Source organism: Pinus tabuliformis, chromosome 2_1 (genome assembly GCF_031772625.1).
Source record: "Pinus tabuliformis cultivar Carrire ecotype Pingquan chromosome 2_1, CPIR1, whole genome shotgun sequence".
Lineage (NCBI taxonomy): Eukaryota > Viridiplantae > Streptophyta > Pinopsida > Pinales > Pinaceae > Pinus > Pinus tabuliformis.
Window position 1 is genome coordinate 550,143,006 of NC_142299.1, and position 72,089 is coordinate 550,215,094.

The 72,089-nt window shown below is 34.4% G+C and overlaps 1 protein-coding gene across 1 annotated transcript in view; it reads right to left on the bottom strand.

Moving 5' to 3' along the window:
- The window catches only part of LOC149201538 (jasmonate-induced oxygenase 1-like), a 2,540-nt gene extending 1,924 nt beyond the window's left edge, over positions 1 to 616 (bottom strand). Inside the window, exon 1 of the mRNA XM_089401302.1 lies at positions 147 to 616. Within this exon, the coding sequence (XP_089257428.1) occupies positions 147 to 616 (470 nt within the window). The remainder of the gene's footprint in view (positions 1 to 146) is intronic.
- Between the last annotated feature and the right edge of the window lie 71,473 nt (positions 617 to 72,089).

The window sequence follows — 72,089 nt, forward strand, 5'->3', positions numbered from 1 at the left end:
ATAAAAAACAAACAATCCAACCTATAAATATTATTTCCCATAAACTCTAATAATTGAAATCAAACAAACAACTAAAAACAATCCAAGAAGAAGCATGAAAACTGCAATATTCAAAGGGGCCAACACATAGATGAATCCTTCGTCACCTATATTGCTCTGGTTTAGAAGGCCATCTGTGCTCCTCTCGTATGCAAAGCGGCAAAAAATGATGATAATAGTAATCCCCCCAGTCGAGAGTGGCGCCTTTGTGCACACCAATTGGACTACCATATCCAACAAAAGTCACCGGATCATTGGCGTGCTTTTGCTTCTCCTCCAATGGCAGACGAAAGAACTCCCTCGACACCTCACTTCCGGCCTCGAGCTGCTCCGGAGAAATCCCATGGTTAATCACTTGGAAGAATCCCCACTCCCTGCATGCATTTGCTATTTCTTCCATGGTCTTCCTCCGGCGTTCGTCATAGAGGCCGGAGAAATCTATGATGGGTATTTCCTCTTCCACCACCCGTTGCCCGATGGGCTTCTCTTCATCAGGCCTGATGTATCTCGAAGGCAAGCATTGGATGCCGCTTTCTGCAATACACTGAACTCTCTGTATTGGTTCCGGCCAATCCATTGGAAAACGATGCCCAAAACTCAATCTACCTTAAATAAGTTATTGGATATCAAAGCAATGGCGAGGTTGCTAAATAAGTGATGAAGCTGAAACCCTACAAGTAGCCATCCCATATCACTTCTCGTGTGAGATATATATTGTGTTGGGAGTCATCAGAAGTCTAATTAGAATAGTCATCAACCATTGTGTTTGATTACTTTATTACAATTAGTAATGGAATATGTATTTTATAATTTTTGCCATTAAATATATGTCTTCTCATCTCTGTCATTAAATATATTAAAAAATAATTTCAGTGGCCTCTTCATACTATTAGATTTATATGTTAAATAACTTTAATGACTACTTGAATTTTTATTGATAAGCTAAATTACAATATCAAATAATGTTAATAATTATTTTGATTTATTTTCAATATTTGTCTGGAATGAATTACGTCAATTTATTATTAATTCAAAATTTAGAAAAATAATTATCAAGGAAAATAGTGGAAATTTTAAATTTTTGTTGAGAGTAGTTTATCAAGAAAAATAGTGGAAATTCTGGAATGATTTTTATAAAAATCTAACAGAAATTTTAGTAAATCTTAGTCACAATTGTCTAACTTCAAGATTTTGAGTACTCAAGAAATTTTTTTGATATCCACAAAAAAACAAAAAACAAATCATATATTTTTTGATATCCAAAAAACACAAAAAAAACAAGTCAAATATTCTTATAATCAGATTTTATGAAAAATTTTAATAAATTCCTACCAAACATAAATTTCTAAACAAAATTATAACCTTTGTAAACAATATCTTTGTGTTGTGCATGTACACTGATTTACTGAGTTGTATTCACTCATTTACTATAAATTCAAAATCTCTTAAACAATTATTACTTTTATCTAATTATCTAAATTTCTATTATACTTTACTGTATACAGCTATTTATATTTACTATCAATTGAACACTAGTAAACAATTATCACCCTCACATCTCATTATCGAAATTTCTGTTTGTACTTGTGGGGTGGTTTTCTGTGTTGTATTTCCATGGACCACGGTTTACAATAGTTTGCCAATGAGATTCCTCCCGTGTCGTAATTTGTCATTAAATGAGATCTTCAAAAGTCAATGTATTCCTCCCCGGCCGTAATTCGCCCCTAAATCAGATACTCAAGATTATTTGCATGGCATGAAATGATGGGTACTCCACTTGGTTAAAGTATCCGGGCCAAGTCATTGGCCCTCTCTGATGAGGTGGGTCATTGTAGTTGAGTCAGATGCTGTGCGGCCCATTAGGGTAGGCCCGCTAGGCATGTTTCGAGGAAAAAAAAATGATAATGAACAAATTTATGTTGAATTAATAATTCCAACTGCAAGTTTATTTGATTTGCGATGCGATGAGATCGCAGATCGCATATTGCATATTTGCTTGGATCCTCCGTTTTGTTCACTTGATTTCCCTGATTGCGATGGTGCAATGCGATCCGATCGCATATCGCAGATCGCACTAATGTGTGTGTGCTCCATTTTTTTGTTCCGCCAAATGCGATTTCTGTGATGCGATATAAATGAAGTCAATGGTTGAAGTACAAGCAGCCAGTGAATTTGACGTGGAGTAAAAGTTTCACTTACCGCCAGTAAATATCAGTAAAACAGTAAATGCAATTTACTGTGGGTTGGTAAGTTTTGGTGAAGTTTTTAATTTTATTTGAGCGGGAGTATGGGCTTAAGTAATAGTTGGTAAAAGCATTTAATTTTTATCATTTCTTTTACGGAAGCATGGCAAGTGAAAACGTGAAATAATTTCTTTTTGTTGTCATATATATATGTGATATTTTTCTGTTGAAGAGAGAAGAGGAATTGTAATGCACAACAGTGCGAAGTAAAAAAAAAAGGGGAGCAAGCAGCAGCGTATGTAATTTTTATTTTACAGCAGTGTGAAGACTTACAAAGTAAAACAGAGTAATTATTTTGGAACTAGAAGTGAAGTGTTCCTGTGTAATCCCTCTGAGAGAGGAAGAAGTCTGTAACAACAGTTGCTTTTATTAATGAATAGGAATTTGTTGATGTGTGGAAATCTCTGTCTGCCCAGAAATTTTTAAGCTTCCCTGTGCTAAGATCCTGGAGCAAAACAGAGCATTGTCTTTGTGTCCAGTTTATGTTGTTTTTGGGATTTTGACAGAAAAATCCCCAACAGTGGTATCAGAGCATTGTTTTCTGGTCTTTTGAGTTTGAAATCACCTGAAATTTCCAACAACTGGTATCGGAGCTTGTACAGGCTCTTTGAAGGGTTCAAAGAAGCTGAAGGAAGGATTCTTACTGCAGCAACTTCTCCAGCAGTGTAAAGACTCAGGCAAAAGAATCCAAGGTATTTCTCAAGTTTTTTTTTGTATTGCTGTTGAAGACAATGTGTTATTTTAAACACGTAGTGAGGTATTTGAAGCATAGTCAAGTAGTGCAAGAATGGCTGGCACCAGCACCAGCAATAGCATGGGTATGCAGCTCCCATTATTTGATGGCAAAAACTATGACTATTGGGCAATAACAATGAAAGCCTTGTTTCTTCCCAAGACCTATGGGAAATAGTTGAAGATGGTTTTGAACAACCAGCAGATGAAAACGAGTTTAATGGCTTAATTCAGGGAGAGAAAGATTTGTTAAAGAGCCACAAGAAGAAGGATTCAAAAGCCCTCTTCTTCTTGTATCAGGCAGTGCATGGAAGCGTGTTTCCAAGGTTAGCAGCAGCTAAGACATCCAAATATGCATGGGAAAATCTCAAGACAGCCTATCAAGGCATGGAGAAAGTGAAGACAGCAAAACTACAGTTGTTGAGGAAAGATTTTGAGAACATGTGCATGAAGGAGTCAGACAATATTGACTCATTCTTCACTCAAATAATTGGCCTGGTCACACAAATAAGATCTCATGGAGAGATACTTGAAGAAAGGAGGATTGTGGAGAAACTATTGAGGTGCCTACCCTCAAGGTTCCATGTGATTGTCACCACCATAGAAGAGACAAAGGATCTCTCAAACTTTTCAGTGGATGAGCTTCATGCATCACTGATCACACATGAGCAGAGGTTGAGTAGAAATGAAAACTCATCTCTAGAGCAAGCCTTCAAGACCCAGATGTCCTTTGGAAGAGGAAGAGGTCAAGGCAGAGGAAACAAGAGAGGAAGAGGCAGAAGCCAGAACAAAGGCAGAAGGAACAGTCCAGCAAATGCTCAAGGAAGAGGCAGCAATCAAAATCAGAACCAAGGTCAAGGCAGCAGCCAACAAGGAGGACAACATCATGCTCAAGGACAAAGGTATGAAAAATCCAATGTCCAATGTTATTATTGTAAAAAATATGGGCATTATGCCAGTAAATGTAGGAAGAAGCAGCACGATGTGAGTAATAGATCTATTGCAAATATCACTAGAGAAAATGTTAGCCAAGATAATGTTTTGTTAGCTTGCAATATGGCTGAAACAAATAGTGAAGATATATGGTTTCTAGACTCCGGTTGCAGCAACCATATGACAGGAAACATAGCTTTGTTTTCTGCTTTAGATCAAAGTGTGAAGTCACAAGTCACACTTGGGACTCATAGCAAAATTTCTGTTATGGGTAAAGGAGAAGTTACAATATTTACAAGGCAAGGAGAAAGGAAAACCATAACAGATGTCTATTATGTTCCTGGAATGAGATATAACCTCTTGAGGATTGGACAGCTTGTTCAAAAGGGTTACAATGTCTTCTTTGAGAATGATGTATGCACCATCATGGATAGAGCACCCAGCAAGCGATGCATTGCTGAAGTGAGGATGACAAGGAACAGAATGTTCCCTCTCAAAATAAGAGCAGATTTGAAAAACAAAGAAGTAATTGCAGCGGTTTCCCAAGAGGCTCTCCAAAGTGTGCCAAAGGATGAAAATTGGTTGTGGCACTTGAGATTTGGACATCTCAACTTTGGAGGTCTTAACTTGTTGAGCAGAAAAGGGATGGTAAGAGGATTACCATTGATAGAGAAACTGGACAGCCTTTGTGAAGGCTGCATATTGGGAAAACAACACAGAGAAAGTTTTCCTTCAGGGAAAAGAATCAGGGCAAAAGCACCCTTAGAAATTGTCCACTCAGATTTATGTGGACCAATGCAAACCCCATATTTAGCAGGCAGCCAATATTTTCTAACATTCATTGATGATTTTACAAGAAAGACTTGGGTTTATTTCTTGAAGAACAAATCTGAAGTGTTTGAAAAATTCTGAAATTTCAAAGCACTTGTGGAAAATCAAAGTGGGCTGCGTATCAAAGTTTTGAGAACAGACAGAGGAGGTGAGTATATCTCCAAAGAATTTTTTTGTTTTTGTAGAGAAAATGGAATTCATAAACAGTTTACAGCTACGTACACCTCATAGCAAAATGGAGTTGCTGAAAGGAATAACAGGACCATCATGGATATGCGAGGAGCATGTTGAAGGCAAAGCATTTGCCAAATGATTATTGCGCTGAAGCGGTAAACTGTGTTGTATATATCTTGAATAGGTGTCCTACAAAAGTTGTGATGAACAAAGTGCCAGAAGAAGCATGGAGTGGAAGAAAACAAGGAGTCACCCACATGAAAATTTTTGGATGTGTGGCCTATGCACACATTCCCGATCAGCTAAGGAGGAAGTTGGACATCAAAGGGGAGAAATATATCTTCATTGGATACAGTGAAGAATCCAAAGCTTACGGGCTGTATATCCCATCCACCAAGAAATTCTTTGTGAGCAGAGATGTTCAGTTTATTGAGGAGGAAGCTTGGGATGGAAGCATAGAGAAAACAGTTAATGATAAAAACTTTTTGTCTCATGATGAAGATGATGAGGAGATGGTAGAAATACATCCCCAAATAGCAGCGCCAACACAACGACAGCAAGGAACACCCTTGAGGAGAAATGAGAGTGCTTCTCCAAGCACACCACAAGGAGGAAATTCAAGTGCATCTTCAAGCACTTGCACACCGAATGAACGAGGTAAGAAGTTCAGAAATTTAAGTGACATTTATAATGAAGGAATGAATTCCTTATTTGCCTTGTATTGTCATGTTGAGGATCCTATTCATTTCGAAGAGGCAATTAAAGATAAGAAATGGATAGAAGCTATGGATGAGGATATGAATTCCATAGAAAGAAACAAGACATGGGATTTGGTTGAGCTACCAAAAGGTAAAGAAGTCATTGGAGTTAAATGGGTCTATAAGACCAAGTGCAATGCTGAAGGCAAAATTGAAAGACACAAGGCAAGGCTGGTTGTCAAGGGATACAAGCAGCAGTATGGAAGAGACTGTGAGGAGACTTTCGCACCGGTTGCAAGAATGGAAACCGTGAGAGCAGTGTTGTCCATAGCAGCAAAAAACAAATGGAAAGTCTACCAAATGGATGTGAAGTCAGCATTCCTAAATGGAGTGTTAAAGGAGGAGGTTTACATTGAACAACCTCTAGGCTATGAGAAGAAAGGCCAAGAGCACAAAGTGTGCAAATTGAAGAAAGCTCTCTATGGGCTGAAACAAGTGCCAAGAGCGTGGTACAGTAGAATAGACTCCTATCTACTGGAAAATGAATTTGAAAAATGTGAGGGAGAACCCACAGTCTACATCAAAGAAAATGATGGCAAGATTTTAATTATTGTCTTGTATGTTGATGATGTTATTTTTACAGGTAATGATGACTACCTCATTCAAAACTTCAAATCAGTCATGAAAGAGGAATTTGAGATGACTGACATGGGTTTGCTGAGATACTTCTTAGGAATAGAAGTAGATTAAAATGAAAATGGGATTTTTATCTCTCAAGCAAGATATGTAAATGAAGTGTTGGAAAGATTCCACATGCAAGAGTGCAAGGCAGCAATCACTCCCACAGTAATGGGATTAAAACTCAGCAAAGAGGACAGCAGCAAGGATTTTGATCCTAGCTTGTATAAGAGCATAGTTGGCAGCCTTATGTATTTAACTGCAACTAGGCCTGACATAATGTTTGTTGTTAGTTTGATTTCCAGATTCATGGAGAGGCCAAAAGAGGCACATTGGCAAGCAGCAAAAAGAATTCTGAGGTATGTCAAAGGTACAAAAAGATTTGGCATTTTATATACTTTTTCAGAAAATTCAGATTTAGTTGGCTACACTGATAGCGATTGGGCTGGAAGTGTGGATGATCAGAAAAGCACATCCGGTTACGTTTTTCACATGGGTTCAGGAGCCATTTCATGGGCTTCCAAGAAACAACCAATTGTGGCGTTGTCTACAGCAGAAGCAGAGTACGTGGCAGCTACAGCAGCAGCGTGTCAAGCGGTTTGGATGAGGAGACTGTTAAGAAGTCTATGCCAAGAGCAGGCTACAACAACAGTGATTTTCTGTGACAATAGCTCAGCTATTGCGTTGTCCAAGAATTCTGTGTTTCACAAGCGAACGAAACACATTGATACAAGGTTTCACTACATCAAAGAATTGGTGAACAACGGAGAAATTGTTTTACAACATTGCAGCACTCTGGAACAGGTTGCGGACATTTTGACCAAGCCATTGGACCAGAAAAGCTTTGAATTTTTGAGGAAATGTCTGGGTATGATTGATAACCCAGCAGTTGAAATTAAAGGAGAGTGTTGAATTAATAATTCCAACTGCAAGTTTATTTGATTTGCGATGCGATGAGATCGCAGATCGCATATTGCATGTGTGCTTGGATCCTACGTTTTGTTCACTTGATTTCCCCGATTGCAATGGTGCGATGCGATCCGATCGCATATCGCAGATCGCACTAATGTGTGTGTGCTCCACTTTTGTGTTCTGCCAAATGCGATTTCTGCGATGCGATATAAATGAAGTCAATGGTTGAAGTACAAGCAGCCAGTGAATTTGACGTGGAGTAAAAGTTTCACTTACCGCTAGTAAATGTCAGTAAAACAGTAAATGCAATTTACTGTGGGTTGGTAAGTTTTGGTGAAGTTTTTAATTTTATTTCAGCGAGAGTATGGGCTCAAGTAATAGTTGGTAAAAGCATTTAATTTTTATCATTTCTTTTACGGAAGCATGGCAAGTGAAAACGTGAAATAAGTTCTTTTTGTTGTCATATATATATGTAATATTTTTGTTTTGAAGAGAGAAGAGGAATTGTAATGCACAACAGTGCGAAGTAAAAAAAAAAGGGGAGCACGCAGCAGCGTATGTAATTTTTATTTTACAGCAGTGTGAAGACTTGCAAAGTAAAACAGAGTAATCATTTTTGGAACTGGAAGTGAAGTGTTCCTGTGTAATCCCTCTGAGAGAGGAAGAAGTCTGTAACAACAATTGCTTTTATTAACGAATAGGAATTTGTTGATGTGTGGAAATCTCTGTCCCCCAGAAATTTTTAAGCTTCCGTGTGCTAAGATCCTGGAGCAAAACAGAGCATTGTCTCTGTGTCCAGTTTATGTTGTTTTTGGGATTTGAACAGAAAAATCCCCAACAGTGGTATCAGAGCATTGTTCTCTGGTCTTTTGAGTTTGAAATCACCTGAAATTTCCAACAATTTACCCTTTCAACAGGAATCATCACGTTCTCCAGCTATCAGAAAAACATTTTTTAGGGTTTTACATTTTATATTAAGTTAATATAGGTTATTAATTGGAATTGAATTAGAAAAATAATAAATTATTCTCAATTATTAAAAATAAATTTAAATAATCAAATTAACCAAAATAATATTAGCCATATACATTCGTAATTAACAAAATAATATTAATGTTATATCAATATTGACTTATAACTATGTGTTCAAGTATAATTTTTATATTAATCTCATTATTTATCTTTTCCACTCCAATTTCTTTTAAATTTAATGAGCCTTTTTGGAGTTATAAATTTGATCTATAAATTTTTCACAAATTTAGTGCATAATTTTTTCAGAGTATTTATGCATTTTAAAACAAATTCTAACCAAAAACAAAATCATAGTCTAACAAAAATTATTTGACTAATATTATATTCATTATATATATATATATATATATATATATATATATATATATATATAATGATGACAACTTTGGCCTTCTAGGCCGGTCGCATTGAGGGCTTTGCTGCTTAGGGTTCATCAAGACCCTCCATATCTTCAGCTCATTGTTCCACTATAAATCTGGTGGTGTTTGAAGTGGGCTATCTACATCCCTTTTTGTGCCAGTGAGGAAGGTGTGGGTGGAAGAGTGGGCCGAGTTCCTAATTTAAACGTCACTAGAGGGGTCGTGAATCTCTGACCTTTGTTGAGGTTTGATGAGGGAGGTCATGTACCTCAGGTTTCGTTACGATTTGCCTAGGGGTCAACCTAGTTATGTTTGTCTGTGACCTGGTTCGGGTTTGCCTGTGGAGTTGCAAACCTGGGACATGGGTCTATGTCCTGCAAGCCATGAGCAGATCCATGTTAATGTAGTTTGTGCAGGTGTATATTTGACGCGAGGCAATGCATTCTGATTGTAGTGGTCTGAGATACAACCAAGGCCAAGGCCTCAAATAATTCATGGAGGAATAACGTTCCTCCTCAAATTATTCATGGAGGAATTTGAGACCAAGGCTTTAGTCTCAGCTCAATTTCACCCTAAAAAATGGAAGAGGTTTGGTGGCGATACTTGCATCATATGGCCCCATGGACATGAGAAGTTAGATTTGTTTCTTAGCCATCTTAATTCTCAATCAAACTCCATCAAGTTCACGATGGAAGTTGAGGTGAACGAGTGTCTTCCCTTCCTTGACATTCTCCTCTCTAGAATGAATGATGGTTCAGTTTCTCACCAAGATTTTCGTAAAGAACTCAAACAGAACAATATCTTCATGCTAGTTCTCATCATTTTCCAGCACAGAAATTTGGTGTTCTTAGCACTCTTGCAACCTGTGCTCTGAGAATCTCTTATGAGAACCACCTGGAGTAGGAGAAATCTCATCTTCTTGAAGTTTTTGAAAATAGTGGATAAAATAGAACTCAAGGCCTTTCAAAAATCCTGTAAAGAATTAAGGGTTAAGACTACTCGTGTTGATCATATCTCTAAGGTTCATCTCCCATTTATCCAAGGGACCACAAAGAGGTTTTCCCATATCCTTAAAAAGAGTAATGTTTCTTCTTCGTTCAAACCTCTTAATACCATTACAAATTCCCTTGGATCTGTTAAAGACCGTGTAGACCCTAAAGACATGAAAGGTGTCTACTTGATCCATGTCTCCTATGGGATTCCCTACATTGGAGAAACTGTTCACTCCTTAACCAAAAATTCCATGAGCATGCAGTAGGCACTAGACACAATTGTTCCTGCTCATTAGCTCTAGCTGAACATGCGGAGGAATCCAAGCACCATGTCTGGATTGGGGATTCCAAAGTCATTGCTAGGGTTGATCACTTCCACCATAGGAAGCTTAGAGAGACTATCGAGATTGAGAAACATACAAGACAGACACAATTGTTCCCACTCATCAGCTCTAGCTGAAAATGCGGAGGAATCCAAGCACCATGTCTGGATTGGGGATTCCAAAGTCATTACTAGGGTTGATCACTTCCACCATAGGAAGCTTAGAGAGACTATCGAGATTGAGAAACATACAAGAAATCTCAACACGGATGATGGTTGGAAATTTAGAGTGAAATCCCTCTCTTCGTGATTCCACCCCTATCTCCTTTTTTTTGGGGGGGATTAATTTTAATTTTGGATTCTCCTTAAAAATTAAATTTTCTAATATTAAACTTATTTTAGTAATTTTTCTATTTTAACACTAATAGTATTATTAATTATTATAATTTAACTTATTTAATAAATATTTATATAGTAGAGTTTAATTTATAAATATTTAATTTATAAATATTTAACTTGTCCTAACGAATTTCCTAATATTAAACTTATTTTAGTAATTTTTCTATTTTAACACCACTAATATTATTAATTATTATAATTTAACTTATTTAATAAATATTTATATAGTAGAGTTTAATTTATAAATATTTAATTTATAAATATTTAACTTGTCCTAACGATGAACCACACTGGTTGGTTCGAAACGCATCGACAAATGATGTCTCATGTGATCTTCGCCAAAAAAATTTTGTAAACTAAATATTTATATAATTTAAAATAAATGAAAACTATATTGATAACTAAATATTTTTTTATTATTTAATAAATTATTTACTAATTCCTAATTCTAAATCCTTATAATTTTATTATTTAATTCTTGTCATATTATAAATTAATTTACTTAATATATAGAATTAAAATAAATAAATTCCTAACAATTACTTTATAACTAAATAATATTTTAGTAACTAATTCCTAACAACTAATTTATAATATTATTTTAATTAATTTAATAACTAATTTATCAACGCTTCAGGCACCATGATACGTCTATGCTATTTATTGTTGAATATCAATTGATTTTTTCACTTTTAATATTACCTAATTGTAAACTTAGACTAAGTCTTAATAATACGATTAATCCAAAAACATTACTATTTATAACCATGTTAGTGATTTCAAAAACAAAACCGTGAAAATAAATGATTCCAACTAAGTCTAAAGAGAGAAGATATATGTTCATGATGCAACTCCAGCACCTCCGCATATGTCACCTTCAGTGAGCAAGATGAGCGAGCCGGCAACTTGACATTGCAACCAACCGTAAGAAGACAAACAGCCCATATATGTCACGTGGGTTTTTTGATTGTCAACATAGTCCAGCACTGAAACACTGCTCTGAGTTAGGTATAGGTTTCCTCAATAACTGGTCCGCTGCTTTATCAGCAGATAAAATTACAGATTCGGGCCATGTGTAGGGAGACAGAGACGGAAAGTCAATACAACATGGGAATCTCAGCCATTAACAAATTAAATAATTGAATGTGCTGGTAGATCATTGAATCAGAAAGTTCTTATTACCCGATGAATATCGACATCAGGTATAGGAAAAAATGAAAAGTGGATGTTATCTGCGCGGTAGATTTAAGATATTTTACTCTAAAACTTCCCAACAATTCAGAAATATATGGCTACGTACAACCGTAAATCTCACAGGATAGCTCTTGATAATTTTTCTCTTTATCAAAGTTATTCATAATTAAATAAAGGTAAATGGTGTCTTAAAGAGATGAGCACATGTAATTTGTAAGTTGAATAATAGAATAAGTAATGCTTAAATAATAAAATATGTAAAATTTAATGTGTATGTCAGTTTTTTTTAATCTTCGGAAAATATGAGGAATATGATTGAATTATTCCTTGCCATGGGGTATATCTGTGATATTTCAATAATATTTTCGAATAATTAAATTAGGTTGTACATTTGTATATGAAGATTAAATATTAAAATATAAATTAAGTGTTTTTTTAGACAAAATAAAATGGGGTGGATTTTTTTTATATAGAAAATTACATGATTGTACATAAAATTATAGATGATATTTTAGATAAACAATTTCATTATTAAAGACACTTATAGTTAAATGATAGTTATTTTTAAGTTTAATAGGAGAATAAGAAAGGTAATTTGTAAGTTAAATAATGGAATAAGAAAAGTTCAAGGTAGATTTTATATTTTCGAATATTTTAGAAATAGGATTGATATGTCTAAATTCAAAACCTCAAATTAAATCGCAATATCATAATCCTAAAATTAAAACCTTAAAGCTAAAAGAATAGTATTTTAAATATAAGATTATGAGGTGTCAAATATAATAATAATAGAGTAGTCAACTTTAATATTAATATTAATATTAATATCATTATTATTATTATTCATCTTCCTCAACTTTGTTAATATTCATATTACTATTATTTATTTTGAGTGTGATCGACTAAGGATGGCCTTAGCTATGTAAAGTTCAGAATGTTTGACTTTGGTGAATCATGGTTGACTATAATTGAATATTGTTGAGTTATACTGATTGAGGATGACTATGATAAACACAGGGTTGATAAAGTTTGATCATGGCCAACTATTTAAACAATTATTACCAAGTTTCAGTTTTTGTAAATATATTCACTAATGTGATTTACTATGTTTAACTATTAATATTAATCAATTTAACCAAAGATGAGGAGTGTTGACTATCAAACATAGTGTAACATAGTCAACAACATTAGTAAATGTTGATGACTATTTTTTTAATGTCGCAATGTGACATTGACTAAATTGCAATTTAATGTAACATTCCAATAATAATTGTCACATTATGACAATGCTCATCACAATGCAACATTAGATGGATTTTTCTACCATTCCAATGTCACAACATGTTTCATTATTACTATTAATCAATAATATGAATAGGTGATTATGTTTAACTGAATTTAAAAAGTGTTTATTGCCAAACATAATCAAATATAGTTGAACATAGTAAATGTGGTTGACTAGATTTAAAATCTAATATTAAAACCCTAATATAAAAAAACCAATATTTTACACTTAATATTATAAAACCTAATTATTAGAAAGTAAATAGTATTAATATCAATATTAAAGCCTAATATTGAGACCTAAAATTAAAATCCAATACTAAAACTTAATACTAAAACTAAAATAGTAAAACCTAATATTATAAAACATAATTGTTAGAAAGTAAATATTACTAATACTTTTAATAAATAGTAATTTTAATAAACCTAAAATTATAAATCTTAATACCAAAACCTAATATTGTAAAATCTAAAATTAAAGCTCATTATTATAAAACCTAATATGCTAAACTCAATAGTAAACCTTAACGTTATAAATGCCAATATTAAAATCTAATATTATAAAACCTAACTTTTTAAATTATTAATAATATGTTTAATCATATGTTGTTGTTGTTGAAACCTAACTTTTTAAATTATTAATAATATGTTTAATCATATGTTGTTGTTGTTATTGACAAACAGAGATACGATGACCTTAGTTGAGTACAGTAGACAATGTTTGACTTTTGTCCACCATGATTGACTATAATTGAATATGGTTGAGTTATGTTTGTTGGGTTGTGTTATATTCTTTCCACGTAGTTAATAGGGGGTTTGAAGGGCACCCGTAACCCCACTTTATGGGGTCCGAGGTAGCGCCCCGGAAAATTTTGGTTTTGGACCATATGTTAGGTTAGGCGGACCCACCTATGGTTTTTTGCATGACTTTCGCACATGTTTTTTGGACGCAATGGTTTTCGCTCCATGGTATTAGACGCGATGGTTTTCGGTCCATGGTATTGGATGCTTCGACATGTATAAATATGTATTGTAACATTGAAAGGAACATAATGAAAAATCAAGCTGGTAGTCCCGGTTTTGGGATCCAGGGAAAAATCTCTGTGCATATGTGTTTTATGGGTTATGCTCTCGCATTGTTTATTTTGTTTGTTTAAGAATTCGTATGCAGGTAATTTCTGTACAGGGTTAAAACCTACATTTGGTATCAGAGCTGTTTTGGCTTCAAGGGGACGCCTTTGTTGCTGAGGGGTTTCGCTCGGGCCTGTGGTAGACCCTGTTCAGTGGGAGATCTGCAAGATCGATTCTGGTGGTGAAAGAAGATGGCGAGCAGTGGAAAGATAGAGATTGAGAAGTTCAATGGCCAGAATTTTGAGTTGTCGAAACTCAAGATGGAGGATCTGTTGGTGGATAAAGATCAGTGGATCGCGGTAGATCCGGGTACTAAACCATCAGGAGTGACCGATGAAGAATGGAAGAAGTTGGATCGGAAGGCAAAGAGCATAATACGATTGTGTGTCTCGGATTCAGTATTGCTGAATGTATCAGGGGAAGCTACGGCAAAGGCTTTGTGGGTCAAGTTAGGGACTTTGTACCAATCTAAGTCTCTGGTGAATAAACTGTTCCTGCGGAAAAAGCTGTATAACCTGAGGATGAAAGATGGAGACTCGGTGACAGAGCATCTGAATGCGTTTAATACTGTGGTAAGTTACTTATTATCTGTTGATATTAAAATTTCAGATGAAGATAAGTGCATCAGTCTGTTGTGTTCTCTACCAGATTCGTGGGATAGTCTGGTTATTGCAATAGGTAGCAATGCAACTGCTTTGCAATTTGATGAAATAGTCTCAGCCTTGCTGACGGAGGAGATGAGATGAAAAAATATGGACAACCAGAATGGTGATGCCTTGTCTGTACGAGGACGGTCCCAGAACAGAAACAAAATTAAGTCATCGAGTGGGAGATCTAAATCTAGAGGGAGATCTAAATCTCCAGGAAAACCTACAAAGGTGGTGTGCTGGAAATGCGGAAAGGAAGGGCACTTCAGAAGGGATTGTAAATCTAAATCTCCTGATAAAGGAAAGGGATCTGATGATGCTCCTTCTGCAGAGACGAAAACCACCTCAGATGAAGGTGGGGATGTGTACTTGGCTTCTTCAAGTACACATGTAGATCATGAGGCATGGTTGATTGACTCAGGTGCATCCTTTCACTTCACTCCCCATAGAGAGTGGTTCTGCGAGTATGAGAAATACGATGGTGGTGATGTCTTCTTAGGAGATGATAGGAAGGCTAGAATCATTGGTCGGGGAAAAGTAAAGTTGAAGTTGCAAGGTGGAAGGGTTAGAACACTTCCGGGTGTTCTACATATTCCTGCATTGGCCAGAAATCTGATTTCTATAAGCAAGTTGGATGATGCAGGTGTAAAGACGGTGTTCGAGAAAGATACCTGCAAGATGGTTCGAGGAGCACTGATATTAATGCGGGGAGTTCGGATTGGAACTCTGTACAAGCTTCAAGGTAGCACTGTTGTTGATGGGTGCAATAGTTCTATGGTTCCTGAAAATGGAGTAGAGAATCTAGTGGTCTCTGGAGAGAAGACCATGTTGTGGCATCAAAGGCTTGGACATATTGGAGAGAAGGGCCTTCGAATACTTCATGGTAAAGGTATGTATAATAGCTCTCTAGATTTTGATTTCTGTGAAAATTGTGTATATGGGAAGCAAAATCGGGTGAGTTTCCCCTCTGGTGGTAAGAGGACGAAACATATATTAGAGCTTGTGCACAGTGATGTGTTTGGACCTGTGAAGGTTCCATCATTGGGTAAGTCTGTGTACTATGTATCATTCATAGATGACTTCTCAAGGAATACATGGATATATTTTCTTAAGAAGAAATCTGAAGTCTTTGACAGGTTTAAAGAATTTAAGGCTCTGGTGGAAAATCAGACAGAGAAGAAGATAAAGGTGCTGAGGACAGATAATGGTGGAGAATTTTGCAGCAAGGAATTTGAAGAATTTTGTAAGAATTGTGGTATAGCACGGCAGAAGACTACTCCATCTACACCTCAGCAAAATGGAGTCACAGAAAGAATGAACAAGACGTTGATGGAAAGGGCAAGAAGCATGCTCAGTGGTGCCGGGCTAGGACAAGAATTATGGGCAGAGGCGGTGATACTGCATGTTACCTGATCAACAGATCACCTTCATCAACGTTGGAGGATAAGACTCCACAAGAAGTATGGACTGGTAAGAAACCCTCTCTTTCACATCTAAGGGTATTTGGATGTGATGCATATGTACATGTTCCAAAGGAGAAATGAACCAAGTTGGATAGTAAATCTGAAAAGTGCATATTTATTGGGTATAAGGATGGTTTAAAGGGTTATAAGCTTCGGAACCCAGTCACACGGAAGGTTGTGTACAGCCGAGATGTGTTGTTCAGAGAGGCAAAAGATGTTATTCAACATGAAGTCCAACCAAAGGAACCTGAGAAGATAGAGTTTGAGCCAAGGAGGAAGAATCAGACTCTGCAGCAGAGGAGGAATTAGAAGATGAAGAGCCACAAACTCCGGCTGTGAGAAGATCAGTTCGAGAAAGAAGGCAGCCAAAAAGGTATAGTCCATTTGCTTTCAGTTCAAAATTTTCTTTGTATGTTACTGATAATGATCCCAGAACTGTGAAGGAAGTAGTGGATTCAGAGGATGGAAAACTCTGGAAAGAGGCCATGGTCGATGAAATGGCATCTTTGCACAAAAATGAGGCTTGGGATCTAGTGGAGTTTTCGGCTGGAAGGAAACCCATTGGCAGCAAATGGGTGTTCAAGAAGAAGACAAATGAAGAAGGAAAGGTGGAGAAATACAAATCTCGGTTGGTAGCAAAAGGTTATTCCCAGGTGCCAGGAATTGATTTTGGTGATATTTTTTCTCCTGTTGCCAAGGTAACTTCTATTAGATTACTTTTATCTGTTGCTGCTGCTTTTGATTTTGAGGTAGAACAGATGGATGTGAAGACAACATTTCTTCACGGGGATTTGGAAGAGGAAATCTACATGAAGCAACCTGAAGGCTTTGCGGTGAAGGGTAAGAAAGAACTGGTATGCAAGTTAAAGAAGTCTCTGTATGGGTTAAAACAGTCACCAAGGATGTGGTATCAGAAATTTGATACATTTATACAGGGACTTGGCTTCACCAGAAGCAAAGCAGATAATTGGTGACCGTATTATTTATCTGGTCTTGTATGTGGATGATATGTTGCTGGTTGGAAATGACAAAGAAATTATCCAATATTTGAAGACCCAATTGTCCTCCAAATTTGACATGAAAGATCTTGGTGCTGCAAACTATATTTTGGGCATGGAAATTAAAAGAGATCGGTGAAAGAGGAAGCTCTGGTTAAACCAGAGGAAGTATGTCGAGACAATACTCCAGAGGTTTAATATGCAGGATAGTAAACCGGTGAAGGTTCCTATTCCTGTAGGTGTGAGGTTATCTGCTGAACAGTGTCCCAAGACACAAGAAGAGGAAGAGGACATGTCCCGTGTTCCATATGCAAGTGCAGTGGGTAGCCTGATGTATGCAATGGTCTGTACTAGACCAGACATTGCACATACAGTGGGAGTATTGAGCAGGTTTATGTCAAAACCTGGGAAGGAGCACTGGACAGCAGTGAAGCGCGTTTTCAGGTATTTGCGTGGCACTAGTGATTATGGTTTGTGCTACCAAGGAAGACCAGGATTGGACAGAGTGTTGGATATTCATGGCTTCGTTGATGCAGACTGGGCTGGAGATCTGGATCAGAGAAGATCTACAAGTGGGTATGTGTTTAACCTATTTGGAGGTGCAGTCAGTTGGATGAGTAAGAAACAATCTGTAGTGGCACTATCAACTACAGAGGCAGAATACATGGCAGCCACTCATGCAAGCAAGGAAGCAGTTTGGTTGCACAGATTGTGTTCAAGTATGGGGTTAGTACATGGAGCTATAAGAATAGACTGTGACAACCAAAGTGCAATTTTCTTGGCAAATAACCCTGCTTATCATTCAAAGACAAAGCACATTGATGTTCAGTATCACTTTGTGAGGGATATGATAGAAGACAGAAAGGTGTTGCTGGTAAAGGTGGACACTTTGAAGAATACTGCAGATGCATTGACAAAATCTATGAGCTCTGAGAAGTTCTCTTGGTGTAGAGAAGCAATGGGAATCTCAGGGCTGAAAAAATGACTAAGCTCTCCTGTGGCCCCCTGTGGAAAGAAAACAACAAGTGGGAGATTGTTGGGTTGTGTTATATTCTTTCCACGTAGTTAATAGGGGGTTTGAAGGGCACCCGTAACCCCACTTTATGGGGTCCGGGGTAGCGCCCCGGAAAATTTTGGTTTTGGACCATATGTTAGGTTGGGCGGACCCATCTATGGTTTTGTGCATGATTTTCGCACATGTTTTTTGGACGCGATGGTTTTCGGTCCATGGTATTGGATGCTTCGGCATGTATAAATATGTATTGTAACATTGAAAGGAACATAATGAAAAATCAAGCTGGTAGTCCCGGTTTTGGGATCCAAGGAAAAATCTCTGTGCATATGTGTTTTATGGGTTATGCTCTCGCATTGTTTATTTTCTTTGTTTAAGAATTCGTATGCAGGTAATTTCTGTACAGGGTTAAAACCTACAACGTTGATCGAGGGTGACTATGATAAACATAGGGTTGACCAAGTTTTATCATGGTAGACTATTTAAACAATGACTATCAAGGTTGACTTTATTTCATTATGTTCACTAATGTAGTTGACTATGTTTGACTATTAACATTAATCAATAATAGCGTTACGATATTAAGTTTGAACGAAGATGGAGTGTTGATTGTCAAACTTAGTCAACAAAATAAGTAAACATGGCTGACTAATTTTGTAATGTCACTATGTGACATTGAATAAATTGCAATGTAATGTGACAATGCAACAATGACTATCATGTTAGTTGTCACATGGCGAAAATGTTTGCCACAGTGTGGCATTGGATAGATTTCTCAACCATTCCAACATTACAACATGTTTGATTATTAATATTAATCAATAATATCAATAGGAAAGTATTTTTAACCAAATTTGAATAGTTTTTATTGCAAAAAATATTCAAATATAGTCTATCATGATCAACCACGTTAGCATTTAAAACCCTAATATTAAAGCCTAATAATATAAAACCTAATTATTAGAAAATAAATATTATAAATGTGTATCACTTTTTCCCTTTTTGCGGCAAAGAAGTTTTACAAAAAAAAATGGAGTTGGAATGTTTACTCTTAAATTCACAAAATCATCAAAAACTAGGTGGTGGTGAAAGAAGACAAAACATGTCAATTTAAATTCAATTTCATGTCATATTTTTTCTAAAATTTAATATATAATTTTTATCTAATTTATTCATTTTCTTTAAAAGGTATCATTAATATTTTACATAAATTTTTAAGTAGTGACAAAACCGCGACCCCCCATTTCTCTATTGATTTATGTTTTTTAATTCCAATTTCTTTAAGAGATGTGTTGTAAACATTCTAAAGATTGCTAAACAAATTTAAAAATAAAAAGTAAGCATATTTTTTAATTATTATTAAAATACTAGTAAAAATGATCATATTTTCGTATATATAAAACCGCGACCCAAGAAACTACCCTTTCAAGTTTATAAAATCATTTTTTTTTAATAGAAATTTGAAAATAACATATAACAAAATGCTAAAATTATTTTTTGAAATTTTTTAAAATATATTTTATATTTTTTCTAATAAAATTTTTAATTATGATTATAATAACGTATTTTATATTATTCAAAATATAATATATAAAATTATTTGTTTAGAAATTCTACTTCTATATATATATATATATATATATATATATATATATATATATTTAAAGAGCTTTAGCATTTCATTTAACTTTACATCAAGTTATTTATATTTTGTGAGTGATTAACCATAGCTTTTACTAATATTTACTATCAGTTGACTTATTTGCAAATTTAGTATTTACTTTTTATATCATTATTTATATTTTCTAAACCCATTAAATAGGTTCACTATAGCTTTTACCAAAATTTATTGTGAGTTAGCTTTGTTACAAATTTAGCATTTATTTTTTATAATTAACAAGTATGAAACTCAACTCATTTAATTGATATTTTTATATTATTTTTTTTATCTTTTTTTTATTTGAGTACTTTTTTGCTTTTGCCATATAATGAGACACATTAGCATGCTTTTAACAAACCTAATATTGTAGAATTGAATCTTATGTGATCCATAACAAGTATATGATAGGGGTTTCTGCGTAAATCACATTATCAATCATTTGTCGATGTGTTTCGAACCAACAAGTGTTGTTCATCATTAGGACAAGTTGAAGAACCAAACCATGGCTACATGTTAAATAAAGAGCAAGAAGATGATCCAATGGCTATATTTGACTAGGAAACGGCTACAATAGACCAAGAAATAGTTATATTTGACTAGACTGGAGCAAAGGATAGGGACAATGGCTATGTTTGACTTCACTCGACCAAGGGATAGGGATATGAAGAATTAGTTTAGATAATTTATAAGTTAGTCATTTTATTATTAATACTATCAATTAATTGTATTTAATTATTAATTGTATATAGATAAAAAAATTTAATAGAATATAAATAATAAAGGTTTATTAAAACTAATATAACTTAAATCATTTCAACTACTAATGGGATAGGGATAGGGAGAATTAGTTTAGATAATTTATAAGTTATTCATTTTATTAGTAATACTATCAATGAATTGTATTTAATTATTAATTGTATATAGACAAAAAGTTTTAATAGAATATAAATAATAAAGGTTTATTGAAACTAATATAACTTAAATCCTTTCAACTACTAACCCATTAGTAGTTGAAATGATTTAATTTATATAAATTAATATAAATTAAATCATTTCAACTACTAATGGGTTAGTAGTTGAAAGGATTTAAGTTATGTTAGTTTCAATAAACCTTTATTATTTATATTTTATTAAAATTTTTTCTCTATATACAATTAATAATTAAATACAATTCATTGAAAGTATTAATAAGAAAATGACTAACTCATAAATTATCTAAAATAATTCTCCCTATTGTTGCAGATCAGATGCACAGCAATCTAAAACAAATACTCAGCAAATAACTCATGCACATAAAGACACAACAATTAACGTGGTTCACCCAACCAATCTGGGCTACGTCCACACAACATAGGCATCGACAATTCTTTATTAATCAAACAGGAGATTACATAAATCAAATCCTCACAAACTCTCACACTACTACCAAACCATCCGTATGGATACCTGTTATATAGCAAGGAGAATCTAACTACCTCATAAATCCTCTCAACTCAAATTTAGGATGCATTAACTCCCTCCCAACAAACTGGAGCTAATCTAGGAACTAATTCCTATTGTTGTCATCTACTGAGATTTTGCCTATTTTATTCAAAACAGAAAATCTCAACAATCTCCACCTTGACAACAATTAGCCTGATGCCCTGTTATTATTATTTTATCTTTTCTGCAAGCCAAGAGAAGCCAAACACCAATGTAGCTTCTCTAACAAAACTGGTTTTGTGAACATGTCTACACAATTCTCCTTTGTATGCACCTTTTCAAGAGAGACTCCCCTTTCAGTGATAACCTGTCTTACAAAATGGTACTTGATCGGTATATGCTTTGATTTACTATGATAGGCCGGATTCTTAGCCAAATGTATTGCACTTTGACTGTCACAAAATAACTTGATGTTGTCCTGCAACCTACCAAATTCACCAAACAAACCTTTCAACCAAACCGCTTCTTTGCAAGCATGAGAAGCAGCAATGTATTCTGCTTCAGTAGTGGATAAAGCAACAATGTTTTGTAGCTTTGACATCCAGCTTATAGCTCCACCTGCAAGAGTAAAGACATACCCTGAAGTTGACCTTCTCTTATCCAAATCACCTGCAAAATCGGAATCAACATATCCGCAAACAAATTCACTACTCTTATTGTAAGTGATATAATAATTACTTGTGCCTCTCAGATACCGAAGCACCCATTTCACTGCCGACCAGTGTTCTTTACCCGGATTTTCCATGTACCTGCTGACAACCCCAACTGCATGTGAAATATCTGGTCGCGTACACACCATTGCATACATTAAACATCCTACTACATTAGCATATGGAATTCGAGACATATAATCATTTTCTTTGTCTGAATTAGGACATAAACTCGAAGAAAGCTTGAAATGGGAAGCGAGAGGGACTGACACAGGCTTCACGTTATTCATACAAAACCTCAAAAGTATTTTCTCAATATACTTCTGTTGTGATAGCCAAAGCTTACCATTGCTCCTGTCTCTGAAAATCTCCATGCTCAAAATCTGTCTTGCTGCTCCTAGATCTTTCATATCAAATGTCCTTGCCATCTGAGCCTTCAACATGTTGATTTCTTCTATGCTTTTGCTTGCTAAAAGCATATCGTCAACATACAATACCAAGATAATGAATATGCCATTATTTAACTGTTTAAAATAAACACAATGATCATATTCACTTCTAACATATTTTTGACTCAACATGAAAGAATCAAACTTCTTATACCACTGCCGAGGCGACTGCTTCAGGCCATATAAAGACTTCTTGAGCCTGCAGACAAATTTCTCATTGCGATGCTGAACAGACCCTTCCAGTTGTTCCATATAAATTTCCTCATCTAAGTCACCATGTAGAAATGCAGTCTTAACATCTAATTGCTGCAACTCTAAATCAAGCAAAGCCACTAATGCTAACACAATTCTAATTGAAACAATTTTAACCACTGGTGAAAAAATCTCATGAAAGTCAATACTGGCTTTCTGAGAAAACCCTTTTGCAACCAGTCGCGCTTTGTACCCGTCTTCCATATTATTCACACCCCGTTTAAGCTTGAACACCCATTTACACCCCACAGTTTTCCTGTCTTTCGGAAGCTCAACCAGATCCCATGTGCCATTCTTACCCAAGGCCATCATTTCGTCCTTCATGGCTGCTTTCCACTTATCACTTTTTGAACCTTCTATTGCTTCCTGATAGCATAGAGGTTCATCGTCATTAGTAGTAAATGCAACAGAAGTGACATAATCATCATACCTTCTCGGTGGCCGTTTGATTCTTGTCGACCTCCTTAATGATGTTTCTGGAACTTCCTCGATTGGCTGACTACCATATGTAGGAACTTCTTGATGACCAGTATCTGAAACCTATTCATGATCTATACCTGAACCCTGTTCATGTTCTGATTCTGAAACCTGTTCATGACTAGTATCTGAACTATGGTCATCATGACTATCATTAGAAATGCTATCAAACTGAATGTGCTGAAAATTAGATACATCATTCTGTTTCAATCTACTATCTACATCTAACTGTACAAGAGAGGATTCATTAAACTTTACATCTCTGTTGATGATGATTTTGCGGGTAGTAGGATCCCACAATCTATATCCCTTTGTTCCAACACCATACCCAACAAAGATATACCTTTTCGACTTTGGATCTAGTTTAGTTCGCTGATGTTTAGGCACTAGAGCATATGCATCACAACCAAACACTTTGAGTTTAGAATAGTCTAGTCACAAGGGTGTCCTTTCCATACCTCTTGCGGAATCTTGCAGCCTATCGCCGTTGATGGAGATCGGTTTATCACATAACAAGCTGTTGCCACTGCTTCTGTCCACAACTCCTTTTGCAACCCGGCGTTAGTCAGCATACTCCTTGCTCTCTCTAGAATAGTCTTGTTCATGCGTTCAACAACTCCATTCTGCTGAGGAGTATAAATCGTGGTCTTATGTCTCTCGATCCCTGCATCCTTGCAATAGCTGTCAAACTCCTTGGAAGTAAACTCACCACCATTGTCAGTTCTTAAACATTTTATTGTTCTACCAGTGCTGTTTTCTACCAATGCTCTAAACTGCTTGAAAACTGAAAAAACATCTGACTTCCTTTTCAACATGTAGACCCACACTTTCCTAGAAAAGTCATCAATGAATGATACAAAATAATACAAACCACCATATGAAGTTGTAGGGGCTGGTCCCCAAACATCTAAATGGATATAATCAAGTATGCCTTTACTAGTATGTTTGCCTGTTTTAAACTTTTGTTTACTTTGTTTTCCAAACAGACAATGCTTACAGAAATCTAACTTTCCATATTTTAGATTTGGAAGTAACTTGCGATCAGCCAAAATTTTTAACCCTCTTTCACTCATATGCCCCAATCTTTGATGCCATAAGTGAATGGAACTACTGTCATGTTCAGACACCGTAGACACATAATCTGACCCTGTACTTCCTTCTAACTGAAATAGATTTAATACCTTCTTAGCTTTCATAACTAGTAAAATACCTTTGTAAATTTTCATGACTCCACCTTGAATTACAGTTTTATATCCATTTGAATCAAGTGCTCCTAATGAAATCAAATTTTTCCTTAAATCTGGTACATGCCTTACATCAGTTAATATTTTTGTTGTCCCATCAAACATTTGCAGTTGTATGCTCCCAATTCCCACAATATTACATGTTACATCATTACCCATGTACACAACACCATCATCAATTGATTTATATGTCGTAAACCAGTCTTTATGAATACACATGTGGTTTGATGCACCGGAATCTAACAACCAATGTTTACCATGATTTGACACATTAACTGATAATACTTCATCACTCATACCTGAACCAGATGTCAAACCTGTATCTGTCGTATTTGCCTCCTTCTTTTCTGTCAAATAATCTTCTTTAGAAGTTTGCTGCTGTCGCTTCCAACAGTCCTTCTTTAAATGCCCTGATTTGCCACAAAACCAACACTTTAGCTTACTCTTCTTCCCTTTCGACTTTGAACGTGAGTCGCTCGGCCTCCTGGAGTGTCTTTCTTTCGAATGACCTCTAACCATCATAGCTTTTGATGTAGAGGTTTCGGAATGAGACCTTCTCCTTGTTTCTTCCGATAATAAGGATGCAACTACATCATCAGACTCAATAGTTTCTGATGAACTAAGACTTATAGAAGTAACAAAATGATCCCATGATTCGGGCAACAAGCACAATAAAGTAATAGATTTATCCTCGGATTGAATATTTACCTCTATACTTTGTAATTGCACAAGAAGAGTATTAAAAGAATTTAAATGATCAGCAATCGATGTACCTTCCTTCATTCGCAAACTGTACAACTGTCGCTTTAGGAGAATCCTATTGGTTAAGGATTTGGTCATGTACAGTTTCTCCAGTTTCGTCCAGAAACCAGCAGCTGTTGTTTCCGACACGATATTAAACAGGACATCATCAACTAGACACAGTCGAATAGCACTTATCGCTCCTTCATCCATCTCGGCCCACTCATTATCTGTGATGTTGTAAGGCTGTTTGGATTTGCCCAACAACGCCTTTGCCACACCATGTTGGACAAGCAAATCGTACATTTTCACCTTCCAGATCTCGAAATTATTTTTGCCATTAAACTTCTCAATTTTAAACCGGGCACTTTGAGTTTTCGCCATCTTGTATCAGCAAAAAACACAATAATCTCCAAAACCCAACTTTTAAATACCAGCAATTAAAAAAAAAAAAACTGCCTATGCCTTATATGCCTTTGCTTTAAAAAAAAAAATAAAATGTTTTGCTGTGTGAATTACAATGTACATAAAACTGAGTATTAAATTCCCAATCGGTGCATTGGACCTGAGTCAATTATTCACTCACGATTCACTCTGCTGTGCATTATAGATTGGTCTTATATATCGTTTGTGGTTTCCTCAATAAGACATTTTCAAATTCTCACAAATGGGGTCCATTGGCACAAATATCACGTCCATATTCCAACTGATTTAAAAAACCTCTTCAACTTTCAAATGAGCGTTGAATTTGTTCTTTTTTTTTGTTAACTTAGATGGAGCCTATGTGAAAGAACCACCTTACGTTGGAACAAAAAAAAAACCACCTTAGAATGGCAGCGTAAATCACTCCTCTTTTCGTTGCAACCGTCACAAGAAAGAACACGGCAGGATAGTATTACACGCCGTTTGAGGTGGGGGACAATGGGAATATAGTTTCATTTAACAGCTGACGCTTCATTTAACAGCCAACGCTTCATTTAACAGTTTTATATCATGCATTTGGAAGTCTATAACTGCAACGATCAATCACTATTGGAGAACTCCGTTATGCAGTTGCTTACACTTACATTTATAAATAAAACAATAAACCACGCAAGTGATTATACACACCACCAATAATCCACGCAACAACAGATGATTAAAAACATTACCAGCGCTCCACGCAGCACCAGCAATCAATGGTCATACGCACTCCAACAATACCATTCAACGTCGTTCAATGCAGCACGCAGCAAGTGATGTTTTGTGCAGCAGAAAGCAATCAGCAATACCATATCAACGCTCCAGTAGGTAATCTCTAGCACGCAATCTCCAGCACGCACCTCCAGCACTCCAACATTGCTATGATACCACTTGTTGGAGATCAGATGCACAACAATCGAAAACAAATACTCAGCAAATAACTCATGCACATAAAGACACAGCAATTAACGTGGTTCACCCAACCAATCTGGGCTACGTCCACACAACATAGGCATCGGCAATTCTTTATTAATCAAATAGGAGATTACATAAATCAAATCCTCGCAAACTCTCACACTACTCCCAAACCATCCGTATGGATACCTGTTATATAGCAAGGAGAATCTAACTGCCTCATAAATCCTCTCAACTCAAATTTACGATGCATTAACTCCCTCCCAACAAACTGGAGCTAATCTAGGAACTAATTCCTATTGTTGTCATCTACTAAGATTTTGCCTATTTTATTCAAAACAGAAAATCTCAACACCTATCCCTATCCCTTGGTCAAGTTAAGGCAAATATAGCTATTGTCTCTATCCTTTGGTCCACTCTAGTCAAATATAGTCATTTCCTGGTCTATTATAGCTATTTCCTAGTCAAATATAGTCGTTGGATGATCTTCTCTCTCTATTCAACATGCAGCCATGATCTTGTTTTTCAACATGTCCTGATGATGAACAACACTTGTTGGTTCAAAATGCGTCGACAAATAATTGATAATGTGATTTACGCCGAAACCCCTATCATAAACTTAATATTATAAACTCTAATAGAAAAACACAATATTACAAACTATTACTAATACATTTCATCATATAATAACAATAATATTAAAGTAGTTAAGTTATTATTATTATTATTATTATTAATCTTGATTGTGACTAACCAATGATGACCTTAATTGCGTAAGGTTGACAATGGTTAAATTTGGTAAAGAATTATTGACTTTGGTAAACAATGGTTGACTATAACTGAATATGGTTGAGTTACTTTGACTGAGGATGACTATGAGTGAAAAAGGTTGACTATCATTAAATATGGTAAACATAGGGTTGACAAAGCTTGATCATGGCCAACTATTTAAACAATGACTATCAAGGTTGACATTGGTTGACTATTCTCACTAATGTGGTTGACTATGTTTGACTATTAATATTAATCAATAATAATGACAGTAGATTATGTTTGACCAAAGATGAGCAGTGTTGATTTCTAAACCTAAAAATATTTTTTTTAATATTAGGGATTCAATGTTTATTTAAACTTACTTAGTTGAATACTTAAATTATGCTTACTGATATAAATATTATAATTATATAATAATTAATATTAATATTAAATTTGTACCATACACCTAATAATTATTAATGTGGTTGATATATGCCTATCAATCTATATAAACCGTATTGACTAATATAGTTTTCGATACACTTGATATATGTCTATCCGTATATATCAATGACATGCACTAATTTGATTATGATAGTTAATTAATATTAGAGTAATTATGATTAATTATGATATCCAAATATAAATTGAATTGTTATCTTTATTTTAAAAAAAACCATGTTACATTGAATTCTCTGCTTATTTTCTTTGCTTAAAAAATAAATAAAGGCATATCAAATAATCTGTTTGTGTTTTTCTTATAGGTTTTCTCTCCAGAAATATGCCTCTAAAGTCATGGGTTATTAACACGTTTACTAACCTTTTATAAAACTAAAATCTTAAATAATTCGGCGGAAAGGCGATTTGGAAACCTTATGTTAAACAGCTAATAACACCGCAGAATTAATGCTAACTCCACCCTGATCGATTACTATAGTCCCTGCCTAATGCCAGATGGCAGGGACTAATAAAAACATTTTTAATTTATATATTAACACCGTAACCTCAAATACATATGGACACTCATTCTTTTCCGTAAGTTTATTTCTTCGATATGGTTTTACTTCTATTAAGAAAAGGACTAAAATGTTCTCAAGTTTATCAATTATATTATTTTTCCTCTGCTAAGACGAAGGAAAAGAAATAGAAAAAATCGAAAAGAGATCAATCTAACTCTCATCTAACATCCAAACGATGAGCCACTTTTAGCATAAACTTACAATGCGCCACTTTTAGCATAAACTTCATTTTTTACATCTGGATGAAGAGAAACTAGGCATTTAATATAAGGTGAAAATGAAAGGCCAGTAGTTAATCTCTTGAAAACCAATGGAAACACACTTTATGAGAAGGTCCAAATGAGAAATCAAACATCAATCTCTAAAATATTGTAAAGACATGGAATATTCACTTTCAAAAGATAAATGAAGAGTTGGCCCTAACTTTAATTAAATGTGTTGAAAACCTATCGTTAGTGCATCCAAGAAGACTACATCATGAAAACAAAATATTAATGCATATGAGAATATACAAAGAGGACAAAATATTAATGCATATGAGAATATACAAAGAGGAATCGATAGACACACATGGAGAAGATAACTGAATAGGATAAACGTGATATGCTTTATTATTCACAAGATGTACATTTATAATACATTGGTGAGACTATTAGATTCATATTCCAACGTATTTTAGACTTTCGTTGACCGTTCAACTCCCAAACCGTAACTCTTGAAATATTAGGTGTCAAAGATTCCCCACCTTAATTCGAAGGGGTATGTATGTGTCCAAGAAGAGAGTTGTAATACAATATGTGCAAAAATGCATGGCAGCACTAGGCTGAGTGTGCTCTCTGAAATGTTGGTATAAGGTGGTGGTTTAAGGATGACCACCAACACTGGAATGCTCAGTGAAGTTCCCGAAACTATTCCAAGTCTGGCAAGAAGTTGAAATATTCTACTAGAGGAATTGTCCCTAATGATTTGGAGAGGGAGACCTTCAACTTGGAGAAGGGAGGTCTACAACCTACAGTGGTTTAAGGAAGGCCACCAACCAAAGGAACACTAGTGCGACTCTCAAAACTCCTCCAAAACGGGAAAGAAGATGAAGTCTTATGTTAGAGGTAGTATTCCCAATTCTTTGAAGAGAGAGAATCTCAATCTGAAGAGGGAGGTCTGAACCCCACATATATGATTTAAGGTTGATCACCAACCAAAATCATGTGCAAGTGAATCTATGTCTCACTATACAACTCTGAATCTGGTATGGTGGGTTGTGGCTCAGGCTCGCTTGATGTGGCTTTGAATCTTGTAGATTGCCATCACTTCCCCCCTATTAGGTACAAGGTGAGAAGATGGAGAAAAATCATGTGTTTCAATATTCAAGATTTTTTTGTTGTATGAGAAAAATCTCTTCTTGTTTGTTGAAGCCCATTGCCAAGAAGTGGTCCATCCAAGGTGAATCTTTGTTCTTACAGGCAGCTTGTTTTTGAAGCATTTGTTTGAAGAATGAGTGGTTTTATGATAGTGCTCACATGGATAAATATCAAAACAATGATATTTCATATGGTCAACTTTGTCACAGTGTTTGATCGGATCTTAAATAGGAATGCAACAACTTACAGATATAATCATAAACATAGAGATTCAGCAGAAAAAAACTTCATTTCATTAATATAAAAATATTGAATTATGCTTAAAAACATAGTGGAAATAATATAGCTTGGTTGATGGTAGCCTATCTTTGAGAAGAGATGTGGCAGCTACATGCCTCTGAATTGTGTTACAATGAGCCTCAAGAACGTATTTATTATTGGAAAACATGTCAAAACTATAAACAACAAAAATCCTAACCCCAGGAGATGTAACACCAAGAGTTTGTGGGCCCCCTTAAGGTTAGTTGGGCAGCCAACTTCCGGGGGTAGTAACTTGGTTATATTATCTCTATTTCACGCATATGATACTTTGTTGGAAAAGTCTCTCTAAGTACTACAAGGTTTTTTGTAGGACCCTTCCTACAACAATCTGCCTACCACAGACCCTAAAAAAACATCGTTTTGGGGGTCAAAACTGCACTGGAAGTTCACGACACGAAAAACTGGTAAAAATAGTAAGTGCTAAAATGAACAAGGAAACAAATCAAACTGAAAGGGGGGTCTAGTTGGAATAGATAGGTGGCCACCAATATCCACCTAGATCAGTGTTGGCATTTAACAACTTTTGGTTGTGAACGTGAAGGAGTAGAATACGGAATAGGTGAAGGTGAACTGTCATGAAGAAATCCAACACTATGGAACTAGATGGGCTTTGAGAAATCTGAAATATGAAAGGATACATCCTTGTCATTTCCAAAACCATTTTTGTGCTTTTTATGGACAAGCTCTTCCCAAGGTTTAAGATGGGATTAGCAAGTGCAGACTAAACTTCTGCATCTATATGCAAATCTGCTCTTGAACTAGGCATTGAATGTGAATCAAACTCAACTTTATATTCTTGCTACTGATTGGAGTGTATCTCAATGTTATGCAAAGAAACAAGTTTAGAATGGTGTCTGTGTTTTTGTAGCTCTTCTTGCTGGAAATGAGATTCAAGTTGCAGAAATTCGATCTTTTCATGCGTATCTTGTAAAAAACTATGAATATTGGTGAGAAAATCCTGGCTGATTTTGCTATTACACATAGTATAGGAAAAGTGAAAAATGGATCTTATCTGCGCAAAATAAATGTGAGGTAGATTTAAGATATTTTACCTATCATTCAAAAAATGTATGGCTCTGTGCAACTTGCCAATAATTTAGAAATATATGGCTACGTACAACCGTAAATCTTAGATGATAGCTCTTGATAATTTTTCTCATTATCAAAGTTATTCATAATTAAATAAAGGTAAATGGTCTCTTAAAGAGATGAGCACATGTAATTTGTAAGTTGAATAATAGAATAAGTTAAATAATAAAATAAGTAAATCTTAAATAATAAAATATGTAAAATTTAATGTGCATGTCAGTTTTTTTTAATATTTAGAAAATATAAAGAATATGGTTGAATTATTGCTTGCCATTGGGTACATCTATGATATTTCAATAATATTTTGGAATAATTAAATTAGGTTGTACATTTGTATATAAAGATTAAATATTCAAATGTTTTAGTTAGAAAAATTAAAAGAGTGGATTATATATATATATATATATATATATATATATATATATATATATACATGATTGTACATAAAATTATAGATGATATTTTAGATAAATAATTTTATTATCAAAGATATATATAATTAAATGATGGTTACTTTTAAGTTTAATAGGAGAATAAGAAAGGTAATTTGTAAGTTAAATAATAGAATAAGAAAAGCTCAAGGTAGATTGTAGATTTTGGAATATTTTAGAAATCGGATTGATATGCCTAAATTCAATTTATTCTATATTAATGTTATTAGAACCGAATCAGAACCAGTGGAACTGGCCGGTTCGACATTTTTTGGCCCAAAACTAGTGTGAATTGGACCTCTCAACTGGAATAGGCCAGTTTGCTACCAAACCGACTGGTAAGTAAAAGTGACATTCTCCTTAATATTTCATTTCCATCATTTTATTTAATTTTTTAACATTACCATGAAATGACTCTGGATGTTTGGGAGTAGTTCCAACCTCATTGGATTTCATATGGAGAAAATAGAATTTTAGATTTCACTCAAAATACAACAAAATTAACAAATTTTCAGGATATCAGGATTGTGGGGATCACAACGTTTCCATTGGATTTTTTTATGTATGAGGGTAAGGAACTAGTATTTAATAAATATCAGCAATCCCTCTATGTACTTTGATGTTAGTGACATTAGTTGCCAGACTCCTCTATCATGACTCTACTAAAAATGTACCCATCACTCAAACAAAATCTTGACTTGACATGCTACACCTTTTCTATCTTATTTTAATGCTTAGAGGGTTATATTGATGATGAAGATCCCAATATAGGCAATGATTTTGATGATATGTAGGTATTTGTTGTAGCATGATTTTTTTTGGATGCTAGAGGCCATTTAGAGCCTATTTATTGATGTGGTTTCGGTTTGGGGATTGATTGCACTCAATGCTATTTTGGTTTTGTGCACCATTACATGCTATATAAATGAGAACTTTTTCTTATTTGTGTATAAATTGTTTGGATTCATATGGATGCACATGTATATATGTTTTTCTTTAAAATATGAATATTTTATGTGTTTTTGGTAAACCGGTTCCGAGGGCACAAGGTTTTTCAGTTTGATCACCAGTTTGGTTATGATAACATTGTTCTATAGATTAAAAAAATTGGAATATGTGATGGAATTACACTCAATTATGTAGTCCTATATGGACAAATTAAGTGCTCCAAGCTCAAATTAAGTGTTTCAATGAAAATGTGAAATAATGTGGTGTAGGTCTCAAATTAAGTAGGATATTTTTCTTATAGTTCAAATGGATAGCCATAAATAATGTGATTGATAAATAATTTCATTATGAAAGTTATTCATAATTAAAGTAGCACAACCATATTAGTAAAAGTGGTTGATATACACATATAGGCATATATCATCCACATTAATAATTATTAGGTGTATGATACAGATTTAATATTAATATTTTTGAAATTCAAAATCATTGCCACATAAATCGACAAACCCTAATTAATATTATTATTCATGCTTCTCAACTTTGTTAATATTCATATTACTATTATTTATTTTGACTGTGATCGACTAAGGATGACCTTAGCTATGTAAAGTTGAGAATGTTTGACTTTGGTGAATCATGGTTGACTATAATTGAATATTGTTGAGTTATATTGACTGAGGATGACTATGATAAACATAGGGTTGACCAAGTTTGATCATGGCCAACTATTTAAACAATTATTACCAAGGTTGACTTTTTTTAAATATATTCACTAATGTGATTTACTATGTTTAACTATTAATATTAATCAATTTAACCAGAGATGAGGAGTGTTGACTATCAAACATAGTGAAACATAGTCAACAACATTAGTAAATGTTGATGACTATTTTTTTAATGTCACAATATGACGTTGACTAAGTTGCAATCTAATTTAACATTCCAATAATAATTGTCACATTGCGCCAATGCTCATCACAATGCACATTAGATGGATTTTTCTACCATTCCAATGTCACAACATGTTTCATTATTACTATTAATCAATAATATGAATAGGCGATTATGTTTAACCGAATTTAAAAAGTGTTTATTGCCAAACATAATCAAATATAGTTGAACATAGTAAATGTGGTTGACTAGATTTAAAATCTAAATGTAAAACCCTAATATAAAAAAACCAATATTTTACACTTAATATTATAAAACCTAATTATTAGAAAGTAAATAGTATTAAGATTATTTATTAATATTAATATTAAAGCCCAATATTGAAACCTAAAATTAAAATCCAATACTAAAACTACAATAGTAAAACCTAATATTATAAAACATAATTATTAGAAGGTAAATATACTAATACTATTAATAAATAGTAATTATAATAAACCTAAAATTATAAATCTTAATACCAAAACCTAATATTATAAAACCTAAAATTAAAGCTCATTATTATAAAACCTAATATGTTAAACTCAATAGTAAACCTTAATGTTATAAACTCTAATATTATAAAAACTAATTTTTTTAAATTAATAATAATATGTTTAATCAAATGTCGTCGTCGTCGTCGTCGTCTACCAAGGATGACCTTAGTTGAGTACAATACACAATGTTTGACTATAATTGAATATGATTGAGTTACATTGATTAAGGACGACTATGATAAACATAGGGTTGACCAAGTTTTATCATGGTAGACTATTTAAACAATGACTATCAAGGTTGACTTTGTTTCATTATGTTCACTAATGTGGTTGACTATGTTTCACTATTAATATTAATCAATAATAATGGTAGGATATTAAGTTTGAACGAAGATGGAGGGTTGATTGTCGAACTTAGTCAACAAAATAAGTAAACGTGGCTCACTAATTTTGTAATGTCACAATGCAACATTGAATAAATTGCAATGTAATGTGACATTGCAACAATGACTATCATATTGGTTGTCACATTGCGACAATGTTTGTCACAATGTGACATTGGATAGATTTCTCAACCATTCCAACATTACAACATGCTTGATTAATAATATTAATCAATAATATGAATAGGAAATTATTTTTAACCGAATTTGAAGAGTTTTTATTGCAAAACATATTCAAATATAGTCTATCATAATCAGCCACATTAATATTTAAAACCCTAATATTAAAACCTAATAATATAAAAACTAATTATTAGAAAATAAATATTATTAATATTATTTTTAATATTAATGTTAACAAACCTAATATTATAAACTCTAATATTAAAACCCAATATTATAAACTATTAATAATACATTTCATCATATAATAACAATAATATTAAAGTAGTGAAATTATTATTATTATTATTATTATTATTATTATTGGCTATAAACTATATTATTATTATTAATCTTGATTGTGACTAACCAATGATGACCTTAATTGCGTAAGGTTGACAATGATTAAATTTGGTAAAAAATTATTGACTTTGGTAAACAATGGTTGACTATAATTGAATGTGGTTGATTTACTTTGACTGAGGATGACTATGAGTGAAAAATGTTGACTATTGTTAAATATGGTAAACATAGGGTTGACAAAGCTTGATCATGGCCAACTATTTAAACAATGACTATCAAGGTTGACATTGGTTGACTATTCTCACTAATGTGGTTGACTATGTTTGACTATTAATATTAATCAATAATAATGACAGGAGATTATGTTTGACCAAAGATGAGTAGTGTTGATTTCTAAGCCTAAAAATATATTTTTTTTAATATCAGGGATTCAATGTTTATTTAAACTTACTCACTTAGTTGAATACTTAAATTATGCTTACTGATATAAATATTATAATTATGTAATAATTACTATTAATATTAAATTCATACCATCTACCTAATAATTATTAATCTGGTTGATATATGCCTATCAACATATATAAACCGTATTGACTAATGTGATTTTGCATGCACTTGATATATGCCTATCGGTGTATATCAACACATACACTAATGTGATTGTGATAGTTAATTAATATTAGAATAATTATGATTAATTATGATACCTAAATATAAGTTAAATTATTATCTTTATTAAAGAAAAACCATGTTACAATGAATTCTCTACTTATTGTCTTTGCTTAAAAAATAAATAAATCCCTATCAAATAATCTATTTGTGGTTTTTTTTATAGGTTTTCTCTCTAGAAATATGCCTCTAAAATCATGGGTTATTAACACATTTACTAACCTTTTATAAAAATAAAATCTTAAATAAATAAAAACATTTTTAATTTATATATTAATACTAATGTAACCTCATATCTTAAAATAAAAATACATATGGACACTCATTCTTTTCCGTAAGTTTATTTCTTCGATGTGGTTTTACTTCTATTAAGAAAAGTAAGACAATGTTCTCAAGTTTATCAATTATATTATTTTTCCTTTGCTAAGATGAAGGAAATGAAATAGAAAAAATCCAAAAGAGTGCAATATAACTCTCATCTAACATCCAAACAATGAGCCACTTTTAGGATAAACTTCCCTTTCTACATCTGGATAAAGAGAAGTTGGGCATTTAATATAAGGTTGAAATGAAAGGCTAGTAGTTAATGTCTTGAAAACCAATGGAAACACACTTTATCATAAGGTCCAAATGAAAAATCAAACATCAATCTATTAAATATTGTAAATACATAGAATATTTCCTTTCAAAAGATAAATGAAGAGTTGGCTCTAACTTTAATTAAATGTGTTTCATGAGAACACAACAATATGCATATGAAAATACACAAAGAGGAACCAATAGACATACATTGAAAAGACAGTTGAATAAGATAAACATGATATTCTTTACTATTCACAAGATATATATTTATAATACATTGGTGAGACTATTGGATTCATATTGCAATGTCTCTTAGACTCCCTTTGACTGTTCAACTCCAACACTTTAACCTTTGGTGGATTAGGTGTCCAAGATTCCCCCCCTTAATCTGAAGGGGTATGTATGTGTACAATAAGAGAGTTGTAATACAAATGTGCAAAAATGAATGGCAGAACTAGGCTGAATGTGCTCTCTGAAATGTTGGTATAAGGTGGTGGTTTAAGAATGACCACCAACACTGAAAGACTCAGTGCAGTTCCCGAACCTATTCCAAGTCTGCCAAGAAGTTGAAATATTCTACTAGAGGAAGTGTCCCTAATGCTTTGGAGAGGGAGACCTTCAACCTAGAGAAGGGAGGTCTACAACCTGGAGTGGTTTAAGGAAGGCCACCAACCAAAGGAACACTAGTGTGATTCTTGGAACTCTTCCAAAATGGGAAAGAAGATGAAGTCTTCTGCTAGAGGTAGTATTCCCAATTCTTTGAAGAGGGAGAATCTCAACCTGAAGAGGGAGGTCTCAACCCCACATATATGGTTTAAGGTTGACCACCAACCAAAATCATGCTCAAGGGCATCTCTGTCTCTGGATACAACTCTGAATTTGGTATGGCGAGTTGTGGCTCAGGCTCACTTGATGTGGCTTTGAATCTTGTACATGACCATCACTACCCCCCCATTAGGTACAAGGTGAGAAGATGGAGAAAACTCAACTGCAAAACCTTTCAATATTCAAGAATATTTTTTGTTGTATGAGCATAATCTCTTCTTCGTTTTTGAAGCCCATTTCCTTGAAGTGATCCATCCAAGGTGAATCTTTATTCTTGCAAGCAGTTTGTTTTTGATGAATCTGTTTGAAGAATGAGTGGTTTTATGATAGTGGTCACATGGATGAAGATCAAAACAATGATCTTTCATATGGCCAAATTGGTCACAGTGTTTGATCCGAACTTAAAAAGGAATGCAACAACTTACAGATATAATCATAAACAAAGCGACGTAGCAGAAAAACACTTCATTTCATTAATAGAAAAATATTTAACTATGCTAACAAGAAAAATGGAATTAAGATAGCTTGAGCGATGGTAGCTTATCTTTGAGAAGATATGTGGTGGCTACATGCCTCTGAAATGTATTACAATGAGGCTCAAGAACCTATTTATTATTTTAAAACATGAGAAAACCCTAAACAACCAAAATCCTAACCCCAAGAGATGTAACACGAGTTTGTGAGCCCCATTTGGGTTAGTTGGGCAACCAACTTCCCAGGGTAGTAACTTGATTATATTATCTCTGTTTTCCATGTACGATACTTTGTTAGAAAAGTCTCTCTAAGTACTACAGGTTTTTTCACAAGCCCATGCCCATAGTTATGTGCCTGCCAAAGACCCTAAAAAAATGTCGTTTAGGGGGTCAAAACTACTCCGAAAGTTCAACACCCAAAAAACTGGTAAAAATAGTAAATGTTGAAATGAACAAGGAAATAGACGAAACAAATAGGGGGCTCTAGGTGGAATAGGTGGTTGGCCTCCAATATCCACCTGGATCAGTTTTGGCATTTAACAACTTTTGGCTGCGAATGTGAAAGAGTAGAATATGGAACAGGTGAAGGTGAATAGTCATGAAGAAACCCAACACTATGGAACTAGATGGGCTTTGAACAATCTGAAATATGAAAGGATACATCCTTGTCATATCCAAGACCATTTTTGTGCTTGTTATGGACAATCTCTTCCCAAGGTCTAAGATGGGCTTGGGAAGTGCAGACTAAACTTCTTCATCTGTATGCAAATCTTCTCTTGAACTAGGCATTGAATGTGAATCAACCTCAACTTTATATTCTTGCTACTAATTGGAGTCTATCTCAATGTTATGAAAAGAAACATGTTTAGAATGGTGTCTATTTTGTTGTAGCTCTTCTTGCTGGAATTGAGATTCAAGTTGCAGAAACTCGATCTTTTCATGTGTATCTTGTAAGAACCTATGAATATTAGTGAGAAAATACTTACTGATTTTGACTCTATTATCCATAATAGAGAGTATTGGATTGTCTAGTAACTATAATATTGCACCAATTAGAGCCATTTCTCAGCAAGTCAATCTCAAAAAATTAGTAAAACAATAAGGAAAAGATAGGCCCCAATTTTTCATAAGCTTACTATAGTAACTTCCAATAAATCTTGGTAGCTTGCAATAGATTGAACACAGAAAGAATGGTGATACCCACGAAACATACTCTGCCAAGAATGTTTTCCCAATCATACTTCTGCCCAACAATGTGTTGACTCCTTCATAAGATTGTGGCGATATTCTTGTAATATGTGGTGGTTGCCTCCCTGAGTGTGTTTTTTGTTGGTTTATTTAACAAGTGGTCGATGCCTCTTTCAAATTGTTCTCAAGTGAATTTGTGTCGACTCTGAAATAATTTAGGAGAACTCCATCTACTTTCTTGTTCTTGCTTTCCTATCTCGTGGGTTTCTTCATGATTTATCTACGAAGTCAGGATTCCCATATTTCATCACTCACATGGATATGACGGGTCATTAATCTTTGGTGCCTCTATTGTTTTTTTTTGTTTTATTATTGAAGCTGCTTGCTACAATCCTTTTCTTTCTATTACAGGTGATATAATTCATGCAAATTGGAGACTAAAGTGATTGGAATCTGAAGCGTTGAAGATATGTTCCTCTAGTGAGATCAATATTAGGCATTCAAAGGGGTGATACTCTTCACGCATTATGTTCCACACAATAACTCGAAACACCACAATATTTCTTTTGACTGGATTTGTGAAAAGGAAAAATCACCTATATTTTCACTTGAATTAGCTCGAACAAGAACTCAAACTATAAGCCGAATAAATGAAGAAATGGCCCCGACCACAATTATTACTTTAAAATGAATACAAAAAATCAATCTCTTTGGTAAATGAGTCCCTGGTCAGTAAATACATAGATATATATATCCAGATCGAGGAGATTGCCAAAATTTTCGATATATTTGGCTTTGAGATTTAGGTTTGTAATTCTCTTATTTAACTTCTTAATCTTGTGGACCATCTTATGGCAGAAGATTGAGTTCCAAGAGTTCCTTTCTGCTAGACATTCCTCCAATATGCCAATAATGTCTTAGATATTGTCAAGAGCAAACTGAACTGGAATTCCTCTTAACTCTAGCGTCTTTAGTGAACTCTCACAAAGGGTAGCCAGTCTAAGTAAAGCCAGTGTTTTCAATCCTAAGACTATGAACGAAAAAAAAAATTAACTCTGCTCTTGGCCAATTTCAAGGGTTGGTTAGTTTTCATTGACTATGATCTGGGCAAACTACCTTGATCATTTCACTAAGCTTAAATCCATGGATAGTCTCCATGCATTTCTCGTCAGAGTGTAGCATGAACAGTTCAACGAAGTTTAATGCACATATTTCATTCTCGTTCAACAAAGTTCACGGTCATAAAGTCTTCAAAATGTGAATCATCCAAGTTTCAACATATTTTACATAGGGATCTTAATGTAGAGAAACAACCAACGCATTCAACGAACACAAAGGCTGGTGCATCAACAAGAAGCTATCACAAGTTTCAGTGCTTCATTCCAAAAGATAGCAGACTATTATTTCAAGCTTCCAACAGAAACAGGAACGTGGAACTCGAGTCATATATGCTTCACTTTAACACAAATTCAACTTCTTGCAGCATCTCGTTTTCCACACATTGGATATATTCGAACCAAACACAAAAACGACTATGATTTGCCGAGGTTATAGAACATTCAAAGCAGGTATGAAGGAATCATATGCATCTTATCAACACTAAACACACCATACATAGTCATGCCATCCATACACATCAGAAATACACCTTCCAAACTTCAAATGATGGTTTAAAGCAAGTTAAATTGTTCTAGACAGAGGGAGAAAATCACTGCATATTCAACAAAATGACCAGTCTTCAATGCAGAAAAAGCACGATGTTATTTCTTATGGATTTGAAAGTGTACAAAGAGTTGACAAATTTAAAGGGCACCCAAAAATGAGAACATATATTTCTGACTGAGTCAAAATTAGTGGAGTGTTAGGTCCGACGCACATTGAAAATGATCAAGTTGAGGCAAGAATGAACACATATAATAATGGACATGCAGAGCTTTCAGGAGAAACAAATAGGAAAAGCTGACATGCACAGAGAGTGCTAAAGAATTGCATTGAACAATATAAATTTTGAAACGGGAATTGATACTGTTACCCGTTACCCATTTTGTAAAGATAGCAAAAAAGTGACCCGATTTTGAAAGGGGTGATGCAGAACACACATGTGTTTTTTAGAGCATAGTTTTTGGCACTTTAATTTTTTTTTTTATGTACTTTGCGTTTTAGAATGGTAGTGATTTTCATGCTGATTTAAAAAAGTGGTTATTCTGCATCACAACCTTTTTTTAAAAGACCTATTTTTTTACTTTAAATTTTTTTGTTGTATGAAATGTAAATAATTATTTTTTAAATTTAATAATTTTGGAAGTGGTCATCTTCTTCATATTATCTTGTTTTTATTTTTATTTTTATTTTTTTTGTAGTGAAGTTTTTATTTTTTTGCATATCTAAAGAAGAAGGTCGATATTTTGCATTTTCGATATTCTACATATTTATACATTGTTAATTAAATTTTCAATCCAAATGAAATAATTGTCTCTAAAAAAAAAATATAAGAAAGTATATAAAAAAGACAAAATAAAAAATGTTAAAATTTTTTTATCTCATAAGCCCTAAAAGAATTTGGAAAAAAACAAAAATTATATATATATATATATATATATATATATATATAATTAAGTAAGTAAAAATAGAGAAATTAAGAAAAAAACATTAGCGAAAACTAGGGGAAAAAAATAAAAAAATTAAAAACAAACTAGTTTTAAAAAATAAATAAAAAATTAACGAAAATAATTAAAAAACTAATAAAATTAATATTAAAAAAACAAAAAAAAAATCAAATTATAAAAAAAAAAACCCAAAAAAAATATGAAAATGCGGAAAATATATGTCTTTTCAAAAGAAAAAATTTATAAAAAACATACCTATTTTTTATTTTTATTTTTTAATTCAAAAACAACAACAACAACAACAACAACAACCCAAAAACTGCATATTTTTTTTATTTTTTTTTAAGTTAATAATAATTATTTTTATTAACCTAACATTTTTATTTAAAAAAAAATAAAATTAAATTTAAATTTTTCTCTTAAACAATTTTTTTTTATTAAAAAAATTATAAATCTTTTTTAAACATTTTTTTTAAATTTAAAAATACAAATAATTAAAAAAAAAAATCTTTTTTCAAAAAAAAAATTAATTTTTTAATTTCAAATTCAAAAAATTATTAAAAAGAAAAATTAAAATTAATTTTTTTAAACAGATTTTTTTGTTTTTTATTAAAAAAAAATATATTTGCAGCCCCCGCCACCCGTGGTGGTGTGGCCGTGGTCGGAGGACCTGCGCGGCCGTGGGCGGAGGGGCCTGCACCACGCGGCCGTGGGCAGAGGGGCCTGCGTGTAGGCCCTCCGCCAACGGCTGCGCCACCGCTGGCGGTCGGGGGGTGGGAGGTCGATTCAGGGAATCGATCCCTCGCCCCCCAGCCGCCGGGGGGCGGGGACCACAAATATATATTTTTTTTAATAAAAAACAAAAAAATCCATTAAAAAAAATTAATTTTAAATTTTTTTGGTAGTAATTTTTTAAATTTGAAATTAAAAAATTAAATTTTTTTTTTTAATTGAAATGTTTTTAATTATTTGTATTTTTAAATTTAAAAAAATAAATAAATAAATGTTTAAAGAAAAAGATGGTTTAAAATAAAATTTAACTTTAATTTTTTTTTTTAAATAGAATTTGTAGATTTAATAAAAAATAATTAGATTTTTTTTTAATAAAAAATATGTATTTTTTTGTTTTTTTTTAATATTAATTTCACTAGTTTTTTAATTTCTTTTCATTAATTTTCTATTTTTTTTTAAACTAGTTTGTTTTTAATTTCTTTTTCTTTTTTTTTCCCCGGTTTTTGCTAATGTTTTTTTTTTTATTTTTCTGTTTTTACTTACTTAATTTTTTATATATATATTTAAATTTATTTTTTTTTCCAAATTCTTTTTTGATTTGTGAGATAATTTTTTTTAACTTTTTTAATTTTTTTTTTAATCTAGTTTCTTTTTATTTTTCCTTATTTTTTTTTTATTTTTCTATTTTTACCTATTTAATATTTAGTTTATTTTAAATGTTTTTTTTTCCTTTTCCGTATTTTTTTTTTTTGCCAATTTCTTGATGGTTTACAAGATAATTTTTATTTTTTTATTTTTTATTTTCACTATTTATTTGTTTATAATTTATAATTTTTTTTAGTTTTTTAATTTTTACCAATATTTTTTTTTTTTTTTTTGACATTTTTATGATTGATATTTTTTTTTATATTTGATTTTTTTTTAAGTTTTATATTTTTATTTTGTGTTTTGTTTTTATTATATATCTTAATTTATGTTTTGTTAATTTTTTAAACTTTTTTTTGTTTTGTGTTTTTCATTGTTTTAATTTTTTTATTTTTTTTTATTTTATGTTTTCATTATTTTTTTAAAATTTAATGTTTTTCTGGGTCATGATAAAATATTTTACACCATTATTTCAAAATGTTGAAATTTTATGTTCGAAAAAGGAAAAAAATAGTTCTTCCAAAATTAACATTATTCGTTTTGAGGGTGTTTTTTGGATAATTTTTGTGCAAAAAATTGGTTTTCACTGCGATTTTTAAAACATGTTGAAAATTTACACAAGAAAAAAAAAAGGTGTTATTCTAGCATCAACACTTTTCGTTTTTAGCACTGTTTTTGATGTTTTTTTGCCAGAGTTCCCATTTTGAGTTTATAGTTTCCATTTCAAAGTTTACATTGTTATTGCTAGAGAGCGATGAGTCTGTCTATATTCCTCTCTGCAGTAGCTTGGGATGGCCCTCTCACAACAGGGGAATGGAAACACTAATAGATGTAACAACCTTTATTTTAATAAGTGCTCATAATGGCATAAAATCCAGAAGGAGGAGAGCATTAGTTTACAAAGGCCACACATCATGGCTCTGATACCATGTTAGACGCACATGGAGAAGACAACCGAATAGGATAAACATGAGATGCTTTATTATTCACATGATGTACATTTATAATACATTAGTGAGATTGTTGGATTCATATTCCAACATCTCTTGGACTCCCATTGACCGCTAATCTCCCACACCTTAACCCTTGGTAGATTAGGTGTCCAACAAGAACAAAATTTGGAAAGGAATTCCAACCAATTTTCTATTAGTATTAATGTGTATTTATACATGAGAGACATGGTTGAAATGGTTGTACCCGTTCTCAGCCAACCATTCACTTTACCTCATATATGTATCGTTTGTTACTCACATTTACTTAGTGTAATATGTATGATGTGATACATACCTAAAAGTCCCCTAAAATATCTCCCCCACCCTCAATGCATTTCTCATCTCGAGATAATACGTAACAATGTCTTGGACCTCTACTCTTTGCCTAAATATCCTTATCATACATCAACCATGCATATTAGTATGCATAGGTAACTTAGTCGCCACAACTAGTAGATGTATAAGAAGATGCATGTATGAAAGGATTACTGTGACTTCTACTTTTTTGGTGGCCACTTATTGCATATATCAACTATTCACATTCTGTGTAGTCTCTCCACCATATGGATTACTAGTCAACCATGAACCAACAAGAAACTCATTTCCAATTTGGGGGCATCGTTTTCACACCCTCTACTGATGAATCTAGTGCATGACTCTCACTCATGGGTGTTTTCTTTCAAACATAAAATAATTGAAGATCTTCCATATCAACCATCCCGCCTTTTACTTTTTTAACAACCTAAGAACCATTATAAAACTTTATATTGGGGGATACAATCAATTCACTAGTCATTAGTTTATCATTTCAATACTTTGTGTGTATGTTCTACTTGTCTAGTCTTTTTTTTATTGCATCCTTTCACTCCTCACCAGTTGCAAGTAATTATGTCAAAGATTTTTTTTGTGCTACTTTGCTAGTTTTGTTATAAAATGTTGATTGTAGATGTTTTTTCCCCTTGTCTTATGTGGGATTTATTTTTATGTTTATGAATTCATATTAATATGTGGGATTTATTTTTATGTTTATGAATTAATATTGATGTGTTTCTACATCAAATGGTTGTATAAAACCTTCGGGTGATGATATCTTTCTACTTAATATTGATTTCTTGGAGTCTGGAATTAAATTTATAGAGAACTTTAACATGACTAAACAAACTAATTTTTTTCCCGCCAATATGTTTACAATAATTATCAATTTGATATCGATTAGTGTTACCAAGAGGATGATATCATAAAAAAAATTATTTCAATTACAAAGGTGGTGACGCTTTCCTATATTGAACAAGGCTCACATTTCACCCTCCCTGACTTTTAACTCTTTTAACTCTAATTAATGATTGAAAGATTCAATCTAGAACTCAACCCAATAATACTTCATAAACAAATGTTTGAATTTACTCATTACAAATTTATTCATTAATTACAGACTTAGTTGATTTATTAAAATATAATGCACATGAATATCATACACTATAAAAGTTGAAAATGTCAATCAACATGGTTGTGCATAAAATTCATTTATTATACTAGTTAACCCAATATTTCACACATAACTCTAGCCAATACTTTTCCTTTGATCTCTTTAAAAAATTGATGTTTCCTCGTATTCCTCTGTGGTATATATTCAACACATTATTATCTTTCCATCTTCGTAAGATAGGGTAGGATTGAAAACACAGATAAAAGGATCTCAATTAATTAACAATTGTGACATGATTACACTTGTCTTTTACTTGGTAGTTGTTAGTTGACCTAAACAATCCGTCAACAAAGTTAGCCAGAATGACCAACATTAGTGTATTTCGTTCCTCGACTAACCAAAATAGTGACAATTCCTTCACATGTGCATGAAATTGGTCCTATTTTTTCAATGCACTGATATTTAGAAAAAATTATGGACATATTCTTCATTGTATCATACAATAAATGGCCATAGAATAACTTGACTGCAAGTTGATCTAGCTCTATCCACTATGACTATATTGAAGTAGTCTAGGTCGACCTAAATTGGCATGCAATAAACCTCACAATTTAAGTTTTCACCAGAAATTTCCTTATCACAAAATACTTCATCCAAAATCAACATCCAATGACTATATACATGCTTCACAAACCATCTTTTATTTCAACATTAGTCAGTGGTAAAAATCATCCAACATTAGTCAGTGGTAAAAATCATTCAAGGTATAAAGGCTCTTCAACACTTCTAGTAGTGTTAGCACATACCTTATATCATTTTGAATTCATTGATTTGTCGAATAGACAACAAGTTGAAGGTTGAAAGTCAACATCATTGGTTGGTCAAATAGACCACAAGTCAAACATTGGAAATCAATTTTTCCATGATTTTAAAAGTGGATTTTTATATCATTTGGTAGAATTTGGTATGACTTCAACATAAACATGCCCATATTATGTTATGGTTGAATAATGCCTAAATAATTAAAAAACATTAAAATACACCATTCAAATGCATACTAGAGATGTTAGGATGTTTAACACACACAATCCATTGGGATGTATAGATTGAGAAGTAGAGATTTATTTTAGTGGTACAATTTTATCTCCACCATTCTGCTCTATTGAAACATTACTAGGTAACGTTCTGCGTAAGAGCACACTAACGTTCTGCGTAAGAGCACACCTTAGTGTCTCCAAACTTGCCCTAGAAAATATTACTAGTTACTCAAACCCACATAAATCATGATCGGTGAGTTGGGAAACTTATTCATTCTTCCTAGATATGCAGATGGAAATAAAATCATTTAGGCAGATAAAATCAATCATGGTCCAACATCACATTATGACAAATATTGTCTCAACCATCATCAACCATGGTCAATCATTTTCAACCATCATCCAATGTCGCATTGTCATAAAGATTGTCTCAATATGAAAATCAATCATGGTCAATCATGGTTATTTATCGTTAATAACCATGGTCACATTGTGACAAAGACTATCTCATGGTACAACATCGCATTGTGACAACTATAGTCATCCATGGTCAACCATGGTCCAATGTTGCATTGTGACAAAGATTGTCAATATGGATATAAACCATAGTCAACCGTTGTCAACAATGGTTCAACGTCACATTGTGAAAAATATTCTATCAATATGAAAAGAAATCATGGTCAACCATTGTCCAATGTTGCATTGTGACAAAGATTGTCTAAATATCAAAATCAATCATGGTCAATATCAAAATCAACCATGGTAAGTTATTATCAACAATGATCAACCATGCTCAATCTTTGTCAAGATTGTCTAAATATCAAAATCAATCATGGTCAATATTAAGATCAACCATGGTAAGTCATTATCAACAATGATCAACCATGCTCAATGTTTGTCAACCATGGTCAGCCATATTCGAATGTCACATTGTGATAAATATTGTTTTTCAATATGAAAATCAACCCTGGAAAACCATAGTCCAACATCGTATTATGACAAATATTGAAAATTAATCATGGTTAATGACAACCAACCATGTTTATTTTAGTCTTTTTTATATTTACCTTAACATTTATATACCCTGGGTTTATAATATTAAATGCTTGCGTTTATAATCTCTTGGGATTTTAGTATTAATCCCTTGTGTTTATTAGTCCCTTCGGTTTATAATATCAACCCCTCAGTTTATTAATCTAAGGATTCATATTCCTAGGGTATAATATTATTCATAGGGTTTATAATATTAATCTTTGGTTTTAATATAAATCCTCGGGCTATATAATATTAATCTTAGGTTTTAATATAAATCCTGGGGGTTTATAATCATGTTCAACGATGGTCCAACGTCACATTGTAACAGAGATTGTCTCAATATGAAAATCAACAATCTTCAATCATCGTCAACTATCGTCAACCATTGTCATTCATGCTCAACCATGGTCCAATGTCACATTGTTACAAAGATTATATCAATATGAAAATCAACCATGGTCAAACATGGTCAATCCTGGTAAATCATGGTCAACCATGGTTAATATGAAATTCAACCATGGTCAATCATGGTCAACAATGGTCCAACGTCACATTGTGAGAAAGATTATCTCAATATGAAAATCATACATGGTGAACCATCGTCAACCATGGTTCATGGCCAATAATTGTCAACCATGGTCAACCATGGTCCATTGTTGCTACATTACATTACATGTTGCATTGTTACATTACAAAACATGGGTTTAATATAAGGTTTATAATATTAGGGCCTTTTAATATTCAATTTCTAATATTAATGTTTAATATTGGGTTTATAATTTGTAATGTTAGGTTTTATAATATTAATCTTAGGGTTTAATATTAATTCCTTGAGTTTATCAATCCTTGAGTTTTTAATATTAAGCAGGCTCGACTGTTAAGGAGAGGACCTTTAGGTGCTCGACCATAGGACCTTTAGGTACTCGACTGTTAAGGATGCGTAAGCAGGCTCGACTGTTAAGGAGAGGACCTTTAGGTACTCGACTCTTTTTTTACTTATTTGGGGGGGCCAATAAGTAAACCCAAGAGGGAGAGGATGCGCAAGCAGGCTCGATCCCTTGGCTTTATCAACCCCTTAGGTTTATAATATTAATCCCCCGGGTTTAAAATTCCCCCCCTCTGTTTATAATCCATTATGTTTATAACATTAATTCCTTGGATTTATAATATTGATTTTAGGGTTTAATATTGCTTTCTTTAGTGTATAATCCCTTGGCTTCATAATATTAATCCCTTATGTTTATTAATCTCACTCTTTATGTTCCTAAGATTAATATTAATCCTAAGGTTTAATGTTATTTCCTTGGGTTTTTAATATTGACCCATTGTATTTATTAATCACTTAGGCTTATAATGATAATCCTAAGGTTTATAATATTAATCTTAGGGTTTAATGTTTATTTTAGGGTTTATAATATTTACCTTAGGGTTTATATCCCTTGGGTTTATAATATTAATACATTGCATTTAATATTATTCCCGTGAATTTATAATCCCTTAGATTTATTAGACCCTTGGATTTATGATATTAATCACTTTGGTTTATTAATCTAAGGTTTCATATTCCTAGTGCATAATATTATCATTAAGATTTAAAATATTAATCCTTGAGGCTTTTCATATTAATACCTTGGGGTTATTACTTCCTTGAGTTTATAATTTGTAATATTAATCTATTGGATTTGTAATTTATAGTATTAGGGTTTATAATATTAATGTCATGGGTTTATAATATTAATCTCGTGAGTTTATAGTATTAATCTCTTAGTATATAGATGCCTTTTGGATTAATCACATAATCATGAACTAGTCGACGTTTCGAACCAGCTAATGTAGTCCGTCCTCATGACAAGGTGAAGAATCAATAGATCTTAAGGTATAAATAGTAAATAGCAAGGATGCATCATAGCCCAGAATTTGCTGTCAAAAACTAGTTGTTGGAAAAGTAGTTAAATTAGATAAATAAAATAGTAAAATAATGAACTAAACTAGCTGTTAGAAATAGAATAAATATAAATTATTAAAATATTATAAATTAGTTTAAAAACTAGCCGTTAGGAATATTATATTAATTATAAACATTAATTAAGTTGTTAAAATAATATATATATATATATATATATATATATATATATATATATATATATATATATATATATATATATATATAATTATTTTTATAATATTTTATTTATCACTAGATTTATAAACATTAATTAAGTTGTTAAAATAATATATATATATATATATATATATATATATATATATATATATATATATATATATATATATATATAATTATTTTTATAATATTTTATTTATCACTAGATATTTAATTCATTATATCATAGTCTTTAACTCTACTTTGGAGAGCTAAATATAATATGCCATCAACTCCTGAAGAAATATTAAGGAAACAAGAAATACCAAGAGGATCAGACATATGGAACCTGACTAATCAAAGCAGAGAATTAGTAGATGGAAATATATTTTGGGAAATCAGAGGGGGCCAGAATGCGAGATTTTTGGAGGAAGCGTGGCAGCAAAGGGAGAAAATGGTAAATCTACAGGGAATGCAGGATATCTACAGAACAGGGATTGACAGAGAACTCATCTTGGTCAAAGATTATTGGATAGAAGGAAGAGAAAATGAAGAATGGAGAGAATGGAAAATGATGGAAGACTGGAACAGGGATGCAACGAAGGAACAAAAAATCTTGTTTAGTAAGGAATTAGAGTCCAGGAAAATAAAAAACAGAGGAGGCAATGATATCCTACGATGGGGAAAAGAAACTAAAGGAACTTTCACTATTAAGGAAGCATATAATATAAAAATTCAGCAAGAGCAGAGGGGAGAGGAGCAGAAATGGAGAAAACTTTGGAAAAATAAATGGTGGCCGAAGATAAAGATGTTCGTGTGGTTGGTAGGGAGGAAACGTATTCTAACCTGGGATCAAATCCAAAAAAGAGGATTCTCAGGCCCATCAAGATGTTGTCTCTGCAACCAAGACAGAGAAGACCAGGAACACTTACTAAATGGCTGCAGAATAGCCCAATTCCAATGGGATAAGACTAAAGATCTATTTTCAACAATTGAACGAAATCCACAAGATATAATACAAACTCTGTGTAATTGGGGAGAAGGGAAGTTTAAAAGCTCGGTGGTGAGAAGAGCCTGGAACATGGTGGCAGGATTCAACGTGTGGAATATTTGGAAAGAAAGAAATGGAAGAACTTTCCAAGGGAAAATATCAAATCCGGAAGAAGTTTGGCAAAGGACCCTGAGACAAATTAGGGAATCAATCCTTGCAGAAGTTTGGACAAAGGAAGATTGGAAGACCTCTGAGGAAGTAGCAGAAATCCTAAGAAGGTTGAACCTGGAACAAGGGATGGTCTTTCAACAAAAAACAAAGCAACAACAACCTATCGCTGCTCAAAGTCTTGCAGTCTTCCGAAGGCCACAGGAAGGGTTTATCAAGCTTAAATTTGACGGAGCGGCAAAGGGGAATCCAGGTCCAGCAGGATATGGAGGAATCTTTAGAAACAGTCAAGGAAATGTAGAATGGATTTATGCAGAACATGGCGGAACTATGAGTAATAATGAAGCAGAATTCATGGCGGCTTATCAGGGCCTCAAAATTGCGATAAGAAATGGATATATAGAAAGTTAGAGATTGAAGGTGACTCAGCCCTGGTTATAAACACCATAAAAAAATTAATACAAGGGAAACAGTGGGAGAAGGTTGTCAAAAGTTGGAGAACAGCGAGCATAGTCCAAGAAATTGAAGAAACATTGAAAGATATTGAATACAAGATCACCTCTCATGTCAAGCGAGAAGGAAATAAGCCTGCGGATTGCTTGGCCAATTGGGGAAATAAGGAATTAATGGGGAAAGTGGACGACAGTTGCACAAATCAAATGGTGATGACAAGATGGGATAGTTGAAAACAACTCATAGACAACGATACGCATGAAACAACATAATGGTAATCAAAAAACCGTGAAGATCTAGAGCGGGAAGATAAGGCAGGTGTATTCGACAGCAAAGATAGGACAGAAGGACGGCGGCCATACCTCCCTGACCATAGCAATTAATGATAATCCAGAGCAGCAGGTACACAATCGAAAACAAATCTCGGAAAACACTGAAAAGAGCATCATTCAAGTTACAAGAGAGAGAGGAAGTGGAGGACAAATTCATCATAAACGGAAAGGTGGTGATAAATTTATAAGGTGGAAAAGGAGAAGGATGAAGTACAGCAAGAAGCTGAAGAAGGTGGCGAGGAAAGGAGAGACCTGGCAGAGGAATCAAAACCAACGTCTTAAACGAGTCAAGATGGCAGCGAGCTGGGATAAAGAAGTCCAGGCAGAGCGGGAGGATTTCGGAGACAGACAATTTGAGTGGAGCAGAATAAAAATTGAAGTCGAAAGCTCAGAAGACATGGAGATTAACCAGGATGAGGGTTTCCAGAGTAAGACTTTTGAAACAGGACAGAGCAGCAAAAATGCTAAACGAGGCAGAACAGACGGAAGAAGGAAAGCTCGAGAACAAAGAGGTAAAGGTCGACCCCGGCAAGCAAACAACGAAGAGGAGGGAAACCAGCCTCAGGGAAGGCGAAAAAGGGGAAGGAAATCTATCCGCAGGACAGTTCATGAGGCAGAGCAGGCTTACAATCAAGAAACGAATGAAGACATCCGAAAAATCATTGAAGTCATGGAAAACAGAGTCCTGGAAGAACCGTCGGACCTTGAGATGGAAGAATGGACAACCCAGATGCCTGATCCAGGCAATACCAGAGGTAGACTAACCCTATATCGTCGAGCTCTTCACACGTACTAGGTCCTGAAGCACCTCTTGGCCAAAGCAATGGAACAAGTCGCTGCAGAAATGGTGGAGATGGCCCAGGAATCGATGGCAGCAAGAAAGGAAATGGCAAATGTTGAAGGTATAATGCGTCAACAGAATGAACAGATTAAGGAGATTCGGGAGATGCTGAAGGAACTGATAAAAACCAAAGACAACAATGAAATCAAAAGGGGAAGCGCGGAGATTTGAGAGGCTTGTCAACTCTCTCTTTTTTATTTTTGATGCTACTGCTCTGTTTTTTGGAAATTCGATTGCATGTCTTATCAAACAGTAGTGAAGATAGGTCTTTTAGTAGATCTTAGAAAGAACAGTCTCTGGAAACATTCTGATTACAAAGGTTTAATGTCTTGTAAGTTTTTTCAGACAGTATGTAAAACGAAAAACAGTATTGAATGCTTGATGAAGAGGAACCAACAGATCCGGTTTCCCATATGGGCGGATTGAGGTTCCTTAGTATGTATTTTTCAGTTTGCTGTAGATAATAGAAAATCCTTAGCTTACAAAAAAAAAACTCTACTTTTGAGTCAAAATTTTTATATCTAAATGTTTTAATAATAAATTCTTATTAGTAACAAAAAAAATAAATGATTAAGGAAGACAACTTAAGCTAAAGAGATAAAAAATAAAAAAGAGGGGGAGGGTAAGGGGTTATTAATTAGAATTAATTATAGATTTCTAATAGTTCTTAGATCTATTAATATCACTCAAAATAAAATAAAGAGAAAGACCAAAAAAAATAAAAAATAAAAACATAACAAGGAAAGGAGGAAACAAGTAAATGAATCAAAAGAAGAAGAAGCTCTGAAGATAAAATAGATAGGGAGGGGAGATCGAGGAATCAAGACATGAGAGTCGATGTTAGGTCCCTATAGTACTAGTGCGACCCCATATTGTTATTAGTGTAACCCTCTTATTATATTGTTGTGTCCAGGTAGTCCCCATATTCTTATTGTTGTGCCCTTACATTATTATTGCGGTGTCGGCTTTGATTACATTATGACCCTTTAGACTCCTATGTATAGAAAGGAGGTATTTTCATTTGTATCATCCAAGAATTGTTCATTTGTGTAATGTAAAGGAGGCTGCCACCTCAAAGAGGCTGAATTCTAAGGCGTTTATCCCTCTTTTGTATCTTTTTGTGAGCTGGTTTCATAACATTTGGTATTAGAGCTTTGGATTCTAGGGTTTCGCTGCTCTAAATGGGTCTTCGTGGAATTTTCGCTATAACTTTTTTTTTCTGCGACATTTCAGAAGCTAAAAAAAACTCATTTGAGATGAAATCTTGTTGAACCTCAGGTCTGAATTTTAGAGCTTGTCTCGCTATATTTTAGCATACATGATCTGACAAAGTTAGGGTTTTTGCAAGCTCCATAATTTCATCTAAAACAGGTCATCGTGGAATTGTTGCTATAACATTTTTCGCTACGAAGTTTTAGAACCTAAATAAAAAACCCATTTTAGAAGAAATCGATCTAAACCTTGGGTCCGAATTTTAGATCTTGTCTCACTATATTTTTGGATATATGATCTGAGGAATTTAGGGTTTTTGCAGACTCCAAAACTACATCCTAAACAGTTGACCTTGAGAAAGTCGTCATAATTTTCTCTCTAAGCATCATATTGAAATTTCGTAAGAAGTTACAAAAAGAGGACGGACTGTATTTTGTTTGTGTATAATTTTCAGAACCTAAGGTTGAAACAATGACACATGGAATGTAGTAAAAGTTCACTCTACTGAACTAGTCTATAATTAGGTCATTGCGGGAGATTGGGAATAAATATTTCTTTAGGAATCAAATTGCAATAAGACTTGTGGAGTTAGAAAGACGACTCAGAGGGCTATTACAAACCAAAATGTTAGAACTTAAAGATCTCAAAGTACAGAGTTACAGTCGTTTGAAGATCGATCTCCTAAAATCAAGAAAAAGCAAGATGAGGAAGTTTGATGGCAAAGATCCGGTAAATTGGATACTACAAATGGAGAAATATTTTGATTTACATGGTGTACCACTGTTACAAAAGGTATGTAATGCATCTAATTATTTAGAACCGAATCAATTTTTATGGTATAAAGTGATTTGTTATTGTAAACCACTTGTCACGTGGTCAATTTTCACAGAGGAAATGATAGCATATTATGAAGATACAAAGAGAAACACCTTCTTTAGCCAATTCATAAATCTCAAACAAAAGGGTTCAATAGTAGAGCAAATTGAGGACTTCCAAAAATTGAATATAAGGGTAAATGATATTCCAAGGAAGAAAATGGTTAAGGTCTTCATAGGGACTTTAAAGGATAACATTCAAGACGAGGTTCTTCTTTGGGAACTTAATTCATTGGAGAAGGCATTTAGGTTGGCAAGAAAAATTGAAAGCGAAATTATGGAAATAAAGAATCCCACCACTCACGACTATAATTATGGAAGTGTTTTTTCTCCTAGTCTTTCACAACCTATAAAGTTTACACCACAACAATTGGAAGAAAAAAGAGAAAAAAGACTTTGTTACAATTGTGATAGCAAATACACTAAAGGTCATAAGTGTGTTGAGAAGAAATTATTTTACATAGATTATGAAGAGGAGGAAGAAAAGGATCAAGAAACATCAAGAGAAGAGGATATACACTAGCAACCAACCCCAGAGAAAGAAGAAATGAATCTAATCATATTTTGTAAAGCATTGGAAAGAATTACCACTCCTCAAAATCTCAAGATAGAAGGACATATCAAGAAGAAAAACGTTCAAGAAGTGAAAGATCACATCGAGAAAGAAAAAATGAATCCGACCATATCTTGTAATGTATTGGCTGAAATTACCACTCCTCAAACTATCAATATAGAAGGACATATCAAGAAGAAAAAATTTCAAGAAGTGAAATATCACATCGAGCATCAAGAAATGAATCAGACCATATCTTGTAATGCATTGGAAGAAATTACCACTCCTCAGACTATCAAGATAGAAGGACATATCAAGAAGAAAAAGGTACTAGTGTTGATTGATTTGGCTTTACCAATAAATTTATTCATTGTAAGATAAGGAACCATAAATTTCTCTAGAAAGTGCCATAATATCAAGCTATTGATGGGAGAAGATGTATTGAATAGCCCAATGCTTTCCATTCCAATGGTTGGTGCTGATGTTTTACTAGGAGTGCAATGGCTACGATCTTTAGGTATGATAGTTTTTAATTTTCAAGAACTTTTCTTGAAATGTTTTTAGGAAGGAAAGGAAGTTGAATTGAGGGGTATCGGAGGGAAACTGGGAATGATAATCAACTCTAACAACATGACAAAACTTCTAAATAAAGAACAACAGGGCGTAATTGCATAATTATGTTCACTAGAGGATCCCACATCGAAATCATATATTTCTCCATATCTCCAAAACGTTTTGGACAATCATTCCAAGTTATTTGAGACTCCCAAAGGCCTCCCAACTATTCATGATCATGATCATGCTATTCATTTGATTCGAGGAAGTGTTTCTCCAAACATCAGGCCTTACAGATATCCATATTCCCAAAGGAGTGGGAACTCATTCAAAAGTTGTAAAAGATCCCAATTCAAACAGTATTGCGAGAACTTGACAAGCAAGGAAAAATCATATTAGAACCCAAAGTAGTCAAGGAAACAAGAACCCAACAGCTACAAAATCGATCAATATCAGAGTATCTCATCAAGTGGAAGAACTTGCCTGCTAAAGATTCTAGATGGGAGGACAAAAATTTTATACAGAAGCATCCAAAACTACTCAAGTGTTGAGGACAACACTTTTTGAAGGAGAGGGGCATGTTAGGTCCCTATACTACTAGTGTAAACTCTTATTGTTATTAGTGTAAACCCCTTATTATATTGTTGTGCCCATGTAGTCCCCATATTGTTATTATTATGCCCCATAAACGGTCGTTATTGTTATTGTTGTGCCCTTATATTATTATTATGTCGGCTCTGATTACATTATGACCCCTTAGACTCCTATATATAGAAAGAAGGTATTATCATTTGTATCATCCAAGAGTTGTTCATTTCTGTAATGTAAAGGAGGTTGCCCCCTCAAAGAGGTTGAATTATAAGGTGTTTGTCTCTCTTTTCTATCTTTTTATGCGCTCGTTTCATAACAGCCAGAGTCCAACTATTACATAGTTTCCACTTGACATCCCTATTACGATTATTGACATGCCTTTCAATCTCAATTGCTTCCCTCAGCTTCCTATGGTGGAAGTGATTTACCTTGGCAATGACTTTGGACTCCTAAATGCACACATGGTGATTTGTTTTCTCTGCATCCACAGCCAGGGATGATGAGCGTGATCAACGGTGTCTAATATTTGCAGCATGCTCATGGATTATCTACTTAGTAGGCCTACCTGTTTCCCCAATATAGGGGATACCACAGGAACAAGGAACAAGGTAGATGCCCTTCATATCTTAGGATCAATAGGGTCTTTGACAGATCCCTATGAATTGCTAATGGTATAGAGAGGTTAGAATGCGCAAGCAACATTAGTCTTCCTAAAGACATGGGAAATTCTATCCGTTGTTCCTTGGATATAAGGGTGATGAACCTTAGACACGGGATCAACACTAGAAGGTTTGAATCTAGGCCCCTTGCAGGCCTTGTGAGAGGCCTTGAGGCTTTGCAATATGCTATACCCATTCCTTCTAAAAAGTTCAAGAAGATGAGATGTATCTTGTTCAAGGTGGCTAACATCAAAGATTCTTAGAGCGCGGGTAGCTAGAGCACTGAGCACCCTATGTTTCTAAGCGAGAAAGTGATGACTGCTTGCATGGAGATATTGTTCCGCGTGAGCTTACTTTCGAAAAACTTGGTGACTGACGGAAAAATCATCGTTGAAAGGAAGATGTCCAGGAAAGGAAGGGAACCATTCTCCTCCACTTCCATGGTGAACTTGATGGAGTCTGAAAGAGAATTAAGGTGGTCTAGAAACAAATTTAATTTTGGTCGCCCATGAGGCGAGATGACACATGTATCATCCATGAACATTTCCCACTTCTTAGGGTGAAATTGAGTTGTGGCTAAAGCCTTGATTTCAAAACCCTCCATAAACAAGTTAACAACAATAGGGGAGAGAGGGGAACCCATCGCAACACCACAAGTTTGCTCATGTCCATCCTCAGCGAAGGTGATTTCCAACGTGTGTTGTTATTTTAAGCCATGGAAATTAACATCTTTACTAACACATCCAGATGACAAATACTTTATAATTAATAACAAAAATTGACCAGTTCATAAATAGACAAAATGAGTTTTAATCTACTCCCCTCGATATTAAAATGTGTAGTTATACGGACAATGATGTATGTAGACACTCAAATGTTCAGTTATATGGAGAGAGAAGTATCATACATCACGCTTGCGACTGCCCGTGACAAGTAATGAAGGCCTCGAGTGTTCAACTGCCCTTGGGGGCGTGATGGTATTGATATCAGTCAACTGATAGGTTTTCAATAAAATCCTGAAATACCAGATATTAGCGGTGGCTGCAGAATTGGTGTGTGAGATTAGTCAGAGCCATTTTGCTCTGAAAACTCAGTACGATTTTCGCTGATTTTCACTTTTAATTAAAGCGATACCATCATCATCGCCATGCCGTATACGAAGCATCGACCCAAAACTGATAGGTTTAGAGGACCCGATCACGTGAAGTTTCCTGTAATAGTCGTTATATTGCCGTACGATTCTACGCAGAGGTGAGATAGTGACTTTGAAATTTAGGATCCAAATCATTCACCAACTACAGCGAATCTGGTTGAGTAATTTGGGTTGAGATGGCCATTTCTACGTTTTGGAGACTGAATACTCCTGATAGAAAAGGAGAATAAATCCAAGGAAAATTAATCCAAATTATCATATAGTAATGCCTCTATTAAATAAAAGACACAATTTGTCCATTTAGTCTAAGCCCTCCTTGTAAGGTCCTCGGGCGCACACACAGTTAGGTGTCGGGCGAATGTGGGCGCACGGGCGAGTCGGGTCGCACGACGGGTGAGAGCGGGCGCGTGGGCGAGCGTGGGTACACGGGCGAGTCGGGTTGCATGCGGGCGAGCGCGTGGCGAGTTGGGCTGCACGTGGGCGGGCGCGTAGGCGCAAGGCGAGTTGGGCTGCACGCGGGCGGGCGCGCGAGCGCGGGATGAGTCAGCACACACGGAAATGCGACGTTACGCCAGTTCAGTTGCGACGAAAGACATAAACATTGTGACACTTGAAAACGATGGAAGGATTGCGATGGAAGATTATACCCAACAAAGTGTAGAGGTGTTGGAGGGCTGGCTGACATATGCAAAGGCGTTTTGAAGGGTGTGTAAGTTCACATTTGGTGGTCGGCTGAAGAGCCACCCCCCCACCTTTGAACGCATATATATTGGTGTGTTTGGAGGATCATTTGACAACAACGAATTGGACAAGCCTCTTCGCATAGAGCTCAAGGACTAGTGTGCAAAAATAGAAGGTAATGCGCATAGCTCATGCACACTTCTTGTGAAGGTCGCACACTTGGTGGATGTACTTGGAGTTAAGTCGAAGATTGGGCAAGGTGTGCCCAAGGGTTGTTCGAGGAGCAGTTTGTACCAAGACTTGACGGGGGTGTCTTGGTGACTCAGGTGAGCACCCTCCCATCGTGCAAGGTGTGTACAAAGGTTGTAAAAGGCGGTTTGCCTCCATTGTAAAGATTGGCTAAGTATAGACTTGGATTTTTCCAAGAATACTTGTAAGCTTGTATTTTTGAAGAAAGATTGTTATATACATATTATTATCGGGCAGACTCATTGTTCAAGGAGTTTCCCCTCCCTTTATACTATGCAATTGTGTTCTTGTTATAATTATTGTTGATAATGAATGAGTATGGGTGTTCATTAGTATAAAGGTTATGCATAATAATACTTGGTTGCGAAACACAAACTAAGTAAGAGAATGTGAATTAGGCATAGTCCATGAACATTAGTATTGGTAAAAAGAAAGTGTTTGGTGGTGCCGCACCTCGCCAAGAGCGGTTGCAAGACTACCGCAGGCCTGAGGGCGTGAAAGTTGGTATCAGAGCAGTTGATTCTGGCATTGAAGGTTGAAGCTGCTACACAGCTTCACCGAAATGAAGTTGGTATCAGAGCAAGGTTGCTCGTGACGATGTGACAGTGGAAAGGGTACTTGCAGGTGAAGGAAACCATTTCACACAAGTGGAACAAGGGTTGGTTCAGGTTGCAGGCATCTCAGTGAAACTGTTGGATGGTCGAAACTAGATTGCGAAGGAAGAAGAAGTTGTTAGAAATGGGGGCTGAATCTTAGGCTGGGTCTAGTCACGGACAAGATGCTACTCTAGCACTTATGGAAAAGATGTTGTTGAGGATGGAGGTTATGGAAACTTCCTGGGATAAGAAGATGGACTTGTTCACTCAAGAACAAGAGGCCATCTCAAAGATGAAGGAAGAGTTTGATGAACTCCAGACACAACATGAGTACACTGATCTTATGTGTACACAACTTGAAGTAAGGGTCAAGGAGGTTGAAGAAGCAAGGGATCAGGGTCTTGCAGAGATCATGAACTTGAAGAAATCTCTTGACGAAGCCAGGGATGAGATCGCGGTGTTGAAGAAAGCCGTGAGGCATAACTCAGGTGGAGGAGTGCCTCATGTGAAAGTCAAGGAACCGGAATCTTATGATGGCACAAGGAATGCACAAACTCTTGGCAACTTTCTATGGGACATGGAGCAATACTTGGAATGGTTCGGTCTATCTGATGATGAGACAAAGGTCAAGGTAGCTGCTCAGTTCCTAACAAAGGATGCTAAGATGCAGTGGCGAAGGAGGATGGACCAGATTTCCAATGGCAGTGCTGATGACATTACTTCGTGGGATGACATGAAGAAAGCTTTGTAGACCCATTTTAGTCCTCAGGATGAGACATGGGAAGCAAGGATGAAGATTAAGTACATAAAGCAGACCGGGAGCCTACAAGCATATCAATGAGAGTTTGCAAGTGCAGCTCTGGAACTTCTTGACATGGCAGAGAGGGACAAGGTGTTAAACTTCATTATTGGGTTGAAGCCTTGGGCACGCAATGAAGTGAAGAGGCAGAAGATTAGGACACTTGAGGAGGCTTTTGCTGTTGTTGACAGGTTGGTTGAGCATTATGATGAGACTTCTGATGATAAGAAGAAGAAGTCCGATAAGCCGAAGGAAAAGAAGAAGGATGATGCTTCGAAATCAGATGATAGTTCGAAGACGAAGAAAGCCTTGAAGTGTTGGATATGTGCTGGACCACACACAGTGAAGAATTGTCCTTCTAGACCAAAGGTGGCCGCTATTGCACAATCTGATGCGAAGAATGGAGGTGCTTCTGTAGGGATGATGCAGATACTTGGTGCTTCTGCTACTACGGAGGTGGTCTCTAGGAGGGATCCTGAGAGGAACATATTGGAGTATGTTCGAATGAAGGTTGGAGGTGCTGATGTACTCACTATGGTGGATACTGGGGCTTCTCACAACTTCATGGGTGAAGATACTGTGAGAAGGATTGGGATGAAATTTGTACCGGCAAAGGCACAAATGAAGACGGTGAATTCTCCTCCTATTGAAGTTCTTGGTATAGCTGAAAGGGTGGAAACTACATTTGGTGAATGGACAGGGAAGGTTGATTTCACTATAGTCTGGATTGATGACTATGAGGCTGTATTGGGGATGGAATTCATGAAACAATTTGATGCCACAATTGTTCCACATTTGAAGAAGCTCTACATTTATGATGGAAGGGAAGATGTACCCATTGGTGTGCCAACCATTGGAGTGACAAGACTTGATTGTAAATTAGGAGTGATGCAAATGGAGGATGAGAAGAGAACGAGAGACATGAGTAAGCGGTTGTCTACTGTTGAAGCAAAGATTACCGAGCAGTCATTGGTCATCAGGTCACTTTCAGATAGCATCTTAGACTTGTCAAGAAGGCTAGAGTTAGTTGAAGATAATGATGATGATGAGGAGGTTTATGTGAGGCCGGATGTCCAGAGGGAAGACCGGGTTTCATATCTACAAAGGATGGAGATTGAGGATCCCGACAGGTTGATCGAGTTGATTAGTGAGGGAGAGCCTTCAGGCTCTACTCCCTCTACATCTTCGTAGATGGATGAGAAGATGGGGCTCATTGTTAGCTGCTCATGGTAGTGAGTCCCTAAACATGTTGAGCAAGTATGATTGATGATGCAGGGATGGCTTGACATCAAGCATCATGACATGTTGCAGATGAGATGGATGGAGTTTCCATGGAACTGAGCATGGTTTGCACTTATGGAGATAGATTCTTGATGAGTCAATAATGTGACAGGTTGTTTGAGAAACGACTGGTGATGATGGAAGAATGTGCATTCTTGTGGTTTGGGCGTATGGTTGGATTAGCTACCCAACTAGCTTGAGTCATGAGGGGATCCAGTGTACAGGATGATGTTGCTATTGGGATGAGATGTTGAGACATGATAGACATGTGTTAGCTCTTGTTGGAGTATCTTGACAGAGGTTCACATAATGACACATGATGAGGTCGACACAGGATGTTGCAGTGGAGATTGTGGCAAAGGATCGATGATCATGGATCAAGATGATATCTGATACATGACATATCGTTGAGGTGTATACCTTGGTATGGAGAGCTTGGTGGCAGTTGGTCACTAAGGTGAGGCATGATGGAGATGGAGTTCTACATATGTTGCATGGATGTTTTCCATATGTGGAGTTGACATCATGGATAGTGATGATCTTGGTGGATGGCTACCAGGATGGCATGTTGTCGAGGACGACAACGATTTTAGGTGGAGGAGGATGTAAGGTCTTCGGGCGCACACATGGTTGGGCGTCGGGCGAACGTGGGCGTGCGAGCGAGTTGGGCCCCACGACGGGCGAGCGCGGGCGCGTGCGCGAGCACGAGTATACGGGCGAGCGTGCGGTCGTGTTGCGAGTTGGGCTGCACGCGGGCGGGCGCAGGGCGAGTTGGGCTACACGCGCGCGGACGCGCGGGCGTGGGGCGAGTCAACACACATGAAAATGTGACGTTACACCGGTTCAGTTGTGACGAAAGACATAAACATTGCGACACTTGCAAACGATGGAAGGATTGCGATTGAAGCTTATACCCAACAAAGCGTAGAGGTGTTGGAGGGTTGGCCGACATATGCAAAGGGGTTTTGAAGGGTGTGTAAGTTCACATTTGGTGGTCATCTAGGGAGCCACCACCCCACCTTTGAATGCATATATATTGGTGCGTTTGGAGGATCATTTGACAACAACGAATTGGACAAGCCTCTTCGCATAGAGCTCAAGGACTAGTGCGTAGAAATAGAAGGTAATGCGCATAGCTCATGCACACTTCTTGTGAAGGTCGCACACTTGGTGGATGTACTTGGAGTTAAGTCGAAGATTGGGCAAGGTGTGCCCAAGGGTTGTTCGAGGAGCAGTTTGTACCAGGACTTGACAGGGGTGTCTTGGTGACTCGGGTGAGCACCCTCCCACCGTGCAAGGTGTGTACAAAGGTTGTAAAAGGCGGTTTGCCTCCATTATAAAGATTGGCTAAGTTTAGACTTGGATTTTGCCAAGAATACTTGTAAGCTTGTATTATTGAAGAAAGATTGTTATATACATATTATTATCGGGCAGACTCATTGTTCAGGGAGTTTCCCCTCCCTTTATACTGTGCAATTGTGTTCTTGTTATAATTGCTGTTGATAATGAATGAGTATGGGTGTTCATTAGTATAAAGGCTATGCATAATAATAATTGGTTGCGAAACACAAACTAAGTAAGAGAAAGTGAATTAGGCATAGTCCATGAACATTAGTATTGGTAAAAAGAAAGTGTTCGGTGGTACCGCACCTCACCAAGAGCGGTTGGAAGACTACCGCAGGCCTGGGGGCATGACACTCCTTATCTTGTAGAAAGGAGAAACAATTACTGATGTCATGTTATAAATATAAATGTCTCCTTATAAAAACATAGAGAAGAAAAGATTACGCAAATTGCATATAATCCAACTGAGACTCCATATTTTTGGAAAACCTAAGAGCTTAAATATATTTTCAAATAAAAATAAATTAAGAAAAGTAATTAATACACGTTAAGAACCAAAACTGATTGACTAAACTAAGGAATGCTTAGTTAATGTGTTCTTATGATTGAATTACTTGATTTATTTGTTATGCTAAGTGCACTAGCAGAAGTGAAAAATGTACCTGATGAGTTGCTAAATATGCTTACCAAACTAGTCGGTATCAGCGGCCAGAGGGTCCGGATGATGTAGTCTATGAGGTCACGGACAAATGACCGCTTTCACCTTAATTGGAACTACAATAAAATTAAAAACACATTTAATTATTTTAAATGGGAAATAATTATTCATATGGAAATGAATAAATCACTAAAAATATATCTATTCTATAAATTGAAATATTTTTTTAGTTATTAAACCTTAATAAATTATATATTTTTTCATTAATTGGAACTACAATAACTAAGGAAGGTAATATTAGCTTATTTATTTCTCTTTTCTCATGACCTAAAACGTGGTCCAGTAAAGATGAATCTATATGTGTTTTCCTTTGTGTATTTAAGAATAAAATGATAAATTAATTTATAAAGAAAGATAAAAATCAAAATGCATTTAGTACATCAATTATATTCAATTTCACTTTTAAATGATCGGTCAAACACTATATTAACCTCATTTTTTTAATATAAAAATAAAATTCTAAAAGATTCTAAATAATGGTGTTGTATAATTTCATGGACTTCATTCATCATCATAATTAAATTTAATTTGAAATTGCTATTTTCTAAATTTTATATTTATTATTAGTTTTATTTAAAATATTTTATATTTACTATTAGTTTTGTTTAAAATAAGTTAAAATCTCACTAGAATTGTTATAATTATAAATATTAATCTTTGAGATTTAAAATTTGAGAGTTTTGTTCTTTGAAAGATTTTAAATTTATTTAATAAATTTAACTTCTTAGATGGACTAATTAGTGCATTGATGGCAAAGAAGTGGTTATGTAGTTGTCACCACATCACTTCAATAATAGGAAGGCCATCCTTACAAATTTTATAATACACTTTCAACCTTGAAACTTGCCAACCTTGTAAATGATGAATGGATGCCAACTGGTTATCGAAGGGGGTTTCAAGCATCTGAGCAGGTTGTGTTTGATTTCAAGCATGGCCAAGTTATTGCACATCATGGATTTCATATTCTAGCAAGTAATGTAATATAATACAATGAATATCTAGTGGAGGAGGGCGTAAGGAATTCATGGGGAAGAGGGATAGAAAGATTTGATAATTTGGTCACTGAGCAAAGGCACTTTTTCTCTATGATCTCTATGTGAGGAAGGAAGGGAGTCTGTCATAGATGGGAGGATTGTAATCTGAAATCCAAAGCTATCAAAGGTTGGGAAGACTACCACAGTACTTAGTTTGAATACGAAGAATGTGAGAAAGACGAGCTGATGGTTGAGCGACACCAAAAACATAGTCAAGAATCCTTCATTCCAAGTAAATTCCATTTGAATGTTTGGAAATTGCTTGTTATGTTTTCCGTTGTTCGTGTGTTTTCCAATTATTTTGAGGAATATTGTTTGTATTGGTTGGATCTTTATGGAGAATTGGTTATTATACTTCTGATGTTTATGTTATCTTAAGTCAAAAGGGGATTAGAATGTGTCATTTAGCAATCTTAGCTTGTTGTTGAGGCAATGAAAAATATATAATCTGAAATTGGGTTTTACTCTAGCTCTATGGTTTATTGGGCAGTTGTTAATGTGAGAAATTGGTGGAATGCCTTTGGTGTGTTCATGGTCATTAGCCGTGGGAGAATTTTTGTTTGTTTTGTAAATAAACTGGGATACAGGGGAGTTATGTTGTGGTGGAAGACCCTTTATATTGACCGAAGAAATGAATTTCATAGGTCGGTTTGGGTTGGATGAAGTTTATGGCCATGTTTCCCTATAGCCATAGGAAGCGGGAGGGGTTTTGGTTACGTTGTTATGGGATGAGGCCTAATGGAATATTTTGTGTGCAAGGTGGCTAAAAGAATTTGGTTAAACAAGGACTGGGAACTTGACATAATTGGGAGTTGACATTAGGATTATGTTGGAGTGTTCCCATGAGCACAGGAAAAATTTCATGTTAGACTCTGAGTTGATGTCAGAATGAACATGGTGGATCCGATTTATGGGGAATACACACAGTAGAGTCAATTAATATTTGTATGTGGTTTATTTATATTGGTAGTTAAATTCCAATTCGTTTACGTGTTAATAGACAAACATGATTCTAAAAGGGACCTCATGCAAACCCTAAACCATATGCAACACCAAAAAAAATATTATGACTCCAGATTGGAACAAATAAACCGCAAGTTGACAAGGATTGAACAAGAGCTCAACATATTACCAGTGTTTGTTAAATCCTCATCCGCCCTAGTGGAGCTTATCCCTGTAGTGCATTCAAACTCTAAATAGAGCCTCTAATTGTGTGATGGAACAATTTAGTGATTTTAGTTTTTTAGTAGTTTATGTGTATGGCCAGATAAGCCAAGTTTCTAGCATAGCCTTGTTGTTATCAATAATTTTAGTTTTCAGTTGTCTATCATATCCCTTCAAAGGGTATAATTTTGGTTGTGGTCTAGTCTGCCATATAAGAGATTGGTTTGACTCTTGAATATTGTTGATGTAATTACATGTTTTCTTAGTTAATAGATTTCACCTTACAAAAAAATATATAATAAATTAAACTTTCTTGCTATGGTGTGAGAAAGAACACAATAGGGAGGGATGTACATGGTATCCATCACTCGATGCAATAAATGGAGGAGACATGCCACATCTCCTCTTGTTTCAGTCTCAAAATGGACACATATTTTCATTCTCATCATGAATTAATGGTAATCAATGTATAAGAGGCCAAGGTCAATATTGTTAACATTTCCTTGATATTGATATCTTGGATTAACATTCTCCGAAACACTTATGATGGTTAGCTGGCTCCTCACAATTATGAGCTCTAGGATTCTTAATTTCTTATTTCTCTACAACGCAAACATCTCCTCCTCCTTCTTTTGGTTATCCATTTTCTATGTAAGAAAAAACAAACATTTTCTTCCTATGTTTCATATTGCTTCCTGTTTTCATACTTTTCTCAAGAGGAGAAGTTAGGGAAAAACCCATCATTTACACTATTTTTTACCTTTGATTTTGGGTCTGTGTGATCCTCCTCCACAATATTTATTCTCTCATCCATCCCCCATTTTCCCGGTATCTTCCATCACTATTAAAAGAGAACATTTTCATAAGGGAGGTAGAGGTCAAGGTGGTTTGGGTGGTTTTTGAGCTTGGTTTTAGGAAAAGACAATACCTCATCATTTTTATAAGATAGGAAACTACAATTCAATATGGACTTAAAGAAATTGAGGAGGACATGATATATGAGAGAGAATGTTTGTTAGGCTCAAATATTTACCTGACATTGTACCCAGGTGCCTAACACTTGCCACACTTGGGGTCGTTCAAATCAACACCTCAACCCAATACATTTATATCAACGCATAAAGTCATTCTTAACAGATTCTTATTTGATTGTAATGATTCAATGGATGAAATACTCGTAATGTTGGTTCAAATTTAATTGGAGATACAATATATAGGGTCTAGTTTAGATAGAATTGAAAACATCCTTGCACTAGGACTAACCTCAAGAGTTGAATGAATTATTGATGAAGATAAATACACTCCTGTAGATGTGAAGATCTCATAATCTGTTAAATTTTCTACTTGTTGTCCAATCCCATGGCTTTGATGTTTTAATGTCTCAATTTCTTTCCTAGCTTGAGTCACTATATACATCACAGACTTCACTGTAGACCATAACTATAACTTTTCTATGCTATTTGTTTTTGTAACAATTTAAATATCAACTTTCCAACAACAAAAAATCAAATAAAATTCCATTGGTCCACTTCCATAATAGCACAACAAAATAAATACAGTGTTATAAAAAAAATAATTAACTTTAAAAAGTAACAATTTAATTTATTTTATATACATACATTGAATCCACTAATCACTTAAGGTATTGAAATAACAATGAAGTTATTTATATCTCTTTATGTTTTAAAAGAAACAAATTGTAAACTTAAAGAGATCTACTTTGTTACCTTGTATAACAACATATGATTTAATTAAAAATTTCTTTTCTATTTCGGGTCTCAGGTGTGGGGACCTAAGACTTGTCTTCCTCTCACAGATTGTCAGGGATTGAACTCACGATCACTTCCTAATTAAATATTCAATTTCACGACGCTATTTGAGGTTAATAATATTTTGATAGGATAATAAACATTGTTATTGTAAATAAAATCTATGTTGGTAATTTTACAAATAAATCATCAAAATATATGGAAAAACTATGACATTAATATACCATACATGACTTATGTTAATATATTATAACCGGTAAAACTATGATATTAATATACTATATATAACGTAGGTTAATATACTAAAGAAGCTTAGAGGACATAATCGACTGATAAAAGACCCGAAAGTAGCCATTTTGTCAGAACATATATCCAACCATGGTGGTAGAGAACAACCAACCCACCACGTTTAGCACCAGAGCTAGCAAGCACATGCTCAATAGCTAGCCTCAATAACTAGCCATGTGTTTTGACGAAAGGCATATGCTAACAACCATACAATGAATTTCCAAGTAATTAGCCATGTGTTTCGATGAAAGACGTATGCTAACCAATAACAAACATATTTCTGGGCCAAACCCGCTCTCCTAGTCTAGGTTTAGTGGCAGCCAGTTAGATTTGATCCTAGACATGTTCAGGATAACTCTCACAAATTACCGATTACTCTAGATTAAAAAAACAAAAAAACAAAACAAAACAAAAACAAACGGATTTCCAAATTAGGTCACCCGAAAAAATTTGATCATAGACATGTTCACGATAACTCTCACAAATTACGGATTACCCTCTCACAAATTACCGATTACCCTAGATTAAAAAAACAAAAAAACAAAACAAAACAAAAAACAAACGAATTTCCACATTAAATCACCCGTCACCCGAAAATTAAGCACGTCCGAATTAGGTCACCCGAAAATTAAACACGTCATGAATGCGGGATCGATGAGCAATGGGGTAAAAGTGTTCTTTCCTTTAGGGAGTGGTAGCATTTATGACAATAGAAGATATTATGTAAATGAGAACTCTACCCTTTTACCCAAATCGAAAATGATAAATATATGATAAACGTGGAATTTTGGTTCTTCGCCTCAGTAGCTTTTTAATTATATTGCTTTTTGTACTTAATATGTCCAATATTTGGAAATAAGTTTTAATTTCACATAACTAAATAAAGGTAAAAACTCTGAATATGATAATCTTTTAGGACGATAGATGACGCAATTTGTAGATACTACTTTCATCTGTAAATTTATAAAGCCAGATTTAGAAATTGATTATTTCAAAATGATTTGTATATCTATCTTGTTATTTTACTAGAATGTGATTTAATTTTATAATTTAATTTTCTTTACTTTATTATAATATAATTTGATATTTTATTAAAAAGCTAAATTAAATTTAAATTAAATTATTATAAAAAAAATTAAATTATCTTTATCATAATGATTTGAAAATCTATAACAATTATTAAATTTAAAAATAAAATAAATTCATAAAAATTACTTGTTTGGAAAAATTTTCAATTATTTATTTATAATTTTATAAATTAATATTTTCTAAATAAATAAATAAATAAATATATATATATATATATATATATATAATTATAATATGAATTTTAAATTAAAAAAAATATGTATATATATTCTCTTAAATCATATTTTGAAATAAATGATGTTGTATTTAAACAAAAATGTTTACATTAAGGAATTAAAAAAAAGAAGAAGAAGAAGTGACAACATTATATTTAAAAATATATATATTCTCTTAAATTAATTAAAATAAGAATGAAATTTAAATATATATATATATATATTCTCTTAAATTATGTTTTGAATAAAAATGAAATTGAAAAAAATAAAAATTAGTAATAATATAACATAATAAATGTAGATTTATTATATAGATAGATAGAGCAATTGTTTTGTTTTGTTAAGTTATTTGTGTTTTCGACAGATGACATAGGTTTAATTTGTGGCTTGAGAAACAGTGACCTGGGGGAATTTAAGTCGTCAAAATCAACCAGTGATTATATTCTCCTAGCCACGACATCCCTTAACATAATTGGATTTTTTTCCTAGAAACTTTGGAAGTGGTAACCTTCACATCATGGAGTGACTTCATAGTACATGAAGTTTAAAATAAATTTAACTTTATATTTTTAGTGAAAATTAAACATAAGAAAATATCATTAATTTTACATATAATAAAAAAATTATATTTAATTTTGAATATGAGTTAGTCTTGAAAATAAGAAGAAAAACTCTACTTAATTAGTTTGTAATAAGAAAATATAGAAATAAGATAACTTGAGGTGTGGTGGGTCGTAGGAGTGGTGAGGATAATTCTCTACCACGATGAAACAAGAGAATTAATATATGGTGATGTTGAAAAAATAATTATGTAGAAGCACATGGCCTCCTCTAGGGTCTAATGTTTTCTCAAGAAAGAAACATTTCTAGTATCTCGATTATTGAATATTCACTTATGGTTTATAGTTTCATTAAGGTTATTAGTCCAAAGGCCTTGGCCTTGACAGAGGAGGATCTAAAGCCTCTTAAAAGAGCTTAATAGTTATGATTTCCATCATATTTTGAGAAAAAATAATAACTTGATTGATTCCTTGCCTAGGCACCTCATAATCCCAAGGGACATTAAGAATTAATGGAACTCAAATTTTGAAGTGCTTAACATAGTTTATGATGGAATACTAAATATAGTTGGTAGAACAATGTGGCACTCAAAATGAAATGAGATATGTAATGGATTTTATGAAACAATGTGGAAAACATAGAATTGAAATGCCTCTACATCAGGCATCACTACTACAAAAGTGTGCAATGTACAAATTTGATATGGGTATAGAGTCTTCCCATGTTCAACCAAATTATGGGGTCCTAGCAGAGCCTAACATAATTTAGATCTCATGGCTACCTCAAAACTTTTCCAACAATGATTGGATTATGAGAATTAATTGCACTACATTGGATGTTATTTGGTTCAATGTTGATAGGATAATCCTGTGTGGAAGCGTTTAAGGTGATGCAATTCACATTATAGAAATGATGTTGGATAATTTGTAGGCGTGCCTTAGTAATCATCTAAGAAATCTGTAGGATATGCACAAATTTCCTAAATCTTTAATGGAAAGGTGGTGGACTACAAGTTCGGAGCATAAGTTTGGTAATTCATGAAAAAGTTAGATGGCTAATGAAAAATTTGAAGGTTTTTTAATCTTTGGTAGCTTCCTATAATTATTTGGTTCACATTTTGGTTGTGAAGGGTAATTGGTTAGAATTGAAATTGGAAGAATTTGTAATGGTTTTTCTTGGCAAGGAAATTTTTCTTATAAATTTTGTTTATGGCCATAGTTGGCCTTCATATGAACCAAGAGGAGTGAGGGAGTACCAAGCCCAACCTGACATGGAAATCACCTAGGCATTTTCTCAATTTGTGGGTGAATGAGTGTTCTATCTTACAAGCATTGGGTTTTTATTTCCCCTCCTCACTCTCTTGTTTTTTCTAGGAATATTTTGTGCACTTGGGTCTATGATTTTCTCTAGGTGACCCCAATATTCTTTATGTAACCCAAAGGTATAATTGTGTGTCCTTTAACAAGTTGGGTGACGATAGAAATGTTTTTGATAAGGAAAGGTACTTATGTTAGAGCAAAGAACACTTTATAGCTCAAGCTTGCAAAGGCCCAATTCTCATTCTTCTACGAATTAGCTAAATTAATACCTATTTTTTCTCAAGTTTTGAAGATTACACTTTTTCATTCTAGGCAAGGGTTGTCTCATGAATACCATGCACAATGCTAGTTGATTTTTAGATCTTGGGAACATTGGGCATGCATATGCCCAAGTTAATAGACCATATCTCTTCCAAAAGCGTTTCCCTTTACATATCACTGGAACCATCACAACTTTAACAAAGAAGTAAATATGTATCCTCATAGTAAGGAGTTTAGAGAGTTAATGGAGCACATTTCCCACCTTATATGGTTTAATCAAGATACAATCATTGTCACCATAGGTATGGATCCTTTAATTAAGCATTAAACCACTATATGGAGAACCAAAGATGATGTGTCAATGTTATGGTCAACAAGTGGAAGAATTGCAACTAACAATCAACTAAAACAACCATGTAGCATTGTCTATCTAGGAATCCCAGTGCATGAGAGATTCCAAACATAAATGGTCCACTTCCTCACAATTTTAAGAGTTCCTGATCACATATTGGCTGATCCAAAATGGATCTAAGATAGGCTTCTAAGTCTAAAGTGTTCCTCATAGAGGAAAATGAAAGTCTAAGGATGGTCTTGGAAATAGTCCCATTGCATAGATCTTCTCATTCTAAATCTACTGCAACTTAAATGGGCTAAAATGGACTTTAGATGAAGAAGTTATCGCACAAAGAAGGTTGCCCTTGTCCTTTGGAAAATGAGGCATTTCTTCTAAAAATGGCCTAAAAGGCTACTTAAGGAAATCGCATTGGAAATGCTCAAAGGGCAGACTTAAGCCAAAAGCATGAAGGATTCGCAATGAGAAATTAGCGATTGCGATATCGGCGATTGGGGTGATTAGTGATCGGAGGAGCAAAAGGCATAAACCCCACCAATGCAATACACGAAGTGCGATATCGACGATTGGTGGATCGACATATCAGTTATCGACAGATCGATAGATTGGGTGATTGGTGATCCTCGATACAAAGGGTTGTAGGGTAGTGTGATTGCGATTAATGATCAGGGCGCAAACCCAATAGGGTTTGTAGTCCCAATTTCATAGAATTTGAAATTCGGGAAATTTGGATTTTCAATGTATTTCCCGTGTAAATGGGTTTTTTGCCAATACACCTATGTGATCATGAGATGCGATAAAGCTGGACCCGAAAGGTTTATAAATGCAGCCCTATAAATTTTGAGTTCCGTGGTAAGTGGGATTGGGCAGTAAGTGGTATTGAACGGGCTCTGCCCGAACCCATACACTAGCTGACACGAGGCATGGTGTGGGAGAGAGAAAACCACCTTTTCGGGCAAGTAATATCTGCACACATAAGCCACCTGAAATGGGTTGTCAACAGTTGG